At 35.0% G+C, this 72,089-nt stretch overlaps 2 pseudogenes; one reads left to right on the top strand and one right to left on the bottom strand.

Moving 5' to 3' along the window:
- Positions 1–4,666: 4,666 nt before the first annotated feature.
- On the bottom strand, positions 4,667–4,954 carry LOC122753836 (annotated as a pseudogene).
- Positions 4,955–42,356: 37,402 nt separating this feature from the next.
- On the top strand, positions 42,357–42,799 carry LOC122753828 (annotated as a pseudogene).
- The last annotated feature ends 29,290 nt before the right edge of the window (positions 42,800–72,089 follow it).

Genomic DNA, 72,089 nt, shown 5'->3' with positions numbered 1-72,089 from the left:
TAGGCCATGCTTTACATGTTCATCACTTTTATGGCACATAAAATACCACTTGGCAACATAATTCATAGAACCATGGATGTAGAGCTAACTAACCCCTATTTTACAGAGGAAATTAAATGGCAGAAAGGTTAAACAATTTGCTCAATATATCACATACAGAAAGTTTAAAATATTGCAATGAACCAAGGTCCTTTGACCCAGAACCAATGATTTTTTTTTTTTACGTTATACTCTATCTGTCTTATCTTTGCTACTAGAAAATAAACACCTTGAAATGTCCTTAATTGTTAGTGCCCCTTCCCAAGGCAATGGAAATAACAATGCAAATAAATTTGCATTTGCATTCTACATTTATCATCTAGGTTTGGGAACATATTTTTATCCCTACCTCTGTCCCAATAGAATAAAAATCCTTGAGTATAAGAACTGTTGTTGTTATTGTGTTGTTTTTGTTTCTTTCCTTTGTGTTTCCAGTTCCATAACAATAATTGTATAGGTTCATAGATTTATATGGACAGGGCCCTAAGTGTTTTTGTTTTGTTTTTGTTTTGTTTTTAATCAGTCAAGTGTATTTTCTTTTTTTCTATTTTTTTAGAGTTTAAAAAGTTTATTTATTTAGAATTTTATTTTCCCCAATTACATGTAAAAACAATTTTAACATTCATTTTTAAAACTTTGTGTTCCAAATTCTCTTCCTCCCTCCACACCCCCCTTAAGAACTCAAGAAATTTAATATGTTATACATGTGTAGTCATGCACAACATTTCCAGCAGGTTGTGAAAGGAAACAGACAAAAATTTAAAAAAAAATGAAGTAATAAAAATATGCTTCGATCTGTATTCAGAAACCATAGGTTCTTTCTCTGGCGATGGATAGCATTTTTTTTTTTTTAGTGAGGCAACTGGGATTAAGTGACTTGCCCAGGGTCACACAGCCAGTAAGTGTTAAGTGTCTGAGGCTGGACCTGAACTCAAGCACTACTGACTCCAGGGCTGGTGCTCTATCCACTGCGCCACCTAGCTGCCCCTGGATAGCATTTTTTTATCATAAGTTCTTCAGAGTTGTCTTGGATCATTGTATTGCTGACAATAGCCAAGTCATTTATAGCTGATCATATTGCAATATTGATTTTATTTTATATACAATACATTGCATTTTGCATCAGGTCATGTAAGTCTTTCCAGATTTTTCTGACAGTACCCTGATTTAATTTCTGATAGCACAAAAATCTTTCATCATAATCATTCCATAAAATTTGTTCAGCCATTCCTTAATTGATGGGCATCCCCTCAATTTCTAATTTTTTGCCAACAGAGAAGAGCTGCTATAAATATTTTATTCCTATAGCTCCTTTTACTTTTTTAAAATTTCTTTTTGGATACAGACCTATTAGTGGAATTCCTTGGTCAAAGAGTATGTGTGTTTTTATAGCCTTTGGCCATAGTTCCAAATTGTCCAATAGAATGTTTGAATCAGTTTACAAATTCAACAATGGTACTTTATGTCTCATTTTTCTGATATCCCCTACAATGTGTCATTTTCCTCTGCTATCCTATTTTCCATTCCTACGAGTACAAGGTAATAGACTTGAAATGTTTTTACTTGCATCTTTTTAATCAATAATGAGTTAGAACATTTTATATGGCTATAGATAGCTTGATTATTTCATTTGAAAACTTTTCATGTCTTTTGATCATTTATCATTTGGGAAATGGCTGTTATTTTAGTAAATTTGACTCTGTTCTCTATATGTTTGAGAAATGAAGCTTTTATCAAACACACTTGCTTTAATTTTTTTCACATTTACTATTGCTATCTGTATTTCTAACCATCCTATTCCCTCTTTTCACCATTTACTCTATTTCCTTTCACACTGTCCTTCCTCAAAAGTGTTTTGGTTCTGATGGTCCCCTCCCTTCTTTCACAGCCCCCCATCTCTTTCGCCTCCTATTATCCTATAGGGGAAGACTGATTCCTATATCCAATTCATTTTGTATGCTATTCCCTCTTTGAGCCAATTCTGATGTGAGTAAGTTTCACTCACTCCCCAGCACCTCACCCATCTTTCCCTCCACTGCATAAGCTTTTTCTTGCTTCTTTTATGTGAGATATTTTACCCTTTTCCACATCTCCCTTTCCCTTTCTCTCAATGAAATCCTCCCTCACCCTTTCATTTTATTTTTTAAGATATCATCTCTTCATATTCAATTCAAATACTATACCTTTTGCCTAAATATACTCCATCCAACTGCCCCAGTAATGAGAAAGTTCTCTTTTTTTAATTAATAAAGTATTTTATTTTTTTTTCCTGTTACATGTAAAGATAGTTCTCAACTTTTGGTTATACAAGCTTTACAATTTCAGATTTTTCTCCCTCCCTCCCCTCCCTTCCCCCTCCCCTAGAGAGCAGGTAATCTGATATAGGTTTTATATATATATATATACACATAATAACATTAAACATATTTCTGCATTAGTCATGTTATAAGAGAAAAAATCAGAGCAATGACGAAAAACCTCAAATTAGAAAAACAACAGTACCAAAAACAAAAGAAATAGTATGGTTCATTCAGCAACTATACTCCACAGTTCTTTTTTTTTTTTTCTGGATTTGGAGATCCTCTTCTATCATGAGTTCCCTGGAACTCTTCTGTACCATTGCATTGGTGAGAAGAATATAGACCATCACAGTAGATCAACACACAATGTTGATGATACTGTGTACAATGTTCTTCTGGTTGTACTCATCTCACTCATCATCAGCTCACGTAAGACCCTCCAGGTTTCTCTGAACTCCTCCTGCTCATCATTTCTTACAGCACAATAGTATTCCATTGTATTCATATACCACAACTTGTCCAGCCATTCCCCAATTGATGGGCACCCCCTCAACTTCCGATTCCTTGCCACCACGTAAAGAGCAGCTAAAAATATTTTTGTACATGTGGGTCCCTTTCCCCTTTCCATGATTTCTTTGGGAAAAAGACCCAAAAGTGGTATTGCTGGGTCAAAGTGTATGCACAGCTTTATCGCCCTTTGGGCATAATTCCAAATTGCTCTCCAGAATGGTTGGATCAGTTTACCGCTCCACCAACAATGGATTAGTGTTCCAATTTTCCCACAGCTTCTCCAACATTTATTATTTTCCTTTTTTGTCATTTTAGCCATTCTGATAGGTGTCAGGTGGTACCAATGAGAAAGTTCTTATGAGTTACAAGTATCATCTTCCCATGTAGGAATATAAACAGTTTGACCTTTTAATATCCCTTATGATTTATTTTTCCTATTTGCCTTTGTATGGTTCTTTTGGGTCTTGTATTTGAAAGTCAATTTTTATATTCAGCTTAGGTCTTTTCATCAAGAATGCCTGAAAGTCCTCTCTTTCATTAAATGCCTCCTTTTTGTCTTGAAGGGTTACACTCAGTGTTGCTTGCTAGGTGATTCTTTTTCTTTCTTTCTTTTTTTTACTTTGTTGTTCAATGAGGGTTAAGTGACTTGTCCATTATCACACAACTAGCAAGTATCAAGTATGTGAAGCCAGATTTGAATTCAGGTCCTCCTGAATCCAGGACCAGTGCTTTAGCACTGGGGGCCACCTAGTTGCCCCCTGGCTAGGTAATTCTAGGTTCTTGTACCAGTTCCTTTACCCTCTGGAATATCATCGACCAAACCTCCCAATTCATTAATGTAGGAGGTGCTAAATCTTGGGTTGTCCTTACTTTGGCTCCACAATACTTAAATTATTTCTCTCTGATGGCTTGCATTATTTTCTCCTTGTCTTGGGAACTCGAATTTGGCTATTATATTCCTGGGAGTTTTCATTTGGGGTTGGATCTCTTTCAGGAGGTGATTGGTGGATTCTTTCAATTTATATTTTTTTATCTTCTTGTTCTAGAATATTAGGGCAGTTTTTCCTGAAAATTTCTTGGAAGATGGTGTCTTGGCTTTTTTTTTTTCATCATGGCTTTCAGGTACTCCAACAATTTTCAAATTATCTTTTCTTTATATATTTTCCAGGTTAGTTACTTTTCCAATGAGATATTTCACATTGCCTTCTTTTTTATTTTATTCTTTTTGTTTTGTTTTATTATTTCTTGATTTCTCATAAAGTCATTAGTTTCCATTTCCTCAATTCTAATTTTAAGGAGTTATTTTCTCTTTGTTTCTTTTTTTTAACAAGAAGTTTATTTAAACAACAAGATGTTTGACTTGAAGGGAAAACTATCTAGGAACAATTTCTTTATAGTAATTTGTCCCTACTGAATGACAGAGATTGCTCTACATGTAACAGCTATGTAAAAAAAGGTTATAAAATTGTCCTTGGTTTTATAATGATAAAAGAAAAACATTGAAATTATCCAATCAAACAAGGTATACAAATATTTTTTTTGTTATTGTTGTTAAACAGGGAGAGCAAAATAACTTACTGGAATATAAAGATAAAAGTTGAATGAGCATGCCACTAATGGAAAAAAGTTCACATTTTGCCTGTGCACATACACTACTTACTTCATGTAAATAAAGGAATGGGGGAAGGGAATCAAAGAAGAGAGAAAACTATACTTCAGTAATCAGGATGTGGATGAACCAAATCTTGGTTTTCTAATTGTGAATGTTTTGTTTTTCTTGGGAGCAGAGTTCTGGAGTAGAGTTGCAGATTTTCTTTTTAGTAAACAGCATCTGTCTGCTACTGGAATACATTAATTGTATCTCCATCCTCCATTTCCAACTGTGCAGGTTTGTCTGTTTCATTGATTGGCTGCCCATCAAATCAGAATCTGATCTTCCTCCTTGACAAACCCTGTCATTCACAATAGGCTTTCATTAGTTTACTAAGTGGTGTGTTCTTCTTAATCTTAAATTGAACCACCAAACCATCTTGTCCTGCCACTTTCAAATTAATGTGGTCATTGTTTTCAGTTTTGACTCCTTCCTTCTGCTTTTTGTTGGCCATGGTGAGTCCAGGGGTCTCCTTAGCCACTGCTTCACAAAAGAGGCACCAGGACAGTTGGCTCCAAAGTAACAGAAAGAAGCAGCACTGGCTCGAGCAGGAGCAGGAAAAGGAGGAGAAAGAAGATGGTGCTGGTGATGGTGGGGAAGAGGAGGAGAAGAAGAAGGAGCAGGGGAATGGGGAGGAGGAGGAGGAGGAGGAGGAGGAGGAGGAGGAGGAGGAGTTATTTTCTTCAGTGAGCTATTTTGCCTCCTTTTCAATGTTTCCAATTGGGCTTTTCAAGACATCCTTTTCCTCATAGGCTTTTTTTTTTACTTCTTTTACTATTTGGCCTGGTTTGTTTTGTAAGGTGTTATTTTCTTCAGTATTTTTTGTGTCTCCTTTAGCAAGCTGTTGACTTTTTTCCCCCATAATTTTTGTATCACTCTCATTTCTCTTCCCATTTTTTCTTCTACCTCTCTCTTTTTTTTTATTTTCAAAGTCCTTCTTGAACCCTTCTCTGGCCTGAAGCCAATATATATTTTTTGAAAGCTTTGGATATAGGAGTTTAAATTTTTTTCTCTTCTTTTACGGGTGTATTTTGAACTTCCTTCTCACAATAGTAACTTTCTATGGTCAATTTTTTAAAATGTTTATTAATTTCCCAGCCTTTATATTTATTTATTTTTTATTTTTAAATTTTTTTTCTGGTGATGCAATTGGGGTTAAGTGACTTGCCCAGTGTCACACAGCTAGTAAGTGTCAAGGGTCTGAGGACAGATTTGAACTCAGGTCCTCATGAATCCACGGCCAGTGCTTTATCAATTGTGCCACCTAGCTTCTACCCCCCCACTCCCAGACTTTTAATTGACTTTTAACTCTTTGATAAAGTGTGGCACTGCTTGAGGGTGAAGGGTACAGTGTTCCATGCTTCATGGGATTTGTGCATCTGTTTTCAGAGATGCTTTGAGGAATTTGTAAATTTTTAGTTCTTCTATGGTGGTATGTTTTGTTTTTTTGGTTTTGTTTATTTATTTATTTTTTTTTTTGTAGTGAGGCAATTGGGGTTAAGTGACTTGCCCAGGGTCACACAGCCAGCAAGTGTTAAGTGTCTGAGGCCGGATTTGAATTCAGGTACTCCTGAATCCAGGGCTGGTGCTCCATCGATTGCGCCACCTAGCTGCCCCTGGTGGTATGATTTAAGAAGAGGTGTGCTTACTACTATTCTGGTCTTTGCTCTGGTTTGCAAGAAAAAAAGACTATTTTTTCTTCTCTGGAACTATGAGGAGAGGCAAGCTCTCATGTGGCTTGAAGCTCCAGTATGCTAGTGCTTCTCCCTGCCCTGGCACTGCCCCCCAAGCCTATGAATTAGATGTAAGTATGGGCAAAACAACAGTGTCCTGCCTCAGTGCTAGCAAAGAGATACCTGTAATCTCCTTCTGGTCAATTGCTTGACCCCCTTACCCTCTGTGGGATGAGTTTTAAAAGTAGTTCCTTCTGTTGCTGCTGCTGTTGCTGCTCCTGATCCAATGACTCCCAAGCCCTGTTTCTGGTTTGCTGGGTCTGGGTCTGTGCAGGTGCAGCCTGTGCTGGACTAAGCTCCACTCTCATCCTGGTGCAACAGACCTTTCCTGCTGTAATGATTGGAATGAAGCTACCTGCTGGAGATTTACTGTAGAAAAGCTGCGCCATGAGGTGAATGTCTCTGAGGGCAAGACCATGTGTCTTTTCTTTGGTGTCAGGAAGTAACATTTGCTGGTAGGAGGAAGAAGGGGGAGCCAGGTGCTCTGACGGGCTCTTTCCTGAGGACTCTGGTGGAGAAGGGGGCTAGAAATGCGCTCTCCCTTTAATAGACAGATGAATGTAGGCCTTTCTCTCTCTCTTTACCAAATTCTTATTCTCCTTAACAAATGCTTAAAAGTCTAACTCTTGCTAAAACTTATAATTTATTGGCGACCACTCATTAGATATTTTAGACAGAATAGCTAGAATTTTAGCCTTTAACACTGCCAACCTTCTAATTTGTCTTTGGCTAGAAAATGATTTTATCCTTTCCTTCTGTGGGTTCTGCTGCTCCAGGAATTGTCTTATGTAATTATTTGAAGGTATTTGGAGGGGTCTTGCGGAGAGTTCAGGTGAGTCACTGCCATTCTTCTGCCATCTTAGCTTCAGCACCAGGGCCTTAAATTTTAAACTGTTATTGACCTTGTAAGTCATCTCTTTTACTACACTACAATCTAAAGATGAGTTACTGGTGCCCATAGAAGTTTAGTGAATCATTAAAAATCACACAGATAACCTGAGATAGGGATTAAAACCAAGGTCCTTCTGTCATATAACCCATAAGTTTTCCCTTTATTCTTATGGGAGAAACTCTTTGAGTTCATATAGCAGAATACTGCTGCTGAAATAAATCTTATGCAACCCAGCAATTATATAAGTAAAATCCTAGGATTTATTATGCTTCTACATAGTTTCAGAATTTTAAAAAAAGTAACTGAACAAAAATTGGTGATTCTGACAAGCCCTTAAAGAGAAAATTGTGTCAGACAGAGAAATAAATTCTTCATATTGTAATGTTTTAGGCCATAAAAGTTTACAAAAGTAGAAATTTATATCTCCATGCTTCCTTCAGTGTTGTAAAAATTGAACAAACTTAGTTAAATATAATCATAATCTTATATATCTGCTCAGGAAACAAAACCTATTTTAAAAGACTATCTAGACAACCTAAGATTATAGATTCAACTACAATTAGAAGGTTGACAATGGGCTGTTTGAAAGGGGAGATTGAATCTTTCCTTCAATAAGACAAGTTTGAGGAAGGGTTCAATCTCCCCTCTCAAACAGCCTATTATCAACCATCTAGTTGTAATTGAATCTATACTATTGTAGCAATATTTTATTTCCTTTTTGACTTCTTACATGAAGAATGTTTGAGGCCTTAAGTAAATTTGCAAATTCCATGAGATTAGTATCAGGAAGCCCAATAACCTTCTACCTTTAAGAAATGGTTCTGACCATATTAATAAAAATTAATAAAAAGGAGACAAAAAATTTCATAAAAGTAAGTAATCAATTTTAAATGCCTAATGAATTAATGAATGAATGAATGATTTTTATCTTCTTTGATCCCTATCACCTACTGTATAGAATAGCTGCTCAAAAAAAAATCTTTTGAATAATTTTGAAAATATCACCCATATTTTGACACCAGTAAATTTTCAAATAAATAAAAATTTTGATTGAACAAATGGTTTTTATTTCCATAAATAATTTCTTGGCATATGAGTTATAAGATTATATAAATTGCAACTTTTCTAATTAGTTTTAGAATCTTTGAGAACCAATGAATTATATTGTTCACATAGTCCGTAAAGATGTAAATTTTCTTCAAGGCATGCAGTTTCAACCAAAGAAATCATAAAAATAGAAAATGATGTCACTTTTATTGAGACAGAGTATGCTGTTCCCTTTTCTAGTCAAGGAAGATTCTAGATTTCAACTACTGAAAAGCAATTTTGTTTTCTGCCTTGAACAGCTGTCTTTAAAACAACAAACCACAATGTTCATCTATTTTAGTGCAAATCAAATACTGAGATATAATCAATGGATGAGATAAACAATGTCTTCTTAATTATCAGCTATAAAATTTCTAATTATAGCCATTAACACCTGATTTACTTGTTGCTGGAATCAAGTGATCTAGCCAGGAAATTGTATATTCCACAGATTTTACTACAAATTGGGCTTAATCATGGACTTCTTTCACAATTCCTTTCAGTTATGTTTATTAATTTCCAGCTTTGTACCAGAAATTGTACTTAGCCTAAAAATTCAAAGATACGAATACAGAAAATCAACAAGCAAAACAAAACAAAAGGGGCAGCTAGGTGGCACAGTGGATAAAGCACAGGCCCTGGATTCAGGAGGATCTTAGTTCAAATCAGACACTTTACACTTACTAGCTGTGTGACACTGCCCAAGTCACTTAAGTTGAATTGTCCTGAAAGAAACAAAAAACAACAAACAAAAGAGAGATAGGGACTGGACTCTATCCTTAAAGGACTTATGTTCAATGAAATTAGGGGTAATAGAAATGGATAGGGCAGAGGTAGAATAGTGTATAAGCTGATAAGCAAATTTAAGCTATATACAAAGTAATTGGGAAGAGAATGAGGGTAGGATAATTACTATGTAAAAACTGAAGAATCAAAGAAGGCCTGCAAAATGGAGAATTGATTTTAAGGTATCTTTGAAGGAAGCTAGGGATTATGAAAAAAGTGAAATAATTTTACAACAATTACACTGACATAATTCAGAAGAATCAGAGTTAAATATACATTTATATGGACAAATAGCTACCAAAATTGTCCAAATATAGGCTTCTTCCCTTAAAAGACATTTCATCTTTATGTTAATGATCATATGCAAAGTTTCAAATTTAAGGTATTCGTTCTCTAGAATAGTTGACATGTCACATTTCTGAAAAAGTAGGGTATTTAAATTTATGGACAGAATGTGGGGCCTTGAGATTAATCCCAAACATACCAGACTAATTGATGAATTAAAGGTGACACTATAGTACAGTGGGGAAAAAAAGACAGTGGGTATATGGTCAGAGGTTTCTGTTTGCCACTTACCACTTTTGTGTCCTTAGGCAAGTCATTTATAGCTTCTTAGACCTCAGTATCCTTATCTATGAAATAAGAAGAAATGAAACTATTGTATTTAGAGAATGATAAGGTCTCCTCCATCTCTAAATCTATGAAACTAAGCTATTTTTTATGGAAAAACAATTTGAGCACAGTAGGAGAATGGATCTATTAATATCCAAAAGCAATACATATAAGTCAACAACAAATCCAAGGTGCATTTGTTTTAGGCTAGAACAACACATTTATCTTTCACTTTTTTGTTGTTGCTGTTCAGTCATTTCCAGTTGATCCATTTGGGATCATCTGGGTAAAAATCATGGAGTGATTTCTTCTTTCCTACCCCATACTTTCACTAAATCAGAAGAATTGGGTTATAGGATTCCTGAATTCTATTAGGTTCAACTCACTTGACTGCTATCCTTTGATTTGTTGGTGTTGGCTCTCCTATGCCAGATATTTTTTTTTATGTCTTTATTTGTGAAGATTTTGAATCCTCCAGTTAGTATAGTTATATGCTCAGTCCACTACAATAAACTTGGTAGATTTCATATAAAAAGGAGAAATGAGAAGCTGGAAATAATTTATATCTAATTTAGGTATAATTGAAAATTTTTACCACTGTCTACCTCATTCTATGTCTCCCTTCTTCTCCTAGTGCATTCTTCTTTCTTATTCCTTAACTTTAGTTGTTAACATTTTACATGTCATTCTATCATATTCTTCTAGGCACACACTCTTTAAAAGTGTCATCTTCCCAAATAGGAATGTAAATAGTTTAATCATACTTAATCCCTTGTGATTTCTCTTTCATGTTTACCTTTTTATGATTCACTTGAGTCATTTAAATGAAAACCAAATTTTTTATTCAGCTCTGCCCTTTTCATTAGGAAAGTTTAAATGTGCTCTATTTCATTGAATATTCATTCCCTCCTGCCCCTCCCCCCCCCGGAAATATTATACTCAGTTTTGCTGGGTAGTCAATTCTTTGTTGTATTCCTAGCTAGTTGCCCCCTGGAATATCATTTTCCAAGACCTCCAATACTTTAATGTTGCATCTGTTAAATCTTGTGTTATGTGGAGTGTGGCTCCATAATATTGTAATTGTTGCTTTCTGGCTGATTGCAACATTTTCTCCTTGCTTAAGGAGTTCTGGAAATTAGCTATAATATTCCTGGGAGTTTTAATTTTGGGTTCTCTTTCATGAGGTGATCAACGGATTTTTCAATTTCTATTTTACCCTCTTATTCTAGATTATTGTGACATTTTTCCCAGATTATTTCTTTTAAATGGTGTTCATCTTCTTTAAAAAAAATATGGATTTCAGGAAGTTGAAATAATTCTTAAATTATCTTTTCTAGATGTCTTTTCCAGGTTATTTGTTTTTAAAATGAGATATTTCACATTTTCTTATATTTTTTTCCCATTTTTATTGTGTTTTATGTTTCCTGATGCCTCGTGGAGCTGTTAGCTTCCAGTAGTCCAATGTTTATTTTTAAGAAATAACTTTGAACCTGCTTTTTCATTTGGCCAATTATGCTTTTTAAATAATTCTTCTCCTTCTCCTTCTCCTTCTCCTTCTCCTTCTCCTTCTCCTTCTTCTTGTTCTCATTCTTGTTCTCGTTCTTCTTCTTGTTCTTCTTCTTGTTCTTGTTTTTCTTGTTCTTGTTCTTGTTCGTCTTCTTTTTGTTGTTGTTGTTGTTGTTGTTGTTGTTGTTGTTGTTCTTCTTCTTCTTCTTCTTCTTCTTCTTCTTCATGAATTTTTGTATCTCTTTTACGACTTCGCCAGTTCTGCTTTTTAAGGAGTTTTCTTCAGTGGACTTTTGTGCTTTTTATTTTTATTTTATTTTTATTTACTTTTTTACAATTTGGCCCATTTTGTTTATTAAGGTATTATTTTCATCAGTATGTCCTGTGCCACATTTACCAACCTGTTCACTCTTCTTGATTTTCTTTCATCATTTTCATTTAGTTTCACCAATTTTTCTTCTGCCTCTCTAACTTTGATTTTGAAAATCATTTTTGAGCTCTTCCAAGAATTCTTATTGACTGATAATAATTCACATTATTCTTTGTTCCTTTGGATGTAGCTGTTTGGAGATTTTTGTCTTCTGAGTTTGTGTTTTGATATACCCTGTCACTATAGTAACTTTCTATGGTAAGGTTCTTTGTTTGGTTTTTGCTCATTTTTCCAAGCTAATTTTTTACTTTTAGCTTCATGTTACAGTTGGGTTCTGGTCCTGTGATGGAGGGGGGCATGCTTGGGTTTTTTTGCTGCTATTTTCAGAACTAAATTGGGGGATCTTTGATTTCTTTTTTCTTTTGAGGTAATATTTCTAAATAGAAGTGTGTTTACTACTCTTCTGGCATGTGATCTGGTCTTTAAACAATCATAACCACTCTTTTTAACCTTTGAACTGTGGAAAGAGTCTCCATTCCTCTTTAAGTATAAACTCTATTGTTCTAGTATTTGTCCTCACCTGGTACTTAGAACCATAATGAGTATGGACAATGCAATACAATCATGACCTCAGTGTCAACAAAGGAACCCCTTTTATCTTCTTCTGACCAATTATTAGACCCACTTACCATTTGTGACCTGAGATCTTGGGAAAAAATACCTGTAAGTTTTGTCACCTATAAGGCTTGCCAAGTGCCACCTGTATTAGACTGTAATCCTCACTCTTTCCTTCATGTGACAGATCATTCCTGCCAAACTTTTAAGTTGTCTTGGTCTGGAGACTTATTTTACCCCAACCTTTTGTGAGTTCTGGAACTTCATAATTCATTTTGAGGCATTATATTAAAGTCTTTGGAGGGGAATTTGATAAAGCCCAAGGAGTTGTTGCCTTTTTTCTGCCATGTGGGCTATTCCCTCTTATAACCTCCTAAGTTTAAATAATGGCATTAAATTAGTAATAGAATTTATTATATGTATTATATATATATATTATTAACATCTATGGTATGACTGTATTATAGAAGGTAATCCTTAAGATCCTGCTTTATTGGAATGTTTCATTCTACTGATTATATTGAATATATCCTGTATTTATCTTAATTGTTCATAGTTATTGCTATGTTTTCCTTTCCTAAATCCCATCTTCTATCCCTCAAAAGACTATTTCTTGAAAATATGGAATTTCCTTGCTTTTCTTTGTATCCTCAACACAACCCTATTTTGGACATATTTATCTTGTTTAGTCTTGTTTCACTCATGTCCAGTTCTTTGTGAAGATGTTTAATTAGTATTCATTGACTGCCTGAATGTAGAAGAGCTGAATTCAAGTACTGACTGTGGGTATAAATAAGGTAAATCCCTGTACCCAAGTCATTTAGCTTATCAATTCTGTTGACAAATCTGTGTGCATTAGGGGAAGGGGTCTCAACACCAGAATGACCTCACATTGGGAAAATCAGAAGGTTGTACCAATAGCAAATAATGTGACTAGCAGAAAAATGTTACTTGTTTCACAATATAAAAGTCCTCTATTTTAATATTTATTCTTTCCCAAAACCAATAAATCCTTTTCCATGTGTTCTTTTAATTCAGTTGAAATCAGCAAGCTCTATTTGTGTCCACAATATTCAAAGCACTTCTATTAGGTGCAAGTAATTGCAACCTGAAAACCAGATTCTGGCCTCAAAATGCCCATAGTCGAAATGAATAGACAAGTATTTCCTAATGATAGAACTACTCAAACCTGAAGGCTGATCAGAAAACTGAAAAACATAAATGAACTTGGTTATAAATTTCTTAGAGGTAAACCAAAAGATATGTCATGAGCAAGTTTAACAGTCTGGAATAGTTGTAATTTATTAATTCAGGTGCTGAGATGTTAAAATAATACTATCATTTTTATGAAAAGCTTACATTTTAGTAAGAATTATGTTATTGCACACTGTCCCTGCAGGATAGTTTTTCAAATCTGTCATATGGCTAAATCCTGGCACCTGGTTTTGTTGTGGAATTGAAAGTTTAAACCATTTGCATGCATTTATGGGGCAAGCTGAAATATTGCTCAAGAAACATGTATTGGTTATTCCATGTGATTAGTTTACTGGCACATCACATTCCATATGATTAGTTTACTGGTACATGCTTTCAAATGCATGCGTAGATAGATAAATAGATGGATGATAGATATACCCATATAATATATTATACATACATATACATATATATGCATATACATAAACTGCCTTGCATATATATATGTGTGTGTGTGTGTGTGTTGGTGTGCCTATGGTCCTATATAATGTATGTATATCTATATATGTATATGCATATAAAATGTTGTATACATCTTCATATAGGTATCCATAAAAGTCTGTATGCATTTGTATATACATTGTGTGTTTTGATACACTCAATATACATATAGACACACCAGACATATATACACATAAATAGACATACACTTATATATAAATGCATTTAGGCATATACTTGTACATACACAGACACACATGCATATGAATGAATGAATTTAAGCTTAGTTTACAACACAAGCTGTCAAAAGCTAATTTTATTTAATGTCAATTTACTTTTAAAAATCAAGTCTACGTGTTCTTAAGTAATTACAGAATCACCAAGAGGTACTTTGGTATAATGCCCAGTATTATGGACCACCTCTGACACATGCTATCTTTATGACCATGGGAAAGTTACTTAACCTGTCACTTTTCCTGGCAACTTTGTAACACTATTAAGTTGCATAGCAGATACTGATCTGTATTGCTAGCAAAAGTTTCACCATCCAGGATATTTTGTATAACAATGAAATCACAGAACTTTGCACCTGGAGTCAAAAAGTTTTGTTTTAGTATGCACCCTCAAACACCTCCTAGCTGTGAGACTTTTGGTAAGTCATTTAACCTCTGTCTTCCTCAGTTTATTGAATTTTACCTGATAAATTTATGAATTAGAATAGGGATTTTATGTCATAGCCAGAGAGAAAATGGTTAAGTGCAAGCCGTGACTATAGTCAATATTTTGATTTTCAAATTAGTAGGGAACAGAGACCATTTCTCTATGACTTTGCATATCTCCTTTTGGGACTCCTTCATTGTTTATGTAAAGTTGGAGACTTTTAATCAATTGTCATTTATGTTTTAGTTCAGCTGGCTCATGGATTGGTTCCTTTAATTTTAGATCAACCCAGAGATCCTTAAGGTGAACTTGATGAAACAGACTTTGACCTTGAAATCTATTTCACTGAAGTCCACAGAGCTGACTCCCCCAGTACTTAGGTTTCTGAATTTCAGGTTATGTTACCTGTCCACATATATATTTTTTCAATCACAACCATCTTTTGGACTGCTAATGGAAATAATTATTTTATATCTAGGAGAAGGTTATAATAATTTGTTTTTTTCCTATTTTATTTTTCATTTAACCTTATTTACAGTTTTTTGTCTTTTTAAATTGATTTAAACTCCAGTTTCCTTTAGAGTCTCACATTAAATTTTTAAGTCCATAATGTAGTTTTATCTCGAAGAGAAATAATATATAGTATGTGAATGAAAAAGAAAAAAAAGGGGGAGGTAACAAGTATGAACAATATCATACAAAGGATATTTTATATTTGTAAGGCAATAAAGTAAAACTATATCTTAGGCTGTTTTGTAGTTTAAAAAATCCTTCTAGATAACTATTCTTCTTATAATCTATTTTTCTCTGTGTGGAAAAAAAAAGAACAAGTACAAACTGACCATTCATATCTAAAATTAGCCAAAATACTATAGTTATTTTACTAAGTTGCTTTGCTAAGAGGTAGTTTTCTCTTCCCTGCCAGTCTTGCCCCTATCTCTTCCTCTTGTTTGTTCTTATTTTCATGTGAACAATGCTTGTTGGTAATGATATGTTAACAGGTAATGAGAAAACATTTTTCCATCTAAACTATAGCATAAGGGAGGAAAACCTTTAGCATTCCTTAAAAATTAGTACACTTTGTGCATAATAACCTTAAGCCATTAGTTGTGATTGCCAAATCAAATTGATAAAATTTTATTTTATGTTTGCTAAGGGCATGCCTTTATTTTACCCTTGATACATATTAGTTCTTGACACAAGGTACATCAACTACACACTCAACTTTGATTTCCACATTTCTAAACTCTAGATGAGACACAGCATAGTGTAGTTGATAAAAGTAGGTTGGAGGCACAGTGGATAGAGTAATGGCCTGGAGTCAGGAAGACCTGAATTCAAATGTGACCTTATATTTTTACTGGCTGTGTGATCCTGAGAAAGTCACCTAACTCCTGTTTGCCTCAGTTTCCTCAACTGTAAAATGGGAACAATGATAAAACCTATTCCCCAAGGTTGTTATGAAGTTCAAATGAGATATTTGTAAAGTGCTTAGCACTATACCTGGCATATAGTAAGCATGATATAAATGTTAATTTTTATTATTATCATTTTTACAGGTCAGGATTTGTGTTAGAAAGACTTGAGTTCATGAATTCTATGTCTGAAATATTGACTTTATTACCAAAGAAAGATTTAGGTCCAACTCTTCATGATACTATTTGGGGTTTTCTAGAGTGGCTTGCCGTTTTTTCCTCTAGCTCATTTTTTACAGATGAGGAAACTGAGGCAAACTAGTTAAGTTGACAAGGGTCAAACAGCTATATTTGAACTCAGAAAGTTGAGTCTTCTTGACTCTAGCACCAGCATGATGTCCACTGTGCCACCTAGCTGCTCTTGATGGAAGATTAGATAGATGAGAGAGAGAGAGAGAGAGAGAGAGAGAGAGAGAGAGAGAGAGAGAGAGAGGCAGACAGACAAATAACCAAGGCAGATTCTCTCCTTAAGAAGTTTATATTCTATTGAAAAAAAGAAAACACAAAGTAGGGAGGTGGGGTGAATGCATATAATTATGTGGTATGGACATCACCAGGATGTGGTGTGGAAATCTGCTTCCCAGCAAAATAAAGCAAAATGCTACATACAATACCTGGGACAACCTCGAACAGAGTTCAAGAATTTTGTTGAAGTAAAGGGGCAGTGTAAAGATGAGGATGTTGGGTAGAGTATGACCAATGTTACTCATATCCATGAAATCACAAGTTCAAATTATCCTCTTTCCCTATAACAATCAGCATCATAGCAGCATCTCCTTCACAAAGTTATGAGGATCAAATGAGAAAGTATGTGTATGTAAAGTGTTTAATAAACTTTAAATGTCTATAAGAATGTCAGTTAATGTTATCATTATCACCATTATCTCATTCTTCACATCTGTTTCTAAAGAGTTTAAGGAGAAACAGTCATGTGACTATTCATTATCTTGCTATTATTCTTTCATATTTATTATGGTATAGGTGAGTAGATAGGTAAAATTGTTGATTTGTGTAAATGAATAAAAGTATTGGTATAAGTCAGTCTTCTGTACACTCATTAAAATCATATCTGGATAATTTTAGAAGCAAGCAGAAGGATGGAGATTATTATGTGAAGCTCATTTTTCTTCAATTTTCTTTTCCTTCTGCTAGATCTTTATATTTTCAAAGCATTTTTTTCAATGTAGCTTGGAAATTGTAAGCATTTGATATGGTGACATCTATTAAAATAATTCTTAAATTACTACATGTTAATATTATATCTGGGTAATTGTGGTCAATATGACTCTGATTTAACTAGGATAATGTTCCATTTCTATTGAGTTTATTTGATGAATTCTTAAGAATATTTTGAAATTTATATATGTGGTAAGTGGATATGTCATCTCTTAGTTTATAGATTAGAGAAAACTATTGGTTTCTGTTGTTATTGTTGTTTGTCCTTCGTGCTCTAAGGGTACCATGACAGAGGACCCTGTCCTGCTGACTAGATGAATTTCTATGAGGACAATTAAGGGCTTTCCTTTTCTATCTAAGCTAAGTTCAACTATATACTTGGTATTTTTAAAAATTTTATTTTTAAAAATTTAATTTGGTAAACCTCCCTTCCTTGACTGTACAGTGATCTACTAGTGTTGATTTTTTGTCCCAACATCAAAGTACAGTAATCCACCCCTTGGACTTTGAAATATCCTTTTTGCTACATAGTCATTATATTGTTTTCTTCTGATAATAGATTGTGTTCAGTGATAAAAGATATGACTCTTGTATAAAGTACATGAACATGAAATTAGCCTATATTAGAAGGATGTTGTGTCTTCTGTTAAGAAAGGTGAGGTCAGGGCAGCTAGGTGGCACAGTAGATGAGGCACTGGCCCTGGTTTCAGGAGTACCTGAATTCAAATCCAGCCTCAGGCACTTGACACTTACTAGCTGTGTGACCCTTGGCAAGTCACTTAACCCCCATTGCCTAACAACAAACAAAAAACAAAAAACAAAAGAAAGGTGAGGTTAGGCTTTACCTGACTGGAAACTGGTGTGGGGACCATTTTTTTTTTTTTTTTGTGAGGCAATTGGGGTTAAGTGACTTGCCCAGGGTCACACAGCTCACAGCTAGTAAGTGTTAAGTGTCTGAGGCCAGATTTGAACTCAGGTACTCTTGAATCCAGGGCCAGTGCTTTATCCACTGTGCCATCTAGCTGCCCCGGGGACCAATTTTTAATTGGGGAGTGTTAGATAAGCAGCTCACCACAATATTGGGTGGAGACAGACTGCCTTCCTCAGAACAGAGCAGGATTTATTTAACAAGAATGAACTTTAAAAAACACAAACAGGATCAGTAGGATTAAGGGAAAGGAAATAAAATGGGGAAAGGGAAATTATGCAACCTGAACAACACTACCGCCCAGGAATCAGCTGAGAACACACAGCAGCATCCTGTTGCCTTCCAGCTTCAAGCTAGAATGGTGAAAAAAACTGCCATTCTTCCCAGCAGACCCCAGGCGGACCACACACAGCCCCCAGCCAATTGTCTGGCTGTTCTGACAGTCACATTACTGCCCTCACTGGACTTCCAATCATAATTTTGCCAAGCCCATGTAGGCATCGGGTAGTGGTGATGATGTGAGGTGCCAGCACCATGCCTTTTGCACAGCCCCAGAGGCCAGTGCGCACACTGAGGTTTTTTTGTTGTTTTTTTTAATTCTAGCAAAAAAGATGGGGTCATAAAAACCTCAAATAACAGTTAATTCTTTACATTGGTAAAATGTCTTGCAAGTAATTTATGTACAACTGTGCAGTATATGGTAATATGTTATTAGATAATTATGTTATCAAATTATCTATTTATAATCTTATTTGGCTTTGCCTCCTTCTAAATTTGGAGAAAAACATGAGTTTCTTTTACTTAACTAGATGTAATTGTTTTGTTGTTAATTTTGTTCACTGCTGGAAAACTTTTTTTTTTCCCATTTGATCCAAGTTTTACTTTTGTTGTGTTAGTGTTTGTTGTACCATAAAGAAATCAGAAATTGTTCATGTCCTATTTGTGCATTCTATCTATTCTAATTTTTTGCTCTTTGAGCCTGTAAAGTGAAATGTCGATGGATGTTGAGTTGTGTATTTAGTTGTGTTTACTGTCTCAGGTCATTGTTAGCCAATGACCTTTCATTTTAAATTGTTGATTAAAGGTGTAATGAATTTCTCAGATACTTTGATTTTCTATATTCTACTCCATATGATTTGTTGTTTGTTGTTGCCTTTATTAGAGTGATCTAGTGGTCAAATATTTTAATACATATGCTGACTTGCTATTTTTATAATATTCTAATGTTTTCCTCAGGCTTTTGTGACTATGGTATTTTATAATAGTTACTAGGAAAATTCCTTCATAACCCCACATTTTCAATGAGCAGAACGAAGAGAACATTGTATACAGTAACAACAATATTGTTTTCAATATTTAGTGAACTTCTTTCCATGTTCTTAAAAGATCATTGAGTGGGGCAGCTAGGTGGCTCAGTGGATAAAGCACTGGCCCTGGATTCAGGAGTACCCGAGTTCAAATCCAGCCTCAGACACTTGACACTTACTAGCTGTGTGACCCTGGGCAAGTCACTTAACCCTCATTGTCCTGCAAAAAAATCCAAACAAACAAAAAAAGATCATTGAGCTCATCATTTCTTATAGCATAGTAATATTGCATCACAATCATATATTAAAACTTTATTTCTTCAACCATTCCCCAATTGATGGGCATCCCTGCAATTCCAAGTTCTTTGCCACCATAAAGAGAGCTGACATAAACATTTTAAAAATATGAGTCCATTTATTTTTCATAAATGATTCTCCAAAATTCCACTCTAAGAATAACCATCTTCAGAAAATGATGCAAGTCATTCACAGGAGAGTTGCCATATGTATCAGATAGCTCATATAGACTTTGCTATAATTGAAGATTTTTTAACTTTTCCATCTCAGATTTGAGTAATTCTTTAATTTATAATTTTATTTCACTTATTTTTTGTTTCTTTCTTTCTCTTTCTTTTTCTTTCTTTCTCTTTTTTATACTTCATTTTTTTATTCAACAACAATTTATCCCTCCTATAAGAGTTATAATCAATAACTATATATATATATATATATATATATATATATATGTGTGTGTGTGTGTGTGTGTGTGTGTGTGTATACACACACATGTATAGTAACTATACCTGTGTTGATAGACACGGCTCATTTTCTGCCAAATTCATTAAGAATTGCTTAATTCTTAGACCAAGAACAAACTCTAATTTGACTGTTGGGGGCTCCACATATAAGTCTCTTGTTCAATGAAAAGTTGACATACTGTTGGAGGAGTTGAAAGCATATTAATCTTGACTTTTACACTATAAATTAAGGCAGTAGTAATAATGAAATTGCAATTAATGGAAGGTTGACTCAGAGTACTATTTGGTAATATTTGAAGAAGCAAGGAAAGGAGTTGATGGATTAAATTTTAATGTGTGCTCCAAAGCTTCAAAATATTATTTTGTGTCATATTTGATCATTACATATCACAATATTAATGGTAAATATTTGCAAAAAGACTATGATGAATACAAAGTCAGATTTCATATCAGTAGTGGCTATTGATAAGTTAGTATGGAATTTTATGAAAAAATGTATATGATCATCCAAATCTACTCAACATACCTTCTGTTATACAGGCTTTTCCAAGTCTTAGTGAATCTTTAAGCTATTAAAGCTATAATAGATGATGTTCCAAAGATTTAGATAGAGTTTTCAAAAGTCTTAGATTAAATAGCTTAAAAATCAATCAAGACTTTTGGAGCACTATACACAGAAAAGAATGCATGTGTGTATGTCTTTATGTCTGCATTTATGTATATATATATATATATATGCACCTGTGTATATATGTGCATGTGTACATGTGTATATGTTTCTATACACACACACACACATATATATATATATACACACACACACACACTTTTTTTTTTATCAAAGCATTTTATGCCATCCAGTTCTTACTTTCAAAATAAGGTAACTAAGTCAGTGTACTATATTGAAAATATCACTAGACAGGAACTTAGGACACCAAGATTCTAGTACTGGTTTTGCCACTTAATAGTTGTGTACCTTCAGGCCAATCATCTATAATTTCATGCTTACTTTTCTTATTTTTAAAATAAATTACTAATTTTTTCTAGATTCTTTCTTGTCCTATGCTTCCATGAATGAATAGGAAATAAAAAAATATATTTTTGTATCTAAGTTAATGGCCTTTAATGTGATATATATGTATATATACATATATATATAATATATACATATATACACACATAGATACATACATACACACATATACATATATACAAACATACATATATACACACTGTAAAGAATTAATTGTTATTTGAGGTTTTTATGCCTTGGCACGCACTGGCATAGTGCTCTGCAAACCGCACATTGCTCCACCCCCTGGTTGTAGCCGTTGCCATGGCGCTGGCACCTCACATCATCACTATTCGCTGTGAAATTTAAAATTGGATATAAGAGCATTAAACTCCCCTTTAAACTTTCCCTTATATATATCTCCCAGACCAGTAAGAGAAAGAAACCTCTAAGCTTTAATTAGAGATGTATTACTTAGCTTTTATTGTTTGGGAATTAATTAGCCAACAAACGGGTGATACTGATTAGGGAAATAGGAAGTAGAAATACAAATGAATAGTCTTAGATCTAAGCTTAGACTATATTCTTTTATAAAGCTCATTGAATCCCAAAGCTACCTCTCAGGCTGAGAACCAGAGTCAAGCACGTGCTGCCACTGAGGACAAGAGCCAATCACCCGAACACGCCGTCAAACCTGAGCCAGTGTGTGTGTGTGCTGAGAAAAAGAGAGCCCACTTCCGTTCTCTCCTCATTTTTAAGCTGGCACCCTGGAAGTGGCATGGTTGGCCACGCTCTCCCGAGCAGCAGCAGGTGCACGGCTATTAGTCATGGTTTCCTCCCCAAAAGGGCAGTCCTTCAAAAACTAATGGTACTTTAGTAGTATGCATTCAACTCTTAAATTTAGTTAAAAACTTTTTTTTTTTTTACCACATTGCAGATACCTACATGGGCCTGGCAAAATTATAATGACTGGAAGCCTAGTGAGGGCAGTCATGTGACTGTCAGAGTGGCTATCCCATTGGCTGGGGCTGTGTGGGGTTTTTCTGGGATTGGGGGAGGAGGATTGGGCATTCTAGTGGGATGGTGGAACAGGAAGTGTGCTGCGTATTCTCAGCTGATTCCTGGGCAGTGGTATCTTTTAAGGTTGTATGATTTCCCTTTCCCCATTTTATTTCCTTTCCCTTGATCCTACTGATCCTGTTTGTGGGTTTGTTTTTTTTGAAGTTCGTTCTTGTTAAAATAAATGCTGTTCTGTTTTGAGGGAGGCTGCCGGTCTCCTTCCTTGCCCCAATATTGCAACAAGCCGCTTCGCTAACACTCCCCAATTAAAAATTGATCCCCACAACACATATATATGTGTGTGTGTGTGTGTGTGTGTGTGTGTATGTATATGTATATATGTATGTATGTAAGTGTGTACACACACACCTCTCTCCTAGGCTCTGTAATGTTCAATTCACCAGGAAACCCTTAGATACCAGATATTTGGAACTTGGGTAGTACTTAGACTTTGAATTTTTATTGAACTGTACCCCTATGCCTCTGGAATCTGAATAAAACCATTGAAGACTTGAACCTTCACTTTATAAAGTGCTTTTTCTACTGAAGCAGCAAGACTGATGTTATTAAAGAAAAGTCCTAAATTCCATGCCATTTGGAAAAATCAGGAATATTCATAGAAACCAAAATGCCTTGCAAATTGAAATATCAGTGAATAAAGCCTTCACAAAGTAATGATATCATGTGCACCCAGAGCTCCTACTGAACAATTTTTATAAGATATATCAGCTGCCCTGTGATGGAAAAAGGTCAAACCTCCCAAGGAAATTTTGACTGCTACTCTCTTCTACTAATGACAGAGATGGATAATTTTGTGGTACCACAGAGAATGGGTTTTAAATATTTACTGAAGTTCATAGGCCTCTATACAACTTTTATAGAATATTGCTCCATACCAGCAGTCCAAAATGTCATAAATGGCAGCTTTTCCAATATGTAAGGATTTCTGGGCTTCAGAAAGCAAAGCACAAATCAAAATAAGACTATTAGCTAAAATATAATTCATTTGCTCCAAATCTAAAAATAATATAAACTGTCTAGGTTATGTTAATTAATTTTAGTGATAATTGAGCCTACTCTTGTATCATAGTTATAATAGCTATTTAATAAATATTAGTGTAACAGAATTATGTATCCTAAAACAACATTATATACCCACAAAACAATGTCAGTTCAAGTAAGAGAAAATAAAAGGTAGTACTTATTTAGCTCTCCTAATGTTGATTGATAGCTTATGTTTATATGAGTGCATTGATATGCAAATATATAGTAGTAGGTATCATTAAAACCATCTTGGAGATTAATGAGATAAACATTATTAACTCTTATTACTTCAGAATTTATGTCAGACAGTATCATATCAAGTAGTTGGAGAAGCATTTTTGAAAGACCGGGCTAAGGACTTCCTTCCTTTCTTCCTTTTTTCCTTCCTTCCTTCACTTATGAATTTATTTATTTGTTTATTCATTCATTCACTTATTTATTTATGTTTACTCATTCATTTATTTATTTGCTTGCTTCTTTGATTATTCATTTATTCATTCACTTATTTATGGGTTTATTTATTTGGTGGACATTTTTATTTATAGCTTTGGGTACCAATTTTTATTCCTCCTTCCCTCCCTTCCCTGTCCGCATTCTGAGGTGGCAAGCCATCAGATATGGGTTATGCATGCATGATTATTGTAATTATTGTAATGATGCCACCTGCTGGAGACTTACTATAGGAAAGCTCCACCATGAGGAGAATGCCTCTGAGGGCAAGGCCATGGAGCTTTTCCTTGGTGTCAGGAAGTGATGTTTGCTTATGGGTACTGTCTATCAAGACTACCAGCCAATGAACTTGAGAAGCCTCCCATTTCTGGGAGGAACACACAAAATAGGAAGCAGACACTAGGGGAGGAGTCATGTCTCTTTTTGGTTCCTGACCTTGTCATGGTGGGTCAGATGATAGGGTCTCTTAGAAATAGTTAGATTTTTACCTTTCTCTCTGATCCTAATGCTCTTTAATAAATACTTAAACATGTAAATACTCTTGCTAAAGCTTATAATTTATTGGCAACCACTCATTAGATTTTAGATAGTTTAGCTAGAATTTTAGCCCTTACAGATGGCGAGCCAGGTAGGAGGAAAAGCTTGTTTAAGGTAAGAGCTTATAATGCTAGAATTTGGGGTACACCACATTTTTTAAACTTGTTCTCCAATTCTCTGCATGCCAAAGTGGTAGGGGTTTCTGAATCACCATTGATTCTTCTAATGCTGTCATAATGGCCATTATGGTAGAAAATATGGAGTTCTTTAGGGTCAGTTTTTTCTGTGCCAGAAATTTGCCATAGAGGTTCATTCAACTGGTGAATGATTACATTCAGTTGGTTATGTTTGGCAAAGGCTACAATGGCATTGTTCCCAGCACAAGTACCAGCTTTTTTCAAATCAGCAACATATTCTACAAAGGGAATATCTGTTTCCATAAAAGACCCAAAGTCTTCTTTATGACTGAGCATATAATTAACAGTTTCTTATCTGTGTTTGAGATTATTCCTCACTTTGGGCCACCAGCATACGTTGACTCTGATAGAGATACACATTTTACAGATTCAATTCTCTCCCAGATTTATTCTTTCTTGTGAGCAACTCCTAGATTTCATACTCCTTACCACCCTCAAAGGTGGGTGCTTTTTTTTCCTTACCCACTTAGATTTTCTTTTTATGGTTTTAGCCTTTCATTTAGCTGTAGCTTGGACTTTTGTTACCAGTCAATCCTTGAGTCTTCCTGCTGAGAAGGTTAATTCTTTAGAGCCTCCTAGACATGACCTGGGATGGTATACCTACCATTTCATGCTGTAAGGCAGAATGTTGAGCTACTCTGGGCAATCAGAATTATCGAGATAAGGGGGAGGGGGACTGACTTACTTTCCCTCCCCTTTGTCTTCTCCTCTTTTCATGAAAATCTTTTTCCAGACTTTTTCTTCACCCATTTCACTTGGTGGTGGCTGCCCCCAATTGTTTCAAAGCCTGAATCCCAGAGTAGCCACCAATCTGGAGGAACATTGTCTCTTTCACCTCCTGACCTTGACAATACACTCTCTCTTGGCCCCCCCAGATCCCACTAAGTTTCTGTTGAAACTGAACTCTCACAAGTTTCCTGGAACTCGAGCCACAACTAGGAGCAGGATCCAGAGGCCAGATAGCTGAGGAACTTTCTAGCCCATGTTGGCCTTGACTCCAGCCCTCAGGGTGGTCCCCAGGGGAGGTCTCAACATTCGAGTGTGGGGTGCAGTATATTCATTAGATGTTTTTCACCTATTTCTGCTCAATCACCTGCAGCAAGGTGATCAGCCTAGTAGTCGTATTTTTTTTCCAACAGCCTGGCATGACCAGAGCTGGTTAGCACCAGTCATAAAAGTATTCTACCTTCAGAGAACACCTAGGCACTGCCACCTTAATCATCCTGGCTGGCTACCCTTCTTCCTTTGGCTTATTTTTATTATCCACTCCATCAGCACTTAGACCATATGGCATTATCTCAGTTGTCATTGTGTTGGGAAACAAATCAGTCTTTGAAATGTGTATTTTGCCACCTCTATTTCATTTCAGGGCAGGTGACTCCCTATGAGAAGGAGCCAGAATAGACTGGAGGTGGGTGCTGGGAAAATCCCCTTGCAGTGGGAAAAGGGGAAACCAGGCCTGAGTTCAAAATCAAGTCTGATTCAAATTGCCCTGGTCCCTCCTCTCCTCTCCAGACCCCACCTTCTACTCCTCCCATGGCTAAGCCCCTTGATTCCCCTGCCAGGGAAGTCCAGAGATCTAAAGTGCATGCACAGCTTTCTCTACCTGCATTTGCAGCTTTTACATTTGCAGCTTCAGGCTCAGCCCTCCGCAGTCTGGCTGTGCTTCTGACTCAACCTTAAAAAACTCTTTAAATTCCAGACATGCTCCTTTTGTTCATAATTTTGTTAATCTGCTTTTGTCTTTAATTAGGAACCTTATAAAGCATTTGTAGGGTGAAAGGACTGACAGACAATATAGAGGGGTTAAAGAAGATAAACTTAAGTTAAATAAAAATGACAATCATCATCATAGTTCAAGACTCTGCTTCTTTTGCCATGGAAGGGTACATATTTTACAACAATGTAGAAGTAAGCAGCAAGGTATTGATATGGGTATTGGGGATTTTAGATATCGGGATCAAAAGTGTTCTAAATTCACTCAGAGTAATAATATCAGTTCAGAGGTTACATAGGATTTCTATGCTATTACATCTACATTTTGAAATCAATGGTATGGGTTTATTTTCATAGAGATTTTCATGCTTTTGTGATTGTGTTTTATACGTAGCTTTAAAAAAAGAATATTTGTAAAAGCTTTTTATAGTCATGTGATCAAGTTTATATTTTATAATACTCTTATTAATATTAAGTTCATATTCATTTAGATTTCCCTATTTTGAATTTCATTGTCTTTTATTGTTCCATGTGTATTTTCTTCTATTCATTCATCTATCTAATTTTGAAACATTGCAAGACGGTTTTGATTTCATAATACAATGTTAATTCTGGAAGTATTGTGCTCCTATATTCTGAGTTGGGGTTTTTTTGTTATTTTTTTTCCCTCAACTGATTATTTGATCAAACTCTATAAAGCATTTTCCTGGCAAATTGGTTGCCATGGCAAGTGTAAATTGATTCTAGAAGTATTATTTTTAATAAGGATATTCCAATAAAAAAGAGGGGAACATTTGTAAAAGTTTTCTTTTAAAAAAAAGTTTTCTTTAGGATTGTGTTGTGTTTTAACTTGTATTTAAATATGTTCTGATTTTTCACAAAAGTAATTATATACTTAGTAAAAAAAGGGTAGTATTTGAAATTGTAGTATAATTGTATATTATATTCTGAGTCAAGGTACATTCACATTTTTTGCTATCATTTATTATCCTCAATTTTTAAATCCATATGAGACATAGATTAAGGGAACATATCATTTAAGATATTAATTGCCTTCATTCTGAGTTATCAGATGCCAGTTGGCCAAGATGCCATCCAGTCAAAAGGGGCATACATGCAAGAGCAGACATTGAACTGTCACATGAGGGGAGACATGCATGAAGTCAAGGTATGGCTGAGGGAATGGCTTTTGACAAATGTTGAGGTTGGTTACTCTTGCTTTAATTTTTTCCCCACAATATTGTACAGATGGCTGGAAGTTTTGATCCCACCCATGTCATTCTACACCTGGCTTCTATGCCCCCTCATATATGCCTGATGCCATGGATGATTTAATCCCATGCATCTGATTAAGTCTTACTCAGTTTCCTCCAAGATGTTCGGTGGCATGGACATCCACCTATTTTAAGCCTTGCATACTGCATGGGCAGTATATATTGCTTAAGTGGGGGAAAGCTCATTTCCCATTATTTCTATGTTTTTTTATGGTAACCCCCATAATTATCTCAGGTGTAATGATAATTGTATGTAATACAATAATAATAATAATTATAATGTAATTGTGGAATTTGGCCTTGACATCTGTTACCAATTATATTAGATTCTCATAATGGCATGAGTATAATTAGTCAGATGATGCAAAAAGTGATGAAACAAAGATAAAAATTATTTTTTTAAATTAATATTGCAGCAATTGTCTTCTCAATTTACCTTCCATAAGGGAGGACTATAGAAATATTAAGTTTTACAGAATGTTTCAATTTTTGTTTTAATTATATGTTTCATGTATAACAACTAAGATTCTAAATTCCCTTATACATGTTTTTGAGAACTCTAATTGTTTGATTTGATTATTGACAAAGCTATTTTAAAGTTGCATTAAGCTCAATTTTGTAGGAAATTTTCCTGGCTGATTACCAGCATCCATACATAAACCCCTGAAAAGAATTCCATTCCACGGCTACACGTAGAGGACATCTGAAAAAAGACTTTCAGAAACTTTAAATGAAAAGTTTTGTTTTGTTGTTATTTTTTTCTATTCCTCCTTCTGTTATAATACACACCATCTGTAACATGTACTCTCTGCAGAGACCCTCCCTTTGCAAGACCAATATCAAAGTGCCAGTTCATGAGGGACCGCCACTCTGGACAAAATTTTTCTCTCTCCCTTGTCTATATTGTTATTAACATATTGTTAGTTAGCATAGGGTATTATATTCTGTTATTTTTGACTGTTTCATCAAGGAAACACCCCATTTCTTGAAGAAACAAAGCAAGTACTGTAATTATTGGATTGACACCACCTTCTGGAGACTTACTATAAGAAAGCTCCACCATGAAGAGAATGCCTCTGAGGGCAAGGCCATGCGGCTTTTCCTTGGCGTCAGGAAGTGACGTTTGTTCATGGGTACTGTCTATCAAGACTACCAGCCAATCAACTTGAGAAGCCTCCCATTTCTGGGACGAACACACGAAGTAAGAAGTAGACACTAGAGGAGGAGTTCTGTCTCTTTTTGGTTCCTGGCCTAGCCATGGTGGGTCAGATGAAAGCGTCTCTTAAAAATAGTTAGATTTTTACCTTTCTGTCTGATCCTAATTCTCTTTAATAAATACTTAAACATTTAAATATTCTTGCTAAAGCTTATCACTTATTGGTGACCACTCATTAGATTTTAGATAGTTTAGCTAGAATTTTAGTCATTACATTATGTAAAACATTTCCATTTTAGTAATTTTTTTACGAAAACTTGAATTAAAAAATGAAAGAAAGTAAAAAATAGCATTGTTTAGTCTCTGTTCCATCAATATCAGTTCTTTTTTTTGGAGGTGGATGGTATCTTTCAATAGTCCTTTGGCATTGTCTTGGATTACTGTATTATTGAGAATAGTCAAGTCATTCACAGTTCTTCATCAAACAATATTGCTGTCTCTATATACAATCTTCTTCTAGTTCTGCTCACTTCAGTATACATCAGTTCATCCGTGTATTTCCAGGCCTTTCTGAAATCATTCTGCTTATCATCGCAAGAAATAGTATGGTTCAATCAGCATCCATATTCCACAGTTGTTTCTGTTTTTGTTTTTGTTTTTTGGATTTGGCGAGCCTTTTCCTTCATGAATCTTTTGGAAGTTTCTTGTACCATTGTATTGGTGAGAAGAATCCAGTCTATCAAAGTTGATCAACACATAATGTTGATGATACTGTGTATAATGTTCTTCTGGTTCTGCTCATCTCACTCATCATCAATTCGTATAAGTCCTTCCAGGTTTCTCTGAGCTCTGCTCATCATTTCTTGCAGCACAATAGAATTCCATTACATTCATATACCACAACTTATCCAGCCATTCCCCAACTGATGGGCAACACTTCAATTTCCAATTCCTTGCCACCACAAAAAGAGCAGCTATAAATATTTTTGAACATGTGGGTCCTTTTCCCTTTTCTATGCTCTCCTTGGGAAAAAGCCCTTGTAGTTGTATTGCTGGGTCAAAGGGTATGCATAACTTTGTAGCCCTTTGGGCATAATTCCAAATTGCTCTGCAGAATGGTTGGATGAGTTCACAGGTCCAACAACAATGCATTAGTTTTCCAATTTTTCCACAGCTTCTTCAACATTTATTATTTTCCTTTTTTGTCATATTAGCCAATCTGACAGGTGTGAGGTGGTTACCTCAGTTACTTTACTTTGCATCTCTCTAATAAAAAGTGATTTAGAGCACTTTTACATATGGGAATATATACCTTTGATTTCCTCATCAGAAAACTGCTTGTTCATATCTTTTGATCATTTCTTAATTGGGGAATGTCTTGTATTCTTATAAATTTGATTTAGTTCCCTATATATTTAAAAAATGAGGCCTTTATCAGAAGTACTGGCCACAAAAATTGTTTCCCAGCTTTCTGCCTCCCTTCTAATTTTGGATGCATTGCTTCTGTTTGCACAAAAACTTTTTAATTTAATGTAATCAAAATCATCCATTTTACATTTTATAATATTCTCTATCTCTTGTTTGGTCATATACATCTCTCCTTTCCAACGATCTGAAAGGTAGACTATTCCTTCCTCTCCTAATTTACGTATGGTATCACTTCTTACGTCTAAATCATGTATCCATTTTGACCTTATTTTAGTATAAGGTGTCAGATGTTGGTCTATGCCTAATTGCTGCCATACTATCTTCCAGTTTACCCAGCAGTTTTTGTTAAATACTGAGTTCCTATCCCAGAATCTGGAGTCTTTGGGTTTATCAAACACTACATTACTAGTGTCATTTACTACTGTGTTTCCTGTGCCTAGCTTATTCCATTGATCCTCCACTCTATTTATTAGACAGGACCAAATAGTTTTGATGACAGCCGCTTTATAGTAGAGCTTCAGATTTGGTACAGCTAACTCACCTTCCTGTGCATTTTTTTTCATTATTTCCCTTGATATTCTTGACTTTTTGTTTTTCCAGATAAATTTTGTTATTAATTTTTCTAGCTCTATAAAATAATTTTCAGGTAGTCTGATTGGTATTGCACTGAATAAGTAAATTGATTTAGGTAGAATTGTCATTTTTACTATATTAGCTCTGCCTATCCATGAGCAATTGATATCTTTCCAATTATTTAGAACTGATTTGATTGTGTGAAAAGTGTTTTGTAATTCTGTTCATATGGTTCCTGGGTTTGTCTTGGCAAGTAGACTCACAAATATTTCATATTATCTACCATTACTTTAAAAGAAATTTATTTCTATCTCTTGCTGCTGGACTTTCTTGGTCATGTATAGAAATGCTGATGGTTTATGTGGATTTATTTTATATCTTGTGACTTTGCTAAAGTTGTTATTTGTTTCAAGTAATTTTTGAGTTGATTCTCTAGGATTCTTTAAGTATACTATCATATCATCTGCAAACAGTGATAGTTTTGTTTCCTCCTTGCCTATAGTTATTCCTTTAATTCCTTTTTTTTTCTCTGATTGACAATGCTAATATGTACAATATTGAATAATAGAGGTGATAATGGACATCCCTGTTTCACCCCTGATCTTCTTTGGAAGGCCTCTAACTTACCTCCATTACATATCATGCTTGCAGATGGTTTTAGGTAGATACTGCTTACTATTTTAAGGAAAGCTCCACCTATTGCTAAACTCTCTAGTGTGTTTATTAGGAATGGGTACTGTATTTTGCCAAAAGCTTTCTCTGCATCTACTGAGATAATCATATGATTTTGGTTAGTTTTGTATTGATGTGGTTGATTATGTTAATAGTTTTCCTAATGCTGAACCAGCCCTGCTTTCCTGGTATAAATTACCACCTGGTCATAGTGTATTATCCTGGTGATCATTTGCTGTAATCTCCTTGCTAATATCTTATTTATGATTTTAGCATCAATATTCATTAGGGAAATTGGTCTATAATTTTCTTTCTCTGTTTTTGTTCTGCTTGGTTTTGGTATCAACACCATATTTGTGTTATAAAATGAATTTGGTAGAACTCCTTCACCTATTTTTCCAAATAAATTGTATAATATTGGAATTAATTTTTCTTTTAATGTTTTGTAACATTCACCCATAAACCCATCTGGCCCTGGGGATTTTTTCTTAGTGAGTTCATGAATGGCTTGTTCAATTTCTTTTTTCTAATATGGGCTTATTTAAGGATTTTATTTCCTTTTCAGTTAACCTGTGCAGTTTGTATTTTTATAAATATTTATCCATTTCAAATTTATTGGCATACAGTTGGGCAAAATAATTCCTAATTATTGATTTAACTTCCACTTCATTGGTGGTCACATCACCCTTTTCATTTTTGATACTGGTAATTTGGTTTTCTTCTTTCTTTTTTTTTAATCAAACTAACCAATATTTTATCTATTTTATTGTTTTTTCAAAAACCCAGCTGTTAGTTTGATTGATTAATTCTATCATGTTCTTGCTTTCAATTTTATTAATTTTTCCTTTAATTTTCAGGATCTCTAGTTTAGTATTTAATTGGGGATTTCTAAATTGTTCTTTTTCTAGCTTTTTAAGTTGCATACCCAATTCATTGATCTTCTCTTTCTCTTTTTTATTCATGTAACCAGTTAGAGGTATAAATTTCCCCTAAGCACTGCTTTGGCTGCATCCCATGGATTTTGGTATGGTGTCTCATTATTGTCATTCCCTTGGATAAAGTTATTGTTGTGTTTTTATGATTTTGTATTTTGACCCATTCATTCTTTAGGATGAAATGATTTAGTTTCCAATTGATTTTCAGTCTACTTTTCCATGGCTTCTTCTTACATGTAATTTTTATTGCATCATGATCTTAGAAGGATGCATTTACTATTTCTTCCTTTCTAAATTTGACTGTGATGTTTTAGTGCCCTAATACATGGTCAATTTTTAAAAATCTATCATGTACTGCTGAGAAAAAGGTGTATTCCTTTCTATCCCCATTCACTTTTGTCCAGACATCTATCATGTCTAACTTTTCTAGTATTCTATTCACCTCTTTTACTTCTTTCTTATTTATTTTTCAACTAGATTTATCTAATTCTGAGAGGGTAGATTCAGATCCCCCACTAGTATAGTATTACTCTCGAATTCCTCTTGTAATTCTTAACTTCTCCTCTAATAATTTAGATGCTATGCTACTTGGCACATACATATTATTTTTTTGTTTTTATTTTTTTGTGGGGCAATGAGGGTTAAGTTACTTGCCCAGGGTCACACAGCTAATAAGTCTCAAGTGTCTGAATCTGAATGTGAACTCAGGTTCTACTGAATCCAAGGCCAGTGCTTTATCCACTGTGCCACCTAGCTGCCCCCTCACATACATATTTAATATTGATATGACTTCATTATCTATAGTACCTTTAGCAAGATGTAGTTTCCTTCCTTATCTCTTTTAATGAGATCTCTTTTTGCCTGTGCTTTGTCTGAAGTAAAGATTGCTAACCCTGCCTTTTTTACTTTAGCTGAGGCATAATATATTCTGCTCCAGCCTTTTACCTTTACTCTGTGTGTATCTCTCTGCTTCAAATGTGTTTCTTGTAAACAACATATAGTAGGATTCTATTTTTTAATCCACTCTGCAATTTTCTTCCGTTTTATAGCAGAGTTCATCCCATTCACATTCACAGTTATTATTACTAACTGTTTATTCCCCTCCATTCTATTTACCCCCTTTGTACTTTTTTCCCCTTCTTTCTCTCTATTCTTCCTTGCCAACATTTTGCTTCTTACCCATGCCACCCCCACTCTTTTTTCCCTTTTTATCACCCGCTCCCTTTTCTTTACCTTTTTGTCACTTGCTTTTGCCCTCCCTTCTATCAGTGCTCCCCTTCCCCTTCCCCTTTTACTTCCCTAAAGATTAAGCTAAGTTTCAATGAACATATATGTTATTCTCTCTTTGAATCAAATCTAATGAGATTAGGGTTGAAACAATGTTCACCCCTCCCTTATTTCCCTCTATTGTAATAGTTTTTATTCACCTCTTCATATGATATAATTCACTCCATTCCACCTCCCCTTTTCTCTTCTCCCTATAAGCTTCCTTTATAGCCCCCTAATTTCCTTGATGTCATCACATCAAAAACAATTTATATTTATACCCTCTGTATATAATCCTTCTGTCTGCCTAAATACATTTACAGTTCTCAAGAGTTATAAGTATTATCTTGCCTTGTAGGGATGTAAACAGTTTAACCTAATTGATTAACTTTTTCCCCTGTTTACCTTTTTAAACTTCTCTTCAATCTTGCAAACATCGAATTTTCTATTCAGTTCTATTCTTTTCATCAGGAAACCTTGAAAGTCACCAATGTCATTGAATGTCCATCTTTTCCCCTGAAAGAGAATGCTCAATTTTGCTGGGTAATAGATTCTTGGCTGCAATCCAAGCTCTTTTGCCTTCCTGGAATATCATATTCCAAGTCTTGTGGTCCTTTAATGTTGAAGCGTCCAAGTCCTGAGTAGTCCTGACTGTGGCTCCATGATATTTAAATTGCTTCTTTATAGCTGCTTGGAGTATTTTCTCCTTCACCTGGCAACCTGCCCTCTTGGCTGGTGCAGGTTGGTTTAACCACTTTCCTGCTGCGCCACCAGATTTTTAAGCCAGGGTCCAGGGGCCTCAGTTGCTCGGCTGTGGCCCACAGCTTCCTGATGACTTGCCCTGACCCCCTCGGGCACTGTGCTGTTGCCCTGCACTGCGCCTCCCCTTTGCCCAAGTCAAGCTGACCTTTCTTGAAGTGTTCTAAATTATCTCTGGTAGGAAGACTGTGCCTCTCTGTCTCTTTGCAGGTTCCGTAGTTTCAGAATTCATCCAGAAGCTTGATTTAATGTTCTTTTTGAGGGAAAAGAAGGAGAGCTCAGGCAGCTTGCTGACTCCTCTCTGCCATCTTCCTGTTTATCATTTCTTATATCACAATAATGTTCCATAACATTTATTCACCACATTTGGTTTAGCCATTCCACAATTGATAAGCATTCCTTCGATTTCCAATTCTTAGCCACCACACAAAGATCTGCTCTAAATATTTTTGTATAAATCGGTCTTTTCCTCTTTTGGGGAATGTCTTTGGGATATATGTTTGAAGGGATGTGGGGAAAATGTGATTCTAATCCACTGTTGGTGGAGTTGTGAAAAGATCCAAGCATTCTAGAGAGCAAAGAGTAACTTTAATGTCAAAAGTGTTTTTAAGTATGATATTTTGAATAATCAGCAAAATTTTGCTTTTGTTTGGAGCAAAGGGAATTAGAATCCTGTTTTCAGTATTGTTTTCCCTGCTGGATCTAAGTTGAAGGACTTTAAATCAATTTAAAATTATAAATCATCAGGTAATATTTAAACATTTCACTAGGTATAAAGAACAAAACTATTTTAATAGCTATTTTGGACAAATCTCTTTTTTACATCTCCTCTTTTATATGAAAGTATCATTGTTGTCATAAGTCAATTATATCACATTGATCCTGTGCTCATCAACTATTGTGCCTTTTTTGTCTTACCTAACTCAAGCTGCATCATTGGTTAAAGTCATTTTCCCACATGTCATACATTTCTAGCTCTACGTGGCCTTATATCACCCTTTTCAGAAACAAAAGCAAGAAATGCAGGTGAAAAATGAATTGCAAATAGGGAAATCAACTTTTTCTGATGCCCATGTTGTTGCCCCTTCCAGAATACCAAAAATGACTTGAACTATTTGAACTAAGAAAAATGAAGTCCCTGATCTGTGTTGTTAGCATTATATTCAAGTTTCACAGAAATGATTAAAATACTTATAAGGAAACTCCACATTAAATTTCTTCCTCAGATTTAGAGATAGAGAGGGAACAGAGGTCTTTTAGTCTGACCCCTCATTTTTTAGATGAGGAAAATGAGACCAAACTGTTTAAGTGACTTGGTTAAGGTAACATAGGCCGAAGCAAGACTTGAATCCATTCTTGAACTCCAGACTTCCAACCTAGGCACTCTATTCCATCGTACCATCAGAAATATTTTAATTACACAAACTCACACACACACACACGTTAATTCAGTATAACCAAAGCCTAACATAAAATTGTAAAATGCTACTCTAATGTCATAGAGTGAAATGGCCATTAATAACATTATTTCTGGTGAATTGACTAGGCACTATAATATCATTTCACTCAGTGACCTGTTGCCTGAAACCAATCTAGGCCTTTAGGCAGGGTGTGCTTGATGTTTTTAATTATAGCAAGAACATTGAAATGGTTTCTAAAGATAAGGCCTTCAGCAGATTTGTCTTTGAAGGATGGAAAGCAGTGAGCATAAAGTACAATTGAAAACTGTGTAGGAGTTGAAAGGATTTTTTTTTAACATTGAAGTGTCATATATTTTCAAAGTTTTCTAAAATACAAAAATCTTTCAGCTAAGCTCCAGAATGCCAGCAATATTTCATTTGCCTCTAAGAGTTGCAAGTTTGGAGTAGTAAAGTAAATAATTTGAGTCACTTTATCTTTTTTTCAGGCCTTAGTTCAAGTTCAGCCAAGGAAGTTAAATGAGTGTTTTTCTAGTTGTCAAAAAGGCTCACAAAGAGAAATGTATTACTTATAACTTCTGTCTAGTGTGCAGTTAACAGTATTCAAAAGACCAAAACAAAACAATGTTTCAAAGGTATTTATTTCAGTTGTGCAAGGTTTCAAGAAACCAAGAATTCAAAAATTGATTGTAGAAGAACATTTTTTGGAGAAAGAAGTGTAAATTATTTATTTTGGAGTAATTTACATCAGAATATGTGCAATATAATATCATCATCATACAAAATAATAAAAATTCAGCCTACTGCTCCTATTTTATACCTCTCAGAATGTGTTTGCTTTTGTAAAACTTGAGAGGGAGCAGCTAGGTGGTGCAGTGGGTACAGTACTGGCCCTGGAGTCAGGAGGACCTGAGTTAAAATCTGGCTTCAGATACTTGATACTTACTAGTTGTGTGTCCCTGGGCAAGTCACCTAACCCACATTGGCTAAACAAAAAAAAAAGAAAAAGAAAAGGTTGAGGTAGGTTCATCTCTCATTACACATAAATTAAGAACTTCATCAAGACTTATCTAATTGCAGAACAAAGCTTTTCTCTAAATCAACAAAATGTACCAATAAGCACAACAAAAGAAGTATAGAATTTAGGCTGTATACACACAGATGGTGGTAGAATGATATTTGAAAACTTTTTAGAAAGTGACTTTGTCAACCATTAATGCCAGTCTACATTATAGTATGGGAGGAAAAAAAAAACAGATTTCTGAAGTTGGTTGTTAGCCTTAGATGTAGACCAATGATTTAATTAGTGTAGGGAACTATGGACGGCAGGATGGGTGGGGGGACACTTACCTGACAAGATCCTTCACTAAATTAGCTAACATTTATTAAACATCTTACTACTGAGCTAAGCACTGGAGACAAAAACAAGACAAAACAAAACAATACAAAATGAAACAAACAAAAATGCAAAAGACAGCTCCTACTCTTGAAAAGCAACTCTTTTGTAATTTTTAATTGAAAGTTTCCTAGAAGAACTGAGAGATTGTTTGATTTGCCCAAGATTTCATGAGTAGTTATTAGAGTGTCAAATGTCAGCCTGTTTGAGGGCAGTAGTTTGTCCACTACAGTGAAATACAACTTAGAAGATCAACAGGAAAGGTCTGTTGCACTGAGGTGAGAGTAGAACACAGTTGAGCACATGCTATACCAGCATAAATAAGACACTAGCAAACCAGGAGCAGGCCTTTGGAAGCTGCTGAATCTGTAGTGGCAGCAGCTGCTTCTATAGATCTCAGCCCACAGATGTTAAAGGGGTCAAACAACTAATGAGAAAGAGATTACATTCCACAAATGAGAAATGATCAAAGGATATAAATAGACAGTTTTCAGATGAAGAAATTAAAGCTACTATAGTCATATGAAAAATGTTATAAATCACTATAGATTAGAGAAATGCAAATTAAAACAACTGTGAGGTATCACCTTACACCAATCAGATGGGCTAATAGAAAAAACCTCCCTCCCAAAGAATGGAAAATGATAAATGTTGGAGAAGATATGGTGAAATTGGAACACACATGCATTGTTGGTGAAGTTGTGAACTGATGCAAACATTCTGGAGAGTAATTTGGAACTATGCCCAAAGAGCTATCAAACTGTGCATACCCTTTGACTAATCAATGCCTTGACTAGGACTGTCTCCCAAAGAGATCATAAAAAAGGGAAAAGGAACTACTTGTACAAAATTATTTATAGCAGCTCTTTCTGTGGTGGAAAAGAATGAAAATTGAGGGGAAGCCCATCAATTTGGGAATGACTGAATAAGTTGTGGTATATGAATGTAATGGAATGCTATTGTGCTGTAAGAAATGATAAATAGGTGGATTTCAGAAAAACCAGGAAAGACTTACATGAACTGATGCTGAGTAAAATGACCAGAACCAGTAGAACATTATATATGTAATTGGAAAAAAAGTACTATTAAGGCGATTATAGGGGTCTCTTTGCTGGAACTGGAGTCAAGATTCTGTTTCTTTGCCCATACTTAGACCTTGGTCCCAGTTCTGGCTAGCAGTCCCAGGGCAATGAGGAGCACTCGCACACCAGAACTTATAGTTCCAGTGGAACAGGGACCCTCAACACAGTTCCAGGGCAGAAAAAAGTGCTTGTGGTCATTCACAGACCAGAGCACAGGCCTGGAGAATAGTAAACATACCTCTCCTTAGATCATAACACCATGGAATTATTGAAAAAGTACAGGTTCCTAGAGGTATCTCTGAAAACAGATGAACAAAAACACTAAAATTTGGGAAAATGTGCCATCCACCCTGTGCCATCGACCCTAGAAGCATAGACCCACTTTAACAAAGAGTTGAAAGTCAAGAAGTTGGTTGAAAAAATGAACAAACAGAAAAAAAATCTGACCATATAATGTTAATATTGTGACAGGGAAGATCAAAATACATACCAAAAAGAAGACAGCAAAGTCAAAGCTCCTACATCCAGATCCTCCAAGAAAAATCTGAATTTGCCTCAGGTCCTGGAAGATCTCTCTCTCTCTCTCTCTCTCTCTCTCTCTCTCTCTCTCTCTCTCTCTCTCTCTCTCTCTCTCTCTCTCTTTTGGTGGGGCAATGATGGTTAAAAGACTTACCCAAGGTCACATAACTAGTAAGTGTCAAGTGTCTGAGGCTGGATTTGAACTCTGGTCCTCCTTAATCCAGGGCCAGGGTTTCATCCACTGTGGCACCTAGCTTCCCACAAAAGCATTTTTCTTTTTCTTTTACTTTTTTAAAGGGGAATGAGGGTTAAGTGACTTACCCAGGGTCATACAGCTACTAAGTGTCAAATGTTTTTGAGGCCACATTTGAACTCAGGTCCCCCTGAATCCAGGGCAGGTACTTTATCCACCACACCATCTAGCTTTCCCCAGGGCATGGAAGATCTAAAAAAAAGATATAGAAAATCAAATAAGTTAGGTAGAAGAAAAATTGCAAAGAGAAATGAGACTGGGCGCAGCTAGCTAGCACACTAGATAAAGCACCAGCCCTGGATTCAGGAGGACCTGATTTCAAATCCAACCTCAGACACTTGACCCTTACTAGCTGTGTGACCTTGGGCGAGTCATTTAACCTCTCTATTGCCCCACAAAAAGAGAGAGAGAGAAATGAAACTGATTCAGTAAAATCATTAAAAATGAGTCAATATCTTAGTAAAAGAGACCCAAAAACACTAAAGAAAACAACACCTTCAAAACAAACTAGACTCAATGGCAAAAGAAGCACAGAGGGCAGATAGGTGGTGCAATGGATAGAGCACTGGCCCTGGATTCAGGAGTACCTGACTTCAAATCCATTCTCAGAAACTTAACACTTACTAGCTGGGTGACCCTGGGCAAGTCACTTAACCCCAATTGCCTCAAAAGAAAAAAAAAACAAGCACAGAAAACCAATGAGGCTTGAAAAACAGAATTGGCCAAATGGAAAAAGAGGCACAAAAACTCATTGAAGAAAAACTCCTAAAACAGTAGAATTGGTCAAATGGAAAAGGAGATACAAAGTTTCATTGAAGAAAAGAATTCTTTAAAAACCAGAATTGAGCAAATGGAAACTAATTTATCAGTAATCAAGAAACAATTTTTAAAAAATAAAGAATGGAAAAAAGAAGATAATACGAAATTGGAAAAATATCTGGCCTGTAAAATAGATCCGGGAGCAATGATTTTAAAATTTTTGTGCTAACTGAAAGTCATGATTTTAAAAAAAAAAAAAAAGGACACTGGATATCATCTTTCAAGAATGTATCAAGGAAAACTGAACTGATATTCTAGAACCATAGGGGAAAAGAGAAATTGGAAGAATCTTCCAATTACCTCCTGAAACAGATCACAAAATAAAAACTACCAGGAATATTATAGACAAATTCCAGAGCTCCCAGTTCAAGGAGAAAATACTGCTAGCAGCCCAAAAGAAACAATCTTGGTATTATGGAATGACAATAAGTATAACACAAGAATTAGAAGATTCTAAATTAAAGAATGGGATGGGGGTTCGAATATGATATTCTGGAAGGCAAGGTAGTTCAGAATACAACCACAAATCACCTACCCCAAAAAACTGAGTGTGATTCTTCAGGGGGAAAATCTATATTCATTGAAATAGAAGACTTTCAAGTCCTATTTTTTTTTTTGTCTTTTTCAGGGCAATGAGGATTAAGTGACTTGCCCATGGTCACACAGCAAGTAAGTGTCAAGTGTCTGAGGCCAGATTTGAACTCAGGTCCTCAGAATTCAGGGCCAATGCTTTATCCACAGTGTCACCTTGCTGCCCCCTTATGTTCTCTTAATGAAAAGACCAGAGCTGAATAGAAAAAAATTCTTTTAAATAAAAGACTCAAAAGAAACAGAAAAAAGGAAAAAAGGAAAAGGATATCATAAGGGATTTTAAAGGGTTAAACTCTTTACATTCCTTCATATGAAAATGATACCTGTAACTCCTAAGAACTTTCTCACTATTAGGACAGTTAGAAGGCATATATATATATATATATATATATATATATAAACAGAAGGCATAGGTGAGTTGAATGTGAAGGGATGATATTTTAAATAATAAAATAAAGGGGTGAGGGTGGAAAGCACTAGAAGAAAGGGAAAGGAAATGGTAGAATTTGGCAAATCATCTCATAAAAGAAGCAAGTAAAAGCTCTTTTAGTGGAGGGGAAGTTGGGGGAGGAGGGTGCATGAATCTTACTGTCATCAGAACTGTCTTAAAGATGTAATAACATACAAACTCATTTGGGTGTAGAAATCAATCTTCACGTACAGGAAAATTTGAGCGGAAAAGGATAAGAGAATGGGAGGGTGTGATAGAAGGGAGGTCAGATTGGGGGAGGAGGTAATAAGAAGTAAAACACTATTGAGGAAGGATAGAGTGAAAGGACAGAATAGAATAGAAGGGGTGAAATGGGATGGAGAGAAATAGAGTTAGCAATCATAACTGTAGAAAAAATTTGAAGTATATTTCTTTGGATAAGGCCTTATTTCTCAAACATATAGAGAACTGATTCAAAGATTATAGAAATAAGAGTGATTTCTCAATTGATAAAAGATCAAAATATATGAACAGTTTTTCAGATAAAGTAATCAATGCTACCTATAGCCCTACAAAATGCTCTAAATCACTATTAACTTAAAAAATGCAAACTAAAACAAACGCTCATACCTATTAGATTGGCTAATAGGACAGAAAACAAAAATGGCAAATGTTGGAGAGGATGTGGGGAAAATGACATATCAATGCACTGTTGGTGGAATTATGAACTGAATTGACCATTCTATAGAGCAATTTGGAACAATACCAAAGGCCGATAAAACCATGCATATCATTTGACCTAGCAGTACTGAGTGGGATGGGAATTATACCCACTGACCCCTGTAATAGAGATTCAAGGAGAGAGGAGGCCAAAGCATTGATTTTATTTCTTTTGAAAGAAAGGTGCACCGCACTCACTGGGACAACCAGGAGGTGTGACACACCGGGATTAGGAAAACAAGCAGTTTTTGTACTCTTTACTTATATCTAATTTGAGCAAAATGCGGTAATTGGGTTCAGCAATAAATCATTCTCCTGGAATGTTCAGCGATAAGTCTCTCTCCTGAGTTGTTAGATTATTTTGTAAAATTTTCTGTTTCTGCAACAACGTATCATGTCTACATAATGTCTCGGTGCAGACTCTATGAAGCAATTTTTAAGTTGATATGCCTATATTTAGAAAGGGGGATAGTAGCTTCCCATTATTGCCTCTCTCTAGAGAAAAAAAAAGAGAGAGAGAGAGAAATAGGGGGCTCTAAGGGGCTTTAAGACTTTGAGATCAGATCACTAGGCCAAAGATGGGGGCACTTTCCATCTAATATCCCTATGTCCCTCTCAGTACCACTATTACATTTATATCCAAAAAGGATATTATTTTCTCACAATTCTACAAAAGTTAGACAGTCAATGAACATTCATTATCAGGCATTGTGCTAAGAAATGCTGATGCAATGAAAAGCAAAAGATAACCCCTGCTTTCAAGAAGCTCATGATCTAATTTGGTGAAATAGAATGAAAACACCTCATACAAGCAAACGTTTAAACAAGATAAATTAAAGCTAGTAGAGGGAAGTTACTGGCATTAAAAGGAATCAGGGAGTGGAGACGGGTGTGTGGCCCCATGTTCCTCCAACCATCCCATAGATTCAGGCCTGGCTTGGCTCAGTCATGGCCAGCGACTTCTACCTGCGATACTACGTGGGCCACAAAAGGGTAAGTTCGGCCACAAATTCCTGGAGTTCGAGTTTCGGCCGGATGGAAAACTGAGGTACGCCAACAACAGCAATTACAAAAATGGTGTCATGATCAGAAAAGAGGCTTATGTCCATAAGAGTGTGATGGAGGAACTGAAGAGAATCATTGACGACAGTGAAATTACAAAAGAAGATGATGCTTTGTGGCCTCCACCTGACAGGGTGGGCTGGCAGGAACTTGAAATTGTGATTGGAGATGAACACATTTCTTTTACTACATCCAAAATCATCTCCCTTATTGATGTGAACTAGTCCAAGGATCCCAAAGGTTTGCAAGTCTTTTATTACCTGGTGCAGGACCTGAAGTGTTTAGTCTTCAGCCTTATTGGTTTGTATTTCAAGATCAAACCCATCTAGGCTGCGGGTTTTGCCTTTTTCCATGTGCTTGGGTGACAGCATTTTTCATTCCCACTGTCAGAAGACTTTTGTGTAAGCTAGGAAAATATTTTTATATGCTGTGGAAGTGATTGTCTTTAATAAATATTCAGGTGGGGAAAAAAAAGGAATTATGAAAGGCTTATTACGGAAGGTATTTTAACAGTGACTTTAAGGAAACCTGAGATATCAGGAAACAGATGAGTAAGGAGGATACCATAAAAATGAGGAATAACCACTGAAAACTCTTGGAGTTTAGAAATGGAGTGTTGTACACTTTTATATGTGTGTGGGACAGTGGATAAAGTACTAGATTTCAAATTAGGAAAATTTAAGTTAAAATTTAGGCATTTACTAGCTTTGTTACCCTGAGCAAGTCACTTAACCTCTCTTTGTTGCAGTTTGCTCATCTATTAAATAGGGATAATTAGGGCAGCTAGGTGGCACAGTGGATAAAGCACTGGCCTTGGATTCAGGAGGACCTGAGTTCAAATCCAGCCTTAGACACTTGACACTTACTAGCTGTGTGACTGTGGGTAAGTCACTTAACCCTCATTGCCCAGCAAAAAACAAACAAAAATAAAAAAATAATTAAGGATAATTGTAGCAATGTACTATGGGAATATTGCGAGAATCAAATGAAATAATATATGTGCAATGTTTTGAAAACCTTAAAGTGCTGTATAAATGCTAGTTATCATAATCACCATCACTATTCTTATTCGTTACTTTTCTTTTCCTTTTTTTCTGCTGAAAGTAGTTAGTAACCTTTTTAATAATCAGGACAATATGTTGATATATCCACACCACATTGACATATTACCTAACACACTATCACATCATATCACAACTCAGTATCTTTCAGTTAAATAAATATTTGTCAAGTGCCTACTGTGTTCAATGCCTACACAGAATCCCAATCTGAGTCTTCACTGTGTTGTGGAGATGACCCTGGGTTACTGAATTGTTTTTTTCTCCTTTTTTCTCTAAAAGGACTAGGACATTTGGAAGTGATAGCATGACTTGCAGTAATTTGTATTTAAGTGAGGAAGGGCTATGAAAATCACCAGCATCACTCTATCTTTCTGAGCCATCTGAGTCCAGTGGCCCTGATATACACATCTGTTCTGATGTATGGAGATGGCCCAGGATGCAGTGAGAGACATTGGCCTTTTAAAATAATGTCTTTCACAGGTCTCAATTTGCCTGAGGCAATGCCCATTCAGTGATTAAGTCTAGGTAAGAAAGGAAGCAAGGGAAGGTCTCTTTTACCTAATCAAAAAAAAACAACATAAATAAAAGGTGGGGGTGGGGTTCTGGCCGAAAGAGAAACAATTGCCTTCAAAACCAGAAATTAGGCTAAATAACAAGAAAAAATGAGAATAGCCAATGTTTCTAGGGTTATGGAAAGATGACCCTACTAAAAGCATTATTGTTAAGGCTATGATTAGCACAATTGCTCTGAAAAGCAATTTGGAATTATCTTAAAGTAGGTGAATAAATATCCAACTCCTATTTCTAAAATTAGATTAGCAAAGTAAATCAGGGCTTATTCTTGATCTTCACGACACATAATTATGAATTATTTGGCCATGGCAACTCATAAAACAAAGAAAATACAAAATGGCCCTTAGTCCTGTGCATATTCTTTCTGATTCTGGAATGATAGTGATGACATGGATGAAAAGATGTCAGAAGGTGCTGAGAATCTCCTAGTGTTCTTATTGTCTAAATTCCAGCCATTTTTACTCTCAATCACATATACTTGTACAATTACCATTGTAATGAACGAACTGAATTTGATCAATCTTGACAATCTTCCTACAAACTAATCCAGAAGAAGGTTGTACCTTAGCATAAAGATGGCTCACTTGTTCTTTTTGGAGAGATTAATAAAAAAATTGGTGGAATTATTTTTTGCATGTTTGCAAAGGTGGTAAGGAACATCATTCAGAAACCATTTGATCTTTTTATATTGTGGTATTATTTTTTTTTATTATTCTTTTATTTTTTGGTTGGGCAATGAGGGTTAAGTGACTTGCCCAAGGTCACACAGCTAGTAAGGGTCAAGTGTCTGAAGCTAGATTTCAACTCAGGTACTCCTGAATCCAGGGCCAGTGCTCTATCCACTGTGCCACCTAGCTGCCCCATATTGTGGTATTCTTGATAAATATTTACAAAAAATAATTAAAATAAATGAAATTTATGCATCTTCTGTTACAGAAGATGAAGAAATCCTATATAGAACTTAATAAGACTTTCAAATTATGTCATCATGTACTGTGATATTCTGTGACTTTAGTGAAAACATGGTGTTAAGTGAAAATGGTTGAGAAGTATATTGAAAAATAGGATTCTGAAGTATAAAAATAGAAAGGCACAAGACTTGTAAGATACATAGAAATCTCATGACCCTATATCATTATTACTTTCTTCAAGGAAAGGATAGGAAGTCATTGGATATAATAATCATCAGATAACATCCTAAAAATGTAATTGATTATAATTTTTAACAGAGAGGAAACAAACTATTACTTATTAAGGAAACATTATATTTTTAAATAAAAGTATTTTATTATTTTCCAGTTACATGTAGAAATAGTTTTCAACATTTGTTTTTATAAGATTTCCAATTTCAAATTTTTCTCCCTCCCTCCCCTAGATAGCAGGTAATCTGATATAGGTTACATGTACATAATAACATTAAACATATTTCTGCATTGGTCATGTTATAAGAGAAGAATCAGAGCAATAAGGAAAAACCTCAAAATAGAAAAACAACAGCACCAAAACCAAAAGAAATAATATGGTCCAATCAGCATCCATCATCCATATTCCACAGTTCCTTTTTTTTTTTTTTTCCTGATTTGGAGAGCCTTTTCCATCATGAGTCCTTTGGAACTTTCTTGTACCATTGGATTGGTGAAAAGAATCTAGTCTATCACAGTTGATCAACAATTAATGTTGATGATACTATGTATAATATTCTTCTGTTTCTGCTCATGTTACTCATCAGTTCATGCAAGTCCTTTCAGGTTGCTCTGAACTCCTCCTGCTCATAGGGAAACATTCTTTAATCGACTGTCTTTGTAACCAATCAGACAAATCACTTGTAACAGCACAAGACAAAATTAATACAAAGGTAGATGACAACAACAAAATTAAATGAGAAAAAGATATGGCATGCATCTAAAATAACATTAACACGACTAAAAATAAAATAGTATTCATATCTTTTGTTTTGATATCATATACATTTCCCACTGTATTCCTTCTACCTTTATATACACACACACAACCTCACGCACACACACTCACATACACAATGAGTTGTCAAATGATATAGAAATAAAGGGAGGAAAGAGTTTTATAACTATTTTTTTATTTGCGGGGCAGTGGGGTTAAATGACTTGCCCAGGGTCACACAGCTAGTAAGTGTCAAGTGTCTGAGGCTAGATTTGAACTCAGGTACTCCTGAATCCAGGGCCCGTGCTTTATTCACTATGCCACCTAGCTGCCCCATAAGTAACTAATTTTAAATAAAAATTTAAAAGGAAAATATTTGTTCATTAAAACTAAATATACCCTTTCTTGGTTGTGGGTTTGTTTTCTTTTTGGGGGGTCCCATTCTTGTGTTGAGGGTATTATTAGTAATATGCAGTAGCTTACTTATACTCACTTTAATTCTCTCTGTTGATTTTAATCCTGCAAGCATGACTCATAGAATATTCCTATGCGTATTTAATATGCCCATAAATTCTTTTTTTTTTGAGATATTTTATTTTTTCCGTTACATGTAAAGATAGTTCTCAACTTTTGTTTATACATGCTTTACAATTTCAGATTTTTCTCCCTCCCTCCCTCCCCTCCCTCCCCCCTCCCCTAGACAGCAGGTAATCTGATATAGGTTATATCTATATATATCTATACATATACATATAGATATATATATACACACACATATATATACACATAATAACATTAATCCTATTTCTGCATTAATCCTGTTACAAGAGAAAGAATCAGAGCAGTGATGCAAAACCTCAAAATAGAAAAAAAAAACAACAGCACCCAAAACAAAAGAAATAATATGGTTCAATCAGCATCTATACTCCACAGTTCTTTCTTTCTTTTTTTTTTCTTGGATTTGGAGATCCTCTTCTATCATGAGTTCCCTGGAACTCTTCTGTACCATTGCATTGGTGAGAAGAATATAGTCCATCACAGTAGGTCAACACTCAATGTTGATGATACTGTGTACAATGTTCTTCTGGTTCTGCTCATCTCACTCATTATCAGCTCACGTAAGACCCTCCAGGTTTCTCTGAACTCTTCCTGCTCATCATTTCTTACAGCACAATAGTATTCCATTGTATTCATATACCACAACTTGTCCAGCCATTCCCCAATTGATGGGCACCCCCTCAACTTCCAATTCCTTGCTACCACGTAAAGAGAAGCTATAAATATTTTTGTACATGTGGGTCCCTTTCCCCCTTCCATGATTTCTTTGGGCAAAAGACCTAAAAGTGGGATTGCTGGGTCAAAGGGTATGCACAGCTTTATCGCCCTTTGGGCATAATTCCAAATTGCTCTCCAGAATGGTTGGATCAGCTCACAGCTCCACCAACAATGCATTAGTGTTCCAATTTTCCCACAGCCTCTCCAACATTTATTATCTTCCTTTTTTGTCATTTTAGCCAATCTGATAGGTGTCAGGTGGTACCTCAGAGTTGTTTTAATTTGCATCTCTCTAATCATTAGAGATTTAGAGCATTTTTTCATATGGGAATAGATAGCTTTGGTTTCTTCATCAGAAAACTGCCTGTTCATATCCTTTGACCATTTCTCAATTGGGGAATGACTTGGATTCTTATAAATTTGATTTAATTCCCTATATATTTTAGAGATGAGGCCTTTATCAGAAGCACTGGCCTCAAAAATTGTTTCCCAGCTTTCTGCCTCCCTTCTAATTTTGGATGCATTGCTTCTGTTTGTACAAAAATTTTTTAATTTAATATAATCAAAATCATCCACTTTGCATTTTATAATATACTCTATCTCATGTTTGGTCAAAAACTGTTCTCCTTTCCAAAGATCTGATAGGTACACTATTCCTTTCTCTCCTAATTTACCTATGGTATCACCTCTTATGTCTAAATCATGTATCCATTTTGACCTTATTTTAGTATAAGGTGTAAGATGTTGGTCTAAGCCTAATTTCTGCCATACTATCTTCCAGTTTTCCCAGCAGTTTTTGTCAAATACTGAGTTCCTATCCCAGAAGCTGGAGTCTTTGGGTTTATCAAACACTACATTACTAGTGTCATTTACTACTGCATTTCCTGAGCCTAGCCTATTCCATTGATCTACCACTCTATTTTTTAGCCAGTACCAGATAGTTTTGATGACTGCCGCTTTATAGTAAAGCTCCAGGTTTGGTACCGCTAACCCACCTTCCTGTGAATTTTTTTTCATTATTTCCCTGGATATTCTTGATTTTTTGTTTTTCCAGATGAATTTTGTTATTATTTTTTCTAGCTGTATAAAATAATTTTTAGGTAGCCTGATTGGTATGATAAATTCTTAAACCCTATAATTCAGATAAGGAGTTTGTTCCTAGGGATAAACAGAATATTCCCCTGGAACATTCTTTTTGATACATCTACAATTAGAAGATAAGATTCACGATTTAGATAGGAATTAGACAAAATTACTTCCTAAGGTTTCGTCCAAATATAAGATTCATTTATTTGGTGGTAATATCTTTATACAATTTTAGGCCTATTGGAGAAAAATCTCTGGTACATCTCTCCTAAAGCTTAATAAATTACAGCTAAAATGAAACACTTAACCATACCTTGGGTGTCAAAACCAGCTGAATTCTATATTCTGTATTAAATGATATGCAGCCTGCTCTACTGGTGAACAAGTTATGCTTGTAATGTAAAGCTGGCCAATTCTTGAATATACAGAAGGAAATTAGAGGGAGATGCCTTTTTTTCCCCTTTCCAATTTGGAAATACATGTGATTAGGTGCTCTTTTCCTGCTTTTCCCACCCACTCAAACCCTGAAAAGAGAAAATAATATTTGATAAAAGTAAGAAATCAAAACAAGTTTAAAAAAGCTAATCTGTACTTTGGCTCTTATAACACAAAACAGATGACAGAGGTAGTATAGAGATAAACCTGTTTCTTTAATGTTCATCCTTTTACAAGAAAAATACATAAGATAATCACAATAGACTCTAGAAAATGTATCTCAGGTCTTCAAACTTTCACAGGCAACTCAATTACAGGAAATATGTTAGTAGTTACAGCTATGGGGCTATCTTCCTACTTTGGGAGCATTTTGAACATAGATAGCTTAAGGACTTAAATAATACACAAGTCCTTTAGCCCAACTGTATTCATAATAAACATTTGATTAGAAAGTTAGTTATCCTACAACAAGCAGTCTAAAGGACCTTTCATGAAGCACATCCTAAAAGTAATTAACACTTGTAAATTTTTCAATAAGCCAAACAAAAAGCTTCAACAATCTTATTATGACAGATTTTTATGTTTTGATTCAGCATTTATTTTCAATTTGTTTCATTTTTGACCTTAACAGAAAACATCCACTTTGTTCTTTTCTTAGATGATGAAGTGTTTGTAAGGCTTGGATTTACTATTTTTTATATTTTGTGATTAAAACAAATAATTGACAAATATGCAATTCATCTTTTCTCTATATAGAGTCAATACATAACAAAACTTAGAATAATCTGCCTTAAGAAAGAAAACTTTTCCATTGCAAACAATTTTTTTTAAATCTTTTCCACTTCTCATGGAATAAGAAATATATCTATATGTTCTCCGTGTTCTCTCACCTTGCTGCATGGAAGAAAGAAGGTATATCTTCAATATTCAGAACTTTAAGAAACAATATAAAAATTGCTTTTGAGCTTTAATACATTATGACTTTTAGAACCACTAAAATCAAAACGAAAATATAATGTATATGAGTTCAAGGCCACCATATTGAAAAATAATTATGACTTCTGGAAACAAATAAATCTATGTAAGACAGAGGGAAATAAGATTTTTCAAAATAGCAAACAGAAGCAAGAGCAAAGTAAGTAAATTTTGGGGGAAAAACTTTTCAAAATGACCTTTTCAAATGACAGTCTAGGAAGAGTGCCTTATAAAACCCCATGCCAAGATATGAAAGGAATGCTCTAGGAGGTGAGGCTACCATCTGTATCTTACATTCAGGTCTGGAAGGAGAACACCAGAGGCATATGTTCCTTCCATTTGGTGCATAACTAGGTGGAACATTACCACAAAGTACATTACAGTAGTTCAGTAACGCTTCATTTATTTGGCATCTTCAGGGAATGAGGTATTCTACAAAATTCACAGAAGTGAATATTTCAGTAAATGAATTTTGCTACCTTTAATATAATCTGCATTTTTATTTTAACTTTTCTTTATGGGGATCTTTTTTTTAACAATGTATGACATATTTCTTCACTTTGTTCGTGTAAAATGGACATGACCTTTCTTTGATAACTCAAGATCATAATTATGAACCTATGTAGTAGGTAACATGTGTAACTACAAGAAAATAGGGTACTTACTGAGGTAGAGGTATATTGATGACTATTTGTCCCTGCACTAAATGGTCCCAGCCTGCTCTAGAGATTGTGAACCTGGTGACTCATTACTTTCTGGTATATGTCACTTCTCTAAGTTTTAAATTGTAGCAATCAGTTCTGTTCCATTTCCTAACTTGGTTTCTATTAATATGCCAAAAGATAACCAGATAACTATGCTGGATAAATCAGTAGATTTAAATATAAATATGGATCTAGGTGAGTAGGCTAAGGCCTAAGTCTTATGCTTGTCTTGAAGTCACTGACTGTCTTGAAGAGTAAAGTCTATAGAACTTGAGATAGCTCTTCCTAATCAGAAACCCTTTTCCTGTACAACTATTTTTGATGCTGGGTTTTCAGGTTCCTGGCACATTAACCCCCATTTTTTTCTTGTATTTCTTCCTTTTCTTTAAAAAAAAAAAACCTGGAAACTTCATTTCATAGATATAGGGAGATCCCACTAAGGAACTTCTAACAACCCATTTGACACCTGCCCTGCAATTTCTAGTGTCAGAGAGGTGCCCAGGGTACCAAGAGATTAAATTACTTATCCATAACCATACAGCCAGAAGAGACAGTACATGAACCCAGGTCTAATGGTAGCATTATTATGGCATTAGTCGACAGGAATTGTTGTCTGATTCAATACAGTTGACGACTCCAAATTTTAGGGAAAAAGTATGTCAATGAACTGAATAGGATAGTTAATACATTTTTATTATGTTACAAAATTTTTGTTTTTTAAAAAGTTGTCGAACATTTTATCAAATTCATTAACTGAAAATTCTGCTTATGAATGTAGTAGAGTATTATGGAAAATTTGATAGATATAAACTGAAGAAGACAATTAGATTATAAAAATTTAAGAAGAAAGACCTATGAACAACTCTTAATCTAGCTACTTTATTATGTAGTAAAAGACACAATGACAAACAAGGGTCCAAAGTGTCCAAATTAAAGAATAAAAAGAGGGAATATTTAATTTTTATTGGTAATGTACCCAGTACCAACTGTGGTGTTATCTACATATTAGGCACAATGAATATCACGTGAGCATATACCAGAAAAGGAGGAAAGGAAGGGAAATCATCCCAGATTTTTTTTAAGTGGAAAAATTATATAAAATGTGATAACATGTGCAGTATTTTGCTGAACGATAATATTATTATGCTAGGTCTAATCAGTAACAGCTTTAACTGGTAGAAATGTAATCTAGCTAATATTGGATTTGTAAAAAAATTTCTCATTATACATCATTTTCAGATGCAAAAGATATTCTAAAAACAATGTCTTCAGTAAAAAGATTGAACTGTGAAGTACTGTTTCTAAAAAGAAATGAAATTATCTTTTACTTACCTGCAAAGAAGACATATCCTTAAAAATCTAATCATGTGGCCCTTTGAAATGCGTAAGATAGTTTATGTCACAAATATGGGAAAGCAAAAACAGAGAAAGCTGTAGATAAAAATCCTTGATAAATATTGATGCAAAAATTTTAAATAAAATACTAGCCAAGAAAATGCAACGATATATCACAAAGACCATACACCACAAGCAGATGATATTTATACCAAGAATTGAAGGCTGGTTCAAAATTAGGAAGAGTATCAATGTAATGGACCTTTTCAATAATAATAACAACAAAACTGATATGATCATAGATTCAGAAAAGCCCTTTTGACAAAAATAGAATACCCATTCCTTTTAAAAACATGATAAAGTATAGCATTCAATAGAACTTTTAAAAATGATAAGTACTATCTATCAAAACCCAAGAAACATTGATCTGAATATCTGAAACACTGATAAAGTTAGAGCCTTCCCAGTAAAATCAGGAGTGAAGAAATGATGTCCATCATCATCATCACTATTATTCAATACTGTCCTAGAAATGCTAGCTGTAGCAATGAAAAGAAAAAGAAATTGAAGGCATAGAAATAGGAAGTGAGGAAACAAAGTTATCACTCTTAGCAGATGATATGATGGTATACTTAGAGTACCCTAGAGAATCAACTAAAAACTAGTTGAAATAGTTGACAACTTCAGCAAAGTTGCAAGATATAACATAAATCCACATAAACCATTAACATTTCTATACTCTTCCAACAAAACCCAGCATGAAGAGATTCCATTAATATAACTGAAGACAACATAAAATACTTGGGAATATAGCAGCCAAGACAAACCCAGGGATTGTATAAATACAATTACAAAACATTTTATATACAAAGACAGATCCAAATAACCAGAAAAATTTTAAGTGCTCATGGGTAGGCTCAGGCAATATAATAAAACTTATAATTCTACCAAAAAGGGGGGTATGTGCCAAAATATCAAAGTACTGTTGAAATACCAAATATTTTTTCCATTTTTCCATTTATTTAGAATTTTATTTTCACCTAATTACATGTAAAATCATTTTAACGTCAATTCATAAAAATCTCTGTCCTAAATTCTCTTGTTCCCTCCATACTCCTTCCTTAAGAACTCAAGCAATTGAATATATTATACATATGTAGTCATTCAAAATATTTCCATGTTAGTTTGTGAAAGAAAACTTGAGAAAAAAATAAAAAAAATATGCTTCAATCTGTATTCAGACCCCATCAGTTCTTTCTCTGGTGATGGATCACATTTTTCATCACTCCTTCTGAGTTGGCTTGGATTATTGTATTGCTAAGAATGGTTAAGTCATTCACAGCTCATCATCTTACGATCTTGCTGTCACTTTGTATTCAGTACATATCACTTTGCATTAGCTCATGTAAGTCTTTCCAGGTTTTATTCAGAGCATCCTGCTTATCATTTCTTTTTTCTTTCTTTCTTTTTTAAGTGAAGCAATTGGGGTTAAGTGACTTGCCCTAGGTCACAGACCTAGTCAGGGACAAATGTCTGATACTGGATTTGAACTCAGGTCCTCCTGACTCCTGGGTCGGTGCTCTATCCACTGCACCACCTAGGCTGCCCCTACTGCTCATCATTTCTTAAAGAACAGTAGTAATTCACGACAATCTCATGCCACCATTTGTTCAGCCATTCCCCAATTGATGGGCATCTCCTCAATTTCAAATTATTTGCACCAGAAAAGGGCTGCCATAAGTATATATTTTTTGTACATGTAGGTCCTTTAACTTTTTGTTTTTATCTCTTTTTGGATAGCAAACTAGTAGTGATATTACTAGGTCAAAGAGTATGCAGGGTTTTATAGCCTTTTTTCCATAGTTCCAAATTGCTCTAAAGAATTTTTGAATCGGTTTACAATGACACCAACAGTGCATTAATGTCTCATTTTCCCTATATCCCCTACCACATTTGTCATTTTTATCTGCTGTCCAATAGGTATGGGGTAAAATTCCAGAATTGTTTTGATTTTCATCTTTCTAATAAATAGTGAGTTAGAACACTTTCATATGGTTCTAGATAGCTTCGATTATTTCATCTGAAAATTCTTTTTTTTATCATTTATCAACTGGGGAATGGCTCTTCTTTTAATAAATTTGACTCATTTCTCTAAGTGTTTGAAAAATGAGGCCTTTGTCAGACAAACTCCCTTCATTTTTTTTCAGTTACTGTAGTTAACTGTAATTCCCTCCATCCTATTCCCTCCCTACACCATTTAATCAATTTTCTATCTCCCTTCACCCTTTCCCTCCTCAAAAGTGTTTTGCTTCTGACTTCCTCCTCCCCCAAACTGCCCTCCTTTCTATCATTTCTCCCCTTATTTCCTCCCCCTCCTACTTTCCTGCAGGGTAAGATAGATTTCTATACCCAATTGAGTGTGTATGTTATTCCCTGTTTGAGCCAATTCTGATGAGCGTAAGGTTCACTCAGTCGTCAGCATCTGCCTTATCTTCCCCTCCAATGTATAAGCTTTTTCTTGCTTCTTTTATGTGATACTTTACCTCATTCCACCTCTCCCTTTTCATTTCTCTCAATGCACTCCTATCTCCTTAATTTTATTTTTTAAAGATATCACCACTTCATATTCAATTCACACCTGTTCCCTCTGTCTAAATATACTCTATCCAGGTTCCCTAATAATGAAAAAATTCTTATGAGTTACAAGTATCATCTTCTCATGTAGGAATGTAAACAAGTTAATCTTTAATATTCCTTATGATTTCTTCTTCCTGTTTACCTTTTTATGCTTCACTTGAGTCTTGTATTTGAAAGACAAAATTTCTTTTCAGCTCAGGTCTCTTCACCAAGAATGCCTGAAAGTCCCTGCTTTCATTGAATTCCCATTTTGTCCTGTGAAGTATTATAATCAGTTTTGCTGGGTAGGTGATCTTGTTAGTAATCCCAGTTCCTTTATATTCTGGACTATCATATGCCAAGCCTTCCAAACCTTTAATGTAGAAGCTGCTAAACCTTGTGTTATCCTGATGGTTGCTCCACTGACAGTTGTTTCTTTCTGGCTGCTTGCAATATTTTCTCCTTGACCTTGGAGCTCTGGAATTTGGCTATAATATTCTTGGAGATTTTCATTTTGGGATCTTTTTCAGGAGGTATTTGGTGGATTCTTTCAATTTATAATTTACCTTCTGGTTCTAGAATATCAGGGCAATTTTCCATGACAATTTCTTGGAAGACGGTATCTAGGCTCTTTTTTTTTGTTTTGTTTTTTGGTAATTTTTTTATCATGGTTTTCAGGTAGTCCAATAATTTTCAAATTATCTCTTCTGGATCTATTTCCCAAGTCAGTTGTTTTTTCCAGTGAGATATCTCACATTATCTTCTATTTTTTCATTCTTTTGGTTTTGCTTTATTGTTTCTTAATTTATCATTTGGCCTAGTCAGTATTTAAAGTGTTATTTTCTTCAGGATTTTTGTGTCTCCTTTACCAAGATGTTGACTTTTTTCATGGTCTTCTTGCCTCTCTCTAATTTCCCTTTCCATTTTTCCTCTATCTCTCTTATTTTCAAAGCCCTTTTTGAGTGCTTGTATGGCCTGGGACCAATTCAGGTTTTTGGGTGTTGTTTTTTTTTTTTTTGAAGCTTTTTTGTAGGAGTTTTGACTTTGTTATCTTCTTCTGAAGGTGTATTTTGATCTTCCTTGTTGCCATATTTTCTATGGTCTATGGCCCAGACATTCTTTATGCTATTCCTGTTTATCATAATCACTTTACTTTTGAGGACCCAACATTTCAAATCACCTATCATATGAACCAGATGAGTAAGAACTGGAACACAGTCCTTTCCAAATGAGGTAGTAAAACCTGGGATATCTGGTTTTCATTCCTCTCCCAATTTGTCACCTTGATACTGAACTTCCTCAGAAGACCTTTGCGCTATTGCTTTGTGAGGTGTGTGTGTGTGTGGGGGGGGGATCAAATAAGTGATCGAAGTAAGTGAACTACTTAATGATCTCTAGAATGCTTTTAAGAAATCATCCCCAGGGTGGTGAAATATCCTAAGACCAACAACTACTAACATCACTGTCATGCAGAGTGAGCTAGTTTTTCTCTATTATCTTCATGACTAAATTGATCTAGAGGACTAAGGCCCAGGCCTTCATTGTAGTTTTCAGGTTTCTGAGGTACAAATGTCCTGTACACAAGTAGGTGAGGGCTCTTCAGCCTCTGAAACATGCTGCTGATCTAGTGTGCCTCTATGCCAAAGTAGAAAGAGGAGAGCTTCATGCAGGTGATTTCAGTGAAACTAATAGCCTTAACAAGCTATTACTAAGTAATCTTCTTCTAATTAAATGTTAGGTGGTCTTTGAATGTCTCCTGTTTCTCTGATATAAACACAAATGACTGGATTAATGTGAGACAGACTTGGCCAGAACATTCCCCTTTACTTCCACTCCTTTTCTCATTATCTTCCTTAAAGATGCTTGAACTTTTGTCCTGTAAGGTGATTTTTTTGTCTCCTTCTATACTGTTACCCCTTCCTCCCACCCATTATTTGTACAACTATGAATGAGAACATCCTTTATTCTGTACAAATCTGATGATATTATTCATCAACTAAAAACAAATAAACGACAACAAAACCTCAACATTTTATAAGTCACTTCATTTCACTTGGGCTTGATTCCTTCAGTTCTAAAAAGAAGGGGTTGACCTGAAAACTTCTAACTTTCTCTCCAGTTATATGATTCAAACAAAATGTCCTCTGGCTTAATCCTCACAAACAACCTTCCATCTTTTTTTCTGTGACTTTTACAAACAGCCACTTGAAATGAAAAAAAAATCCCTCCCCTATGTCTCTATGAATCCTTTATTTTACTCAAAGTTTGATACAAGTTCTTCATGGGACCTTTCCTGAAAACCCAAGCACCAGTGCCTTCTAGCCCTGAAATTACCATAAAGAGTCAATCCAAAACATTCCCTACTTTCTTGACTTCAAGCATTTAGGCGATTTTATTGGAAAACTCATTCTCACTTTTGACATTCACACCTATGTACAATAAGGGAGGTAGAGGGGTATAGGTGTGAGTTTGTAGAGCAGCTGGTGCTTCAGTGATCTTGTTCACTGTACCTTTGTAAAGAGCTACTCATGTCCTTGTAGGATATTTTCATTGTTTTCCTTGAAAACTCAAGTTTTATGTTGTAATTATGCCTGCAAAGCATAGTGTAAGTCCTTTGAGCTCTAAACCCAAGCCTGCAAAGCATAGTGTAAGTCCTTTGAGCTCTAAACCCAAGCCTGCAAAGTCAGTGATGGGGATTAGTGAGAAAGTAAATGTGCTATATAAATTTCGTGCCAAAGTGTCTGCAGCTGCCACAAATTTGGTGTTAACAATGAACAATTAGTTACAGCTGCAAAAAGCAGGAAAGTATTCTTTAAAGTGTTTGTGAATCTGCTCCAGAAAGTGCTAAAGTAATCTCTCAAGTGTCTGATGAAAGAATTGAAAAAGATAGAAAAGTGGTTAGGTTCATGGATTAATGAGATAGTGATCACCCAGGACCTTGTATGTGCCACAGGGTTCCCCTGTAGCCATGGGCTTGGTCGGCACGGTGAGTAGGTGCAGAGTAGCAGCAAAATAGCAACCTCTCCTAGCTTTGTCAGCCCAAGAGCCCGACCAGACTATGTTGGACCAAACTGCCCTTGCTGGGGATTCTGAGCTCAGACAGAAGCCCAGCTCAATCCAAGGTAGGTGGTTTTCCCTGGGAAACAGTGCAACCACTGAGCTGAAAGAAATATTAGAGATAGTGGTTGTCCCTTTCCCCTTTTTTTACCTAAGTACATTCTGATACCACTCTTCCTTCTCCTACCCCTCCCTGTCCTGCCCTGTGTTGCATTTCCTCTCCACTGCATTTTATGGGTTATTTCATGGTTATTGTGTTAGGAAAATGAGACAATAATATACTCTTGGTAAAGTTGTAAACTAATTAAAACATTCTGTAGAGCAATTTGGAACTATGGCCAAGGGGCTATAAAACCATCCATACTCTTCAACCTAGCAATACCACTACTAGGTTGGTATCCTAAAAGGGATTTTCAAAAATTGAATTCGAAATGGGTTGAAGCCCATCACGGGGAAAAGCTGAACCAATTGTGGAATGAGATTAGAATGGAACGTTATGCTGTAAGAAAGGATGAACAGGATGTTATCAGAAGGACTTATCTACAGAGAAAAGATGATGGTAGCTGTAGATTGAAGTATTTTTTTGTTAGTTCCTCTTTCTAAAGTGTTTTTCATCAGTTTTCTTTCACATCCTGACTAATGTGGAAATGTTTTGCATGACTGCATATATATAACTTATATCGAATTGCTTGAGTTCTTAAGGGGGGTGTGGGGAGGAAGGAAGGAAGTAAATTTGGAACACAAAGTTTTAAAAATCGATGTGAAAATTTCTTTATACATGTAACTTGGTGGAAATTCTAAATAAATAAAAAATAAAGAATGGTACACAAAACATTTTTTCAGCAGTCTCTAGAGAAAGATTACAATTTTTATTTGTGGCAGCAACATAACCTATTTCCCATAGGTTCGGGGTATCAACATAACCATTTTTGTCTTTTACATCATTTTCTAGGAATATTGCTCACATGCAAGTTGAGCAATTACTATGTTTCCTTTAAATAATTGGACATATACTTATATGTGGACATATTGTTTCCCTAATAGAACATAAGGTCACTGTGGGCAGGAACTCTTTCATTTGTCTTTATATTTCTAGCTGGCACAGTGCCTGACATATAAGATGGCTACTTACTGATTAAAAATCCACTTCTCAGGAGTCCCTTCCCTATCAGAAATCTATGAGTCTATCACCTGATGATCCCTAATGTAGAGAATGAAAGAAGACAGTGTATTATTATCAGAAGCTCACTTCTTAGAATAATCATATGTTATATTCTCTTTACACTTATGTAGCCCTGCTATGTCCTCACTCTTCCTGGATGTGTTTGTAATATACTGCCCTGCCTTTTGATTGCATTAGACTTTTGTGTATAGATTCAGACAACCAGGCAACACGGGTCAGATGGGAGTGGAAAGGGGTATTTCCTTAGGAGTATACATATATTATATATGACTTCTTGCTTTTGAACTTGCATGCACACTTACCATTTATAGGTGTATGTCTTTTCTTGAGAAAGAAAATAATATTTTTTCTGCTTGTGCTTTCCAACTCCAAGTGTTTATTTTAAGTGGGTGGTCATTTTTGTCCCACATAATACTATGATCTAAGTGATGATAGGGTCACACAAGGGTTGAAAACCAACAACTAGTTAGAGCTTTGGACATTTGGGAAATAATTTCACTGGACAAACCAGACTTGTCTGTGTAACACTTGAACATATGAGCTTCTTTGAGCCAAGTCCACCCAGAAATCTCAGAGGGCAGTATAGAAAACAGAACCAACTTCTGTGGACCTAACTTATGGCCATCTACATGTATAAGCAAAGGGGAAAGTACAACAGAGCAAAGAGGCAAAATAACAATAGCCACAATAGTTTGTTTTAATGCAGAGTCTTATCATTTGCAAAACTTCACAAAACTGAAATAAAAAATATTCCGAAAATCCTTTTGGGATCTAGAAATTGTGAATACTATCATATTGATTGAATAGATCATGAAATTGAGACCCAGAGATATTTAGCAACTTAACCAAGGTTTTACTTAACTTAGTCAATTACTTAACCTAGTAAAAGCAATTATTCAAATCTAAGTCTTCTGATTCCAATTCTTCTCTTTCTACCACACTAAGTGGCTTCTTAATCACCATTTCCTTCAGTCAGAACATTATATCAGGGATAGTGGGCACCATGACATGATCATCAATAATGAATGATAAATGAATGATTCTTCTCTTCTTGCTTACTACTCTTGCAGCAGTGGCTGCAGGTGTTAAATAGAGAACAGACTAAATATGTCAGAATGGACAGGGATTTCCTTGCCAAGATCCATCTGTCACTTCCCTGGAACCTAGACATTACCAATTCCAACAATATGTCTTGATTCTGGCATTGTTCTAGGGCCACTTGCTATTGGTTTTTCCACCTGTGGATCTGTGAAGATGAGAGAAAAAAACAGTAATAGTGAGAAAGATAGCCAAGAGCTGTAACCACTGGAATCACTGAGGCACAGCCTCTTTGCCATCTACACATATAATTTGCATAAAACTGCTGTTCACTCTTCTTTGATCTTTTCTGTTAACTTGCCAATAATTGAATCAATAATAATGAATGAAAATATGTTGATACACACACACACACCCTGTTATCCATGAATTCTGAAGCTTCACAAATGGTAATACCACAGGGTGCAACAGGCCTCCTGTGCAGTGTAACCCCATTATATTTTTAACCAAATAAACCCAGTTTTGTAGTAGGCTGATGCCTTCCTTAAAATTCAGAACAAGGCATAGCTAGAATGCAAATCAAATATTTGATGGTTTTTCCTCTGGAAGAGGAAATAAACTTAATCCACTTGGCTCTAGAAGCCAGAAATAGAAGTAATGGAAAGAAGTCAGGAAGAGTGAAAATTTTTTTTTAAGTAGGACCTGCCAGATATTAGAATCTGTCATAAACTTCAGGAAGTGTCAGACCTTCAAAAAGGTCATCTCTATGGTAAGATGATGCCTCATAATTGGATTTTTTGGAAGTGAACTTAAATGACTAAATAGACAATTTTGTTTACTCAAATTTCAAAAGAATTTTTCATGAACAAAATTAACACAATAGTATAAAAAGAGAAATCATAAATTAAGTACAATATTTGTATTTTTAATCTGACAAAAATCTTATACTATATTATATATGAAATTGACAAAAATATATTAAGATCACAACTATTTGCTAGTAAGCAAGTAGTCAATGGATATAAACTGCTTTTAACAATATTTATTTCCCCACAATTACATGCTAGAACAATTTTTAACATTTTTTTAAAGTTTTGAGTTCAAATTCTAACCCTTCCTCACTCACTGCCCTCCTCCATCATGGAGATGGCAAGCAATTTGATATAGATTACAAATAGGGTCTTTTCGCTTTTCTTTATTAAAATATCTTTGCGATATACACCTAGCAAAGTTATTACTGGAACAAAGGGTATTCACAGTTTTATAGTACTTTGGGAAGAATTCCAAATTACTCTTCAGAGTGGTTGGGTCAGTTCACAACTTCACCAATAATGCATTAATGTCCCAGTTTTCCCACATCCCCTCAAATATTTATAATTTTCCTTCTTTTGTTGGTATATTAGCCAACCTGATAGATGTGAGGTGGTACCTCAGAGTTGGATATAAGCTGTTTTCATAAGAAAGATAAATTATCAACAACCATATAAAGTTTTCACAATAAATAATACTGAATATGTAAGATAAAATATCTGAGTTTTTAATTTGCCTCATCAATTTGGTAAAGAAAATATTTTAAAAGTAGAGATAATCACTTTTAGTGGTGCTTCAGCAATATTGATACTCTAATATTAAGTTATTAGAGCTCTGAATGTAAAATCTTGGAAACAGTATGTCCAAACACATTGTTCTGAGAAAGCAATTATATGTTATCATATTTAAGAAACAAATATGAGAAATTCAGAGTAGAATGAGAAGCCTTATTTATATGAACTGATACAAAGCAGAGAACACTACCTACAGGAAAAATATACATGATTACTATAATAATGTAAATGAAAACACCACTGAAAGGCAGTTGCACTCAGATTAATTGCAAATAACAGTCTTGGTTTCAGAAAGCAGATAGCACAGTGGAAGAGCATTAGCTCTGGATATAGGGAACCTGGGTTCAAAGCTCACTTCTGCTACTTATTACATAATCTGGAAAGAAGGTAAGGATTCTAGGAAACTATAGTGGGAGTTTAAGGAATCTTTGATAACAGCTGCATGTTAGAAGATAAATGATCTGACAGGTTGTGTCTGCCTGAGCACAACAATGGCCTATGGTGGGATACAATGGAGATGTTCTGAGTAAACTGTGCACTGATCTGAACCAGTACTGTTCACCAAGCATAAGCTATTGGAATGAGATTAAAGGCCCTTTCTTCTACCTCTCCACCTGTCAAAATATGAAATTCCTTGTTTGCTAGTCAATCCCTTCTCTTTCCTTTTTCCAATTTTCCTTTTCCCAAGTGTTACATTTGAGAGTTTGAGAAATTTGATTTTCCTTTTTTAACTTTTCAGAGTATTTCAACTGTGTTTTTTAAATGAAAGAATAACTTGACCTATAAAACGTAAGCTACTTTTTTATAATTATTGAATATGTAAAGAGACTAAGAGATAAGGAAGGTCCATTTTCTTTAAAAGACAGGATAATTTATTTATTCATCTATTTATTTATTTATTTATTGCTCAGCAAATCAGGGCTGAGAACAGAGAGAGATGCAGACAGAAAACGCGATGGATGCTATTCTTCTCCAATCGGGTGGGATACAAATGAGCATAGTAGGGATACCTGAAATGAATAAAAACATCCCTTGAGACCATAAGGTAAAAATTTCCTTGCTGGGAATACCATCTCTTTACCCCATATTAGATGTAAGCTTGGAAAAAAATCTCAGCCCCATTAGTGTTGGTACAAGAGCAAAAACTGTGGAAAGTGTTTGCCATGGCAACACTATCAGTTCATGAACCTGTTAGCCACCAAGAACAAAGAACCTTGAACTCATTCATGAACTCCCTCAGGTGCTCATTAAAGTAACATGATGGAGGACTATGGGTGTTGAATGCAGCATACATGAAAATATATATTTTTCTATTAGTTCTTTTTGATTCTCCATACACCTCCCTTTTCCTTGTTAAAAGGGACATAAGGAGGATGAGGAGAAAAGAATCAATGTAATATATCAGGGAACAACTGTGAGATAAAATAACAAAACAAAAGCATCAATTTTTAGAAAAGGAAAATAAATGAAGAGAACACAAAAGCTGCTTTTTACTTATGTTAAGTGCTGGGGCCTATTCATCTGCATTCTTTTTCCAATGTTACTTATACCATGCTAATTTCGACTTTATTCTTGAATCTATATGTACAAGTGGATCACTCCAAGTTCTTCATTATTAACTCTGCTAAATGGATAGTACTGAGAATGAACAAAGAGAATGAATATTTTTCCCTGCACTCTGTAATTAATACAATAATTTTTCTACCTCAAGAAAATGGATTATGGTCTCTACTTGGTCCTCGCCAATCCTAGAGGTTTGATGTCTCAAATTACATGTGGTTAAATTAATTACTTCCATGTTTCCATGAGTCTGCTATCCCATTGATGGGAGTATCCCTGACACTGGCGCAAATAACAACCCATATGCATCTCACTCTGTGGCTCATATCTATGTCCTCCCAAAGATTTCTCAAATGCTTAGAGCTTTCCTTTCAATCTCTGGAGGTCTTATTCTACATCTCCTGACATTGTATAGGTATCATAAGCATAGGAATTGTGCCTGCCATTTATTCCTCAATCTCCCTACAAGATCAGTCCACTCCCTTTTGTACTCTGATAACATACATTCTGCCACTTCTCCTAAGCTACTACATTCAACATTGGGTGTGTATCAATGCGTCAATTACATCTGATCAGTAAATAGACAATAGGCATTCTCCTTCTATTTGTTTTTTCCTTTATGGATAGTTGGGTAGAATACTTTTGTATGATCATAGGTTGCATTTAGAAATATCTGCAATGATACTAGATTGCTGAAATTAACATAAAGTCATCCATAAACAGAAAAATGTGAAGGGCATCATCATCATCCAAAGGGAAGCACTCTTCCATTTAGATTCATGCTAGATATTCTCTACGATTATAAAAAAATAATATTCTTGTATTAAACCTTGCTAGATATCAATCATAGGATTGAGTGAAATTTTCTTGTTGGCTATACCTTTTAAATTTTTTTACAATGATTTAAAAAATAATTTTTAACAATATTTGGATAGATATAGAGTATTAACAATATATTTCTATTACATATACTTCATTAACTGGGCAAAGCCATTTGATCACAGGGCTCATATAGAGAAGGTAGATTTATATATTATATATATATATGTGTGTGTGTGTGTGTGTGTGTGTGTGTGTGTGTTTATAAATATGTGTGTGTGTATATATATGGGTGTGGATACACACACATACACACACATACATACACTTGAATCACCCCTTATCAAAAGTGTAAATAAAGGGTAATTTACAACTAAATTAAATGTTCGAACACTTTGAAAGTGATTTATTAATGACAATTCCAGAACTGTATTTCAAATAAGCATAATATACTACTATATATTAAAAGATACTACTAGGGGCAGCTAGGTAGCTCAGTGGATAAAGCACTGGCCCTAGATTCAGGAGGACCTGAGTTCAAATCCGGTCTCAGACACTTGACACTTACCAGTTGTGCAACACTGGGCAAGTCCCTTAACCCTCATTGCCTTGCAAAAAAACAAACAAACAAACAAAAACCAGATACTACTAAGTCATTAAGATTTGAGGCATTTTGATGAGTCAATATTAGAAAAAATGGGGGGGGCGCAAATTACCATATAGAAAGGAGTTTTTTTAACTTGCTTGCAGTGAGAGCTAAGAAGCAATGTGTCAAGCATTTATTGCGCTTCCTAAAGGACACCTAGAATTATGCTAGGAACTAAAGAGTATTCCAAAATAAAGTTCTGGACTTAGAAGCATACAGGCTAATTCAAGAAACAACAGCTAGTAAGACCTTAGAGGAAAATTGGGTGATTGAGTGGAAAGCTCACTGTCTTTGGAGTCGTAAGACATGGTTTCTATGTCAATTCTTCCATTTTCTACTTGTATGAACTTTGGCAGGTTGCCTCGCCTCTTGGGACTTTGCTTTCCTTATCTGTACAGTAGGAGGTCAAGACTAGATGTTTGCAAATTCTCTTTATGCTGAAAAAAATAGTACTAAACAATTGGCAAATTGATTGCTTAGACTACATTGCAAATTTTAGCACTAAACATTTGTTACTTGGGGCAGATCATTTTACTTCTCAGTGTCTCATTATCCTCACCATTAAAATGAAGTGTTTGCTTGAATTATCTCCATCATGACTTCTTTTATTTTATTGTTTTAAAAAATATTTTATTTATACTATTTTTCTTTTTTCTCCTCATTTCCTAATGACTCTTCTTCTACCACAAACATTCTCTTGTAACAAGAAAGTATAGGCCAGGAAGAGCAATTCACCTATTGATCATGTCTGAAAATATGGGCTTCATTTTTACCTCTACTGCCTCTCAGCTGAAAGGAGAAAGAATCACTTCAAAATAAGATTTTGGAAGTAATAATTTATCACTGCATTGATCAGAGGTCTAAGTTGTTCAATGTTCTTTTTTTTCCATTATTATTTGTTGTTAAAACAAATTGTTGTCCTGGTTCTGGTTACTTTTTTGTTCTTTAATTTATAGAAATCATCCTATATTTCTTTGAATTCTTCATATTCATGATACAACAATGCTTCATTATATTGCAATATCACAATTTAGTTATTCCTCAGTTGATGGAAACCCACATGCTTTCCAGTTATTTGCTATCACTAAAATGTTGTTATAAATACTTTAGTATATATGAGACCCTTTCCTCTTACTTTGACTGCTTGGTTAAAGGGTATATATACACTTTGGTATATTTCCAAAACATTATCCAGAATGTTTGTACCAATTTGCATAAATACCAATAGCATATCAGTCTACCTGTTTCCAAAGCCCCTCCAATTTTGGAATTTTTATCTTTTATCTTCTGTGTTTGTATTTTTTTCCAATTTGATGAGTGGAAGGTTAATCCTTTAAAGTGTTTTAATTTAAGCTTCTCTCATTATTAGTCATCTGGAGTATTTTTTTTTTCAGATCATTCTTGAGGCCATATATTTCTGCCTTTTAAAATTGCCTATTCCTACCCTATCACCTCTTCATATTTATTTTGGGGTATAGTTATAATGCTTTGATATTTGGCATTTGCTTCAAATATTGTTTACCTTTTAAACTTAATTTACCTCATAAAATTGAAATCATACGTTTTAACTTCTATGATGAGCTCTGTCCTTTCGCAAGTTAAGAATTTTCCCCTTGCCCATAGATACGCAAGGTGAATTCCTTTAATTTGTTGCTATTTTTTCTTTAATGATATCAGCTGTTATATTTAGCTCACATATAAATTTGAAAATTACTTTGTTATATTTTGTTTGATGTTTATTTTTAAAATGAAAGACTGTTGCTATGATGTTCTAAATGGATATGATATTATCAGTCTGTGGACAAAGAATGAAGTTGATTCATATCAAGGTTATATATGAATAAATGGGTTTACCCAAATTCATAGTACACTATACAATCAAAAATATATATATATATGATTAAAATTAAGTACTCTGAAGACAATTCATAGGATTATATATATATATATATATATATATATATATATATATATATATATATATATATATATATATATATATATATGTCTAGCAGGACCTTGGTAGTTGAGTTCAATAGCTTCATTTTGTAAACAGAGCCAGAGAAGTTGGGTAATTTATTCCAGGTCACACAGCAAGAGAAAACAATACATGTTTTAAAGGCAAAATATGCAGTATTAAACTCCAGCCATGACATTTATTATTTATTTAGCCTAAGTTTACTCATCTTTAAAACAAAAGTTTTAAACTAAATGGTCTTAGAGACCCATAACAAATCTCAAACTAGGAAATAAATGTCAAAGCACGGATTCGATTGCAGTTTTCCTGATTATGAGTCAAATGCTCTTTTTTACTATGTTCTGCAATCTCATAGACTGATCGTAAAATCGATTGTACACTTAAGCTACATTTGATCAGATTGGACTTTCAGGTATTCAGTGTGTGTGTGTGTGTGTGTGTGTGTGTGTGTGTGTGTGTGTGTGTTTTAATTCTGCATGTCTATTTAAATAGAAACACACTTTATATAAGGAGTTAAACATTTTCTCTGGATTTCAGTAAGTCTCAAATCCATAATCCTACTTGGGAAATAGTATAAAATATAACATGACTATAATTTTAGACATTTTTGACACCACCGATTGCTTTTCTGGTTATTCAATTATGACTTTGGTTAAAAAAAAATTTAAATAAATATTTTGAAATATGTGAAACCCACAGAATTTCTCAAAATGGAAAAAAAAATATATCCCCAAATCAATCATCTGTGTTACTGCAGTTCACCAAGGTCATATCTCATAGGCACTAATGTAATGGACAGACATTTCACTCAGAAAATTTTTGTGGTACTAAAGATGCTAGAATCATTTAGCTGTCCTTGCTCATTTTTTTTCCTGGCTAGCCTGCATGTGAGCATTGATTAAATGAATGATAAGGTCGGTGATAGATCGATTTTTTTTTTCACATTTTTAATTTAGGAGGTAAAACTTTCTATCACAGTTGAGGAAGAAAATTATGGCTAAGATAATAGAGGTCTGAATCCAGTGGAAGTTAAAGAGGAAAAAGTTGCCCCTCAAATGTCAAGACACCTTGTGGTCCAAGATGATTAAAACTAAACTGTTTGCTATATGAATCCCAAGGTGCTGCTATATTTCAGCTTCCATGACATTTAGCCAGTGACTTTTCATAGCTTGTTAATAATGTATAGCTGTCCCAGTATAAATTTGCTGGGACAGAACTGTCCTGTTAGAGTGGAGCAGTTAACAAGATTTATTCTTGACAGAAAATGCAGATTCAAAAAGTACAAAAAAATCAAGACTAATGTCAAAAGAAATTGTGTCTCTACCAAATGATTTTTACTCTGAACAATGGCAATCCAGGAGGCTCTTATTTTCAGCTTTTTTCCATTCAGAATGGTTTAGCAACTGATAAATTTTCTGAACATCCTCCCTCCCCCTTTCCTGATCAAGGTTAATACATGTGTAGGTATGTGTGTGTGTGTGTGTGTGTGTGTGTTGTATATAAATAAATGTATGTAAGAACCACCATTTATTTCACAGGAATTGTGAATGGAAGTTCTCAAAATTATTTTGATACAAATTCTCTTAATTGAAGAAAATTGTTTTGACGAATTAGTTTGTTCCACTGGATGTCAAGTGCTATGTTTAAGCAAGTCTGTTTTGAAATTTGATCTGAAACTTGACAGACACACAAATTATTCATAAGCAGTGAAATGTCATGAGATAGATGCAGGGACATTAAAAATGGTATTCTTAAAAGGACAAAAGAGTGAATGCTATGTTAGAAAATGATATAACTGATAAGGATATAGAACAAATTCTTTAACATTTGGTTAGTAGGAGATCTTGTTTCCCTTGAAGTAGGATGAATTTAATATTAAAGTGTTGATCAAAAATGTTCTAAATAATATTTTTACTAAGAACTGTAAAATTTTCCACCCACCCCCAACTTAAACCCACAAAAATTCTGTACTAAGTTCTTACAAGAAAAAAAATACAAAATTTTATGGATGAGTTAATAAGGTGAAGTGAGAAGCTGGATTTCCCTAGTTTAAACAAGAAAATCTGTCCTAGGACTAAAGCAGATTCCACCAAAATCTGACAAGTGAACCAGTTTTCCTATCCTTCTCATTAAAGAAGCTCTATGTAAGTTTCAGAAGCTTTACATCTTGAACAACATGTGAGATTTGGTATTGTAAAAGCTTTTGTAGTGTCTAGACAAGTGAATGGGATAAGCAAGGGTAAGAAGAATAGAAAAAAAAAACTAAGACTAAAAAAAAGAAAATGTCCTCACAGTTCATTGTCTGTCTATATCTAGAAAATAGTTGACCATTGTCTTCTCTTTTTCCTTGTTAAATGTTTTCAATTGCTTCCTAATTATATTTGAGATATCTCTTAATCCCAAATATATCTCCCAATTGCCCCTAATTTTGGTTCAATAATTCAAAGGATGTAAAATAGAATAACTTATGCAAAGGATTGACAATTGGGTAAAATGCATAAGATCAAACTGGTTCTCTAACAACAGAGGCTTAAGTGTTTTAACTGTCAAAATCTCACTCTTGTTGTTTTTAAGTCATGTCCAATTCTTTATGAGCCAGTAGACATTACTGTCCATGGAGTTTTCTTGGCATAGTGTAGTGGTTTTTCTTTTCCTTGTGTAATGAATTAAGGCAAAGAAACATTAAGTAACTTGTCCAGTGTTACACAGCTGGTAAGAGTCCAAGGCTAGATTTGAACTCAGGTCTTACTCCAGGCCCAAACAAACCACCTCACTACTGCCTACATCTTGCTCTATATACAACTAAGAGGTTGAAACAAAAGTGTTTATGAAGTGATTATTGAATTGAATGGTGCTTTATAAATGGGTTTCCTTATACTTTCATTTGAATATAAGTTCCTTGAGGATAGGGATTGTATTTTTATTATTTTCTTTATAACCCTAGCATGTAGCATGGTGTCATAGAATTATAAACAGTGCTACATAGGATTTTTAGACCTCATTTAGTGAAACTGCTTCCTTTAATAGTTGAGGAAACTGAATTGCTCAGAAAGGTAGAGGTAAAAATAATTGCACCAAGTCACACAGGTGGTTTAAGTGGTATAGTTAGGATTTGAACCCAGATACTCTAACATCAAATTCAGAACTACTGCTATTATATGATGCTGTGTCTTCATATGGTGTATTCAAAAAATTGTTAGTTATGGGGCAGCTAGGTGACGCAGTGGATAGAACACTGGCCCTGGAGTCAGGAGGACCTGAGTTCAATTCCAGCCTCAGACACTTGACATTGACACTTACTAGCTGTGTGACCCTGGGCAAGTCACTTAACCCCAATTGCCTCACCAAAAAAAAAAAAATGTTCGTTTAATTGAACGTATAAACCAATTTAAAACCAGTGTCCAAAAAATATTCCACAATGATTCAAATAAGCTTGTGGTAAGAACTTTAGATAAAGTACTTTTAATTTAGAAATGTTTAAGCATCCCATAGGTTTAAAAATGAGCCCACTATAATCCCATATTTTTCTTGCTTGAAGAGCAACTGTCACAGAAGGAAGACCTTAGACACTGGTAATGTTCTAGGGCATCCCTCATTTCAGGATTTCAAAACCTATTTATGAGGTGGAGGTGAGGGAATTTTCCAAATAGCTTTGTCTAATTAAAGATATCTCATGAAGAATATAAGTAATTGCAGAGAGAAGTAATTCACAGAAGCTAATTCAGGACATGAATTATGTGCATATGTTTAGCTCTTCCTGTTAGCACAGTCATGAAGAAAACTAATAAAAATTTAACGAGGCAAAGTTAAGAGTTAAGAGCCTTTAAAATTAATTCAAATGAAAGAGGTGGAGCAGTGGATAAAGCACTGGCCTTGGATTCAGGAGTACTTGAGTTCAAATACAGCCTCAGACACTTGACACTTACTAGTTGTGTGACCCTGGGCAAGTCACTTAACCCTCATTGCCCAAATAAATAAATAAATAAATAATTCTAATGAAAATTTCTTTTCTCCACCTTTTAACCAGTGAAAAAAGTTAAATGGGCAATGACTGGTTGCTAATTAAAAGGTAAATTGAGTCATGTGGAATTCACAAAAGTCAGAAATATTTATTAATATTATTTTCAAAAGAATTTCCATGAGTCAACAGTAGTGGTATAAGGAAAGACTCTTGACTAGCCCCTGGAGAAGTGTTGTCCATCAGTGTCAACTATACAGAAAAAAAAGTACAATTATTGACTTAGAGTAAGAAAGTTTATATAAGTAAATTAAGAGGCAGCATAGAACAGTGAAAAGAGCTGTAAGCTCTGAAGCTGTAGCAGTGCAACTTGACCATAAGCAGGATGCATGATTTCTTTGGTCTTTTATCCCCATTATCTAAAATTCAAGGACTGTCATCAAAACTCTGTAAGGCACCTTCTGATTCTGATATTCTTCTACAAACTACCACACAGGTGCATAGGATTTAAAGCCAGCAGGGTGCTCAGATACACCTAAGTCAGTCCCTAGCTAAAAAACAGAGATGCAAAACATTGCGCCAGGGTCATAAATGTAATAAGTGACAGTCAGAATTTGAAGTTAGGTCTTTTGACTTCAAATCCATTGTTCTTCCTTCTACAAGAAGTCCTTTTGAATTATGATTGGGCCTATGTATTTATCAATAACTCCAAGTTCTGAGTGGCATCAATATCTGTCCCTGCCTTGTAAGGCTTTCTAGCCTCCCAGAGTGTTTTTTCTATCATTTTCCAGTTACCCTCTCTATCCACTTACATATACTCAGCATCTGCCTTGCTTTTGCCATCCCAAGGGACTTCCCAGGATCCCTGAGCAAGCCTGCTATGAATTTAATTCTTGTACTTCCTCAAACCTTCCATAAAATGCTGTAGCAGTTGGCTTAGCCCAGACTCCCCCACATATATCATGTCTCTTACTCTACCCTTACAGTAATACCACCTTAATACTGGCCCTCATCACTTTATGCTTAGAATATATTTATTTATTTTGAATTGTTTACCCTTCCTCAAGGTTCTCTGAATTACAGACCATCTTCCACTCATTGACCAAATCCATGTAGGGCGGATCATGTCAGCATACCACTCCATTTGCTCAATTCAGTAAATTTCTCTGGCACCCCATGGTCTTCACTGTCAAATATGAAATCTTCTGTTTGGCTTTTAAAACCATCAATAACCTGGCAACTTCCTGCCTTTCTGGTCATCTTACACCTTAATATACTCCATGTATTCTGAAATGAAATTTTCTTCATATTTCAAAGGGAAACAGTCCTTCTCCCCCCCCCCCAAAAAAAAGTAATTCAAATGAGTGCATTAAGAGGTTTTGTTTGGTTAACGGCTTGTAGAGGATCTTCATTAAGGGTGAGGGGAAAGTTAATGAGATATTTTTTGGTTGACCAGAAACAAGTAGGAAAAATAATTATGTAAGGTATGATTGTCATCATGAACATGGACAGATGCATTAATGCCACTGAAATAATTAATTTGATATAGCAATGAAACTTGAAATACAACTTTCTGTTCCTTCTGCACAACACTACATTTCCTGAATTCAGGTATTTTATTTGGTCATTCTTCAAATCTGGAACTCTTTACCTCATCATCTCTACCTCCTGGCTTCTTTGGCTACCTTCTAGTCTCAGCTGAAGTCCAATTTTCTTCTGAACTTGCTTTTCATTTATTCTGTATATATCTTCATTATTCATAGTTGTTTGCATGTTGTCTCACTCATTAGATTGTGAGATCTTTAAGAGCATGAGCA

Source organism: Dromiciops gliroides, chromosome 4, assembly GCF_019393635.1.
Source record: "Dromiciops gliroides isolate mDroGli1 chromosome 4, mDroGli1.pri, whole genome shotgun sequence".
NCBI classification, from domain to species: Eukaryota; Metazoa; Chordata; class Mammalia; order Microbiotheria; family Microbiotheriidae; genus Dromiciops; species Dromiciops gliroides.
Note: the sequence above shows the minus strand (reverse complement) of the source record. Positions and strands in the feature narration are given on the sequence as shown.